The sequence below is a fragment of the Salvia miltiorrhiza genome, chromosome 5 (genome assembly GCF_028751815.1).
Source record: "Salvia miltiorrhiza cultivar Shanhuang (shh) chromosome 5, IMPLAD_Smil_shh, whole genome shotgun sequence".
Taxonomy (NCBI): Eukaryota; Viridiplantae; Streptophyta; class Magnoliopsida; order Lamiales; family Lamiaceae; genus Salvia; species Salvia miltiorrhiza.
This window is the reverse complement of record NC_080391.1, coordinates 5,692,529-5,764,617: the sequence shown is the minus strand read 5'-3', so window position 1 is coordinate 5,764,617 and position 72,089 is coordinate 5,692,529. Positions and strand designations below refer to the sequence as shown.

The 72,089-nt window shown below is 34.8% G+C and overlaps 5 protein-coding genes across 5 annotated transcripts in view; 4 read left to right on the top strand and 1 right to left on the bottom strand.

Annotated features, from left to right (window-relative positions):
• The window catches only part of LOC130985461 (receptor-like protein kinase HSL1), a 3,581-nt gene extending 391 nt beyond the window's left edge, over positions 1 to 3,190 (top strand). The window contains exons 1-2 of the mRNA XM_057908446.1: positions 1 to 2,361; positions 2,571 to 3,190. The exon at positions 1 to 2,361 is cut by the window's left edge and continues 391 nt beyond it. Of these exons, the coding sequence (XP_057764429.1) occupies positions 1 to 2,361; positions 2,571 to 2,953 (2,744 nt within the window). The 3' untranslated portion in view covers positions 2,954 to 3,190. The remainder of the gene's footprint in view (positions 2,362 to 2,570) is intronic.
• Positions 3,191 to 12,296: 9,106 nt separating this feature from the next.
• On the top strand, positions 12,297 to 13,676 carry LOC130985460 (serine/threonine-protein kinase-like protein ACR4). The gene is made up of 2 exons (XM_057908445.1): positions 12,297 to 12,895; positions 12,981 to 13,676. Exons 1-2 carry the CDS (start codon positions 12,508 to 12,510, stop codon positions 13,589 to 13,591), a joined length of 999 nt encoding a protein of 332 aa, XP_057764428.1. The 5' UTR covers positions 12,297 to 12,507; the 3' UTR covers positions 13,592 to 13,676.
• An 11,736-nt stretch (positions 13,677 to 25,412) lies between these two features.
• Positions 25,413 to 27,620, top strand: LOC130985458 (NAC domain-containing protein 73-like). The gene is made up of 4 exons (XM_057908444.1): positions 25,413 to 25,607; positions 25,683 to 25,871; positions 25,959 to 26,148; positions 26,700 to 27,620. The coding sequence occupies exons 2-4, from the start codon at positions 25,740 to 25,742 to the stop codon at positions 27,227 to 27,229; spliced, it is 852 nt and encodes a 283-aa protein (XP_057764427.1). The 5' UTR covers positions 25,413 to 25,607; positions 25,683 to 25,739; the 3' UTR covers positions 27,230 to 27,620.
• A 547-nt stretch (positions 27,621 to 28,167) lies between these two features.
• On the bottom strand, positions 28,168 to 36,327 carry LOC130985457 (uncharacterized). The gene is made up of 14 exons (XM_057908443.1): positions 35,938 to 36,327; positions 34,688 to 34,849; positions 33,885 to 33,950; positions 33,571 to 33,714; positions 33,317 to 33,430; positions 33,058 to 33,159; positions 32,759 to 32,944; positions 32,282 to 32,371; positions 32,075 to 32,209; positions 31,748 to 31,870; positions 31,047 to 31,132; positions 30,351 to 30,963; positions 30,124 to 30,201; positions 28,168 to 29,594 (listed from the first exon to the last, which is right to left on the bottom strand). The coding sequence occupies exons 1-14, from the start codon at positions 36,190 to 36,192 to the stop codon at positions 28,548 to 28,550; spliced, it is 3,201 nt and encodes a 1,066-aa protein (XP_057764426.1). The 5' UTR covers positions 36,193 to 36,327; the 3' UTR covers positions 28,168 to 28,547.
• A 13,767-nt stretch (positions 36,328 to 50,094) lies between these two features.
• Positions 50,095 to 51,026, top strand: LOC130985456 (homeobox-leucine zipper protein ATHB-52). The gene has a single exon (XM_057908442.1). The coding sequence runs from the start codon at positions 50,375 to 50,377 to the stop codon at positions 50,840 to 50,842; it is 468 nt and encodes a 155-aa protein (XP_057764425.1). The 5' UTR covers positions 50,095 to 50,374; the 3' UTR covers positions 50,843 to 51,026.
• The last annotated feature ends 21,063 nt before the right edge of the window (positions 51,027 to 72,089 follow it).

The window sequence follows — 72,089 nt, the reverse complement described above, 5'->3', positions numbered from 1 at the left end:
CCGGCCCCTTCCCTTCCATTCTCTGCCGCCTCAGAAACTTGATTTCCATCTCATTCTACGATAACTTCATCAACTCCACTCTACGCGATAACGACGTCGCTTTGTGCCAGTCGTTGGAGCACCTTGACTTGGCGCAGAACTACCTCACCGGCGAGCTCCCGCGCACGTTAGCTGACCTCCCGAGCTTGAAGTATCTCGATTTGACCGGAAATAACTTTTCCGGTTTGATCCCGGACAGTTTCGGAACGTTCCAGAAGCTCGAGGTGCTCGCATTGGTGGAAAATCTGCTCGATGGTATAATACCCGCATTTCTCGGAAACGTCTCGACTCTGAAGCAGTTGAATCTGTCGTACAACCCGTTTTCTCCGGGTCGGGTCCCGCCGGAGCTCGGCAACCTCACCAATCTCGAGGTGCTGTGGCTGACTGAGACGAATTTGATCGGTGAGATACCCGAGTCACTGGGTCGACTCGGCAGGCTAACCGATTTGGACCTGGCTTACAACTCGTTGAGCGGTGCGATCCCGTCTTCGCTCACTGAGTTGACCAGCATGGTTCAGCTAGAGCTGTATAACAACTCATTGACGGGCGAGCTGCCCAGCTCTGGTTGGTCGAACATGACGTCGCTGAGGCGTGTTGACGCGTCCATGAATGAGTTGAGCGGCCCGATTCCTGCCGAGCTGTGCGAGTTGCCGCTCGAGTCGCTCAATCTGTACGAGAATAACCTGCGAGGTGAAGTGCCGGGCGGCATTGCTGATTCGCCGAATTTGTATGAACTGAGGCTATTCCAGAATCACTTATCTGGAAGATTGCCGCCGAATCTCGGTAAAAGATCGCCGTTAAAGTGGATCGATGTTTCAACCAATAAGTTTTCGGGCCCATTGCCGGAAAATTTGTGTCTCAACGGGGCTCTCGAGGAGCTGTTATTAATTGAGAACTCAATTTCCGGCGAAATACCGGCGAGCCTCGGGGAATGTCGTAGCTTGTTGCGCTTGAGATTAGGGCACAACAGCTTTTCAGGCGAGGTGCCGGAGCGCTTGTGGGGGCTTCCACACGTTTCACTACTCGAGCTGGCCGGAAACTCGTTTTCCGGCGGTATTGCAAAGACCATCGCCGGCGCTTCCAACTTATCTCAGCTGATTTTGTCAGGGAACTACTTTTCCGGTAGTTTGCCCGTTGAGATCGGGTTTTTGGATGGTTTGCTGGAAATTTCGATCAACGACAATAAGCTATCGGGGTCTTTGCCGAGTAGTGTAGTGAATCTTGGGCAATTAGTGAAGCTTGATCTTCATAACAATGGGTTATCTGGTCAAATCCCAATTGAGATTCATTCTCTGAAGAGGCTAAATGAGCTCAATTTGGCAAATAATGGATTTTCAGGGAATATTCCGGATGAAATTGGGGAGTTAGCTGTTCTTAATTATCTCGATTTATCTGGAAATCAGTTATCTGGCAAAATCCCTGTTGGATTGCAGAACCTGAAGCTTAATCGGCTCGATTTGTCTAATAATCGCCTCTCTGGTGATATTCCGGCCATGTATGCCAAGGAAATGTATAAAGATAGCTTCTTGGGAAATCCAGGATTATGTGGAGACATTGATGGTCTGTGCGAGGGAAAAGGTGGAATCCAGGATATGAGGTATATGTGGTTGTTGAGATCGATCTTCATAGTTGCTGGATTGGTGCTGATTGTTGGTGTGGTGTGGTTCTACTTCAAGTATAGAAACTTCAATAAGGTGAAGAGGTCCATGGATAGATCAAAATGGACATTGATGTCGTTTCACAAGCTGGGATTCAGCGAGAATGAGATATTGGATGCTCTGGATGAGGACAATGTGATTGGAAGCGGCGCGTCTGGCAAGGTATACAAGGTGGTGTTGAGCACTGGCGAGGCAGTTGCCGTGAAGAAGCTCTGGGGGCGTCCCAAGTCAGCAGAGGATAGTGTTGATTTGGAGAAGGGCAACGGTGGTTTTGAGGCCGAGGTGGAGACGTTGGGGAAGATTAGGCACAAGAATATCGTCAAGTTATGGTGTTGTTGCAGCACGAGGGATTGCAAGCTTTTGGTTTACGAGTACATGCCTAATGGCAGCCTCGGTGATCTCCTTCACAGCACCAAAGGCGGTTTGTTGGATTGGCCGATTAGGTTTAAGATCGCCTTGGATGCCGCTGACGGCCTCTCCTACTTGCACCATGATTGCGCTCCTGCCATCGTTCACAGAGACATCAAGTCCAATAATATATTGCTGGATTCCGAGTTTGGAGCTCGCGTTGCGGATTTTGGTGTGGCCAAGATGGTTGATTGCAATGCCAAGGGGACTCATTCTATGTCCGTCATTGCAGGCTCTTGTGGCTACATTGCTCCAGGTTACCTTCTTCATCAATTTTGCCTATTACCTAAATTATAACTACTGTTTCATGAGATATGATATACTAATGTGTTGTTTGGATGTCCATAATGGTGATCATATGTCAATGCTGCAATGAATTTGTGTGTTGTGTTTGCAATTGGAGCGCTATGGCATATGTGAATTTTGAAGTGTAACTAACAAATGTATGTCCTGTTGGCATTTCAGAATACGGTTACACGCTTCGTGTGAACGAGAAGAGCGACACATACAGCTTCGGGGTGGTGATTCTGGAGCTGGTGACGGGGAAGCATCCGGTGGATCCGGAGTTTGGCGAGAAGGACTTGGTGAAATGGGTGTGCACGACGGTGGATCAGAAGGGCGTGGAGCACGTGATCGACCCGAGGCTCGATTCCTGCTTCAAGGATGAGATATGCAGAGTCCTCAACATAGGGCTTCTCTGCACCTCGCCGCTCCCCATCAACCGCCCCTCCATGAGACGCGTCGTCAAAATGCTGCAAGCCATCGCCAACGGAACCCACCACAAGAAAGATGGCAAGCTGACGCCTTATTATTATCAAGACGCCTCCGACCAACACAGCGTCGCTTGAGTCCCAATATTTTTTTTTTACCGCAGCTCAGCCTCGGTGAAAAAACAAAGTTGAGGTGAATACATATTAGGTGAGGGGGAGTTGCGAAATGTAAATGAATGAGGTTTTGTTACCCTGTTTGGAGATATTCTGCATTTATACCTTGTCTTATGTATGTACCTAATATCTCTTGCATCAAATTGGGGAAACTGGTTATATATTTGATTTAGTCGTTGGAATGGTAAATTTTTTCCTCAAGTGGTAATGCACTAAAAAAGCGAAAAAACTCCTCTTGCAAAATAGGGCCACTGACTGCTTCGGATTTCTGGTCAGTTGAATTCCCCAATTGCACATTGAAGCCGTTGCTCTTATTCCCACCTTCTCAAATATCTTTATGTAAAAGTGTTCCTTCACGTGAGTATTAATTATTAATCTATGCAGCCACATAGGAAATTAAATGTTTAGGAAGTAGATAAGGTTCTATATCATTTTAGTCGATTTGTTCCGTGAGTTATTTAATTATACTAGTAAGGGGGTCTATTTAAACATAATTTAAAGAGTTTTGTAAAATGAAACCTTACCATGAAAAATAAATACATTAACTAAAATAAAGTATTACTCCCTTCGTCCCATTATTTTTGCGCACGAAAATTAAGAAGTGTGTAAAAAGTAGATAAAATAGGTTGATAAAAATTATTTAAATACTTATTAAGTACTCTCTCCGTTCGCCAAGATTATGGCAATTTGCTTGGGCACGAAATTTAATAAAATTTGAGTATATAAAAAGAATATATTGTGAAAAAGGAAATAAGATACGATTGACAATTTTATTATTGTTATTGTAATTCAGAGAGGCCTATTATGGCCCCTTTGGCGGTTTGGCCCCATTGTTGCTCCCCCCTGTATATATGTATTGTATTTCAGGGGAAACATTTTTATTTGTCTGTTAAAAAAAAGAGTAGCGTTTCTTCTTTATCTTATAACTTTTCATAAAATTCAAGTCTGAAAATAAGCTTTACAATGTGTGTGTATATATATATATATATATATTAAAGTCTAATTCCACTACATATTTGTTCGAACTCGTCGTCTAAATGATCTAATTTAAAGTCTGTAATATATACTAGTATTTGCGATGCACATAATGTACGTGTCTCGATATTACCTATTTGTAAAATAAATTCATTATTAATCTATTATGTTCGTGTATAATATAATTATTTATAAATTATAAACAATTCAATAAATAAAAATACTAACAAACATTTAATTATATCATAGACTTTAATGACTCTTTTATACATGAATAATATGTACATTAACATTATTGTTACTCCTCTTTACATGTACTAAATACAACCAGGTGTGTTTGCTTTTTATCCATATCTAAATGAAGGAATAATATAATGAGGTATAAATTTATCATTAAATGGGATCACATTTTTTTATATTTGCTTGTTTGGTTTGAATGATAATATATTTATACACTCCTCGTAAAGTGATATGAAACTATATCACTCTTTTAGTTATAATCCATTTCTCAAGGAAAGATGTGCTGCTCAATATTTATACCATTTGTTTGGATTTTTTATTACGTCAAAATAAACACACCCTTATAGTTATATATGTGGATCCTAAATATATATATATATATATATATATATATATATATATATATATATATATATAGGGAAGGGATCAATAAAGAATGCTAAATGTAGAAGGAAACAACGAAGGCTGAATATCTCAATACATTTATTGAATAAATCACGCAAGCGCATGAACGAAAAATGTACGTGTTTATTCAGTAAAATAACTATTCATGCGGTCGCGTGATTTATTCGGTAAATTTATTGACTTATTCAGAACGAAATATAGTTACTTCTTCATAGATCCCAACCCTATATAGATATATATATATATATATATATATATATATATATATATATATATATATATAATATGTATATATTTTATAAAATAATTGCATATATAGGGCATTTTTTTTCTCTGTATAATCAAATTGCAGTTTCATAGACAGACAATGGTACATTAAGAAATTACATTACACACACATACACAATAGAACTTAGAATCTAAAAAATATTTGTTCATCTTTACTTGACATATAATTATTAATATACTCCCTCCGTCCCAATCCTATAATTTTGGGCAATTTGAAATGAAATTGAGGGAGTATTAATTATTAATGCATTATTAATAGTAAGAATATTATTCTAAAATAATCAATTAAAATTTTATTGGACAATAGTAATAAAAAATTAATTCGACAATTATCAGTGTCTGTCAGAAGGAAAATGACATTGTTGTAAATTTTGTATTTAATTTATATATTTTAATTGATTGATGCTAGTATCTTTTGTCATCGCATATGGCGCCCATTTGAAATGATTAATATATAAGGTTCATTCTTGCCAGTATTACTAATAGGTCGGGGGTTCGAGTCACCTAAGAACTAGAACGTGAGTATACTTTTCCCTTTCTTTGATTGTAACAAATTTAAAAAAAAAAAAAAGCATTGCCAATTATTATTATCTCAAACTCATAGTATGTTAAACAAGTCTCTCTATATGCTAAACAATGTCTGTTTTTTTTTTTTCTTTCATAAATGGGATCAATAACAGTTCCTCATTTTTTCATGTGATTATGACTCAATCCCCGATTTAATAATTAATGAGGAAACATCTAATTATTTGAGTTGCATTTTATTGTCAAAATCAACTCAAGTTCAATTTTTTTTACTTTCCACCTATTTATTTGGAATTCTTTAATTAGGCCTATTTATTTCGAATTCGTTAGACAATAATTCAAAATTTAGACTCGCCATCCATCCATCTAGCAACTCAACTATCTAATGCTTGGTAAACTGAAGCATATAAAAAACATAGCAGATAGTTGTGAAATGGAGAGATAAGGTGGTTCTTGGAGTGGATGGGGAACTAACTACTAACATCTTACATGACTTTGCCCGATAAAAAAAAAAAAAGAGTTGTGAAAAATTTGAAATAATATCGCTGTCCAAACGGTGGGAAAGGGACGCTGTGTGTTTGTGTGTGACCATTTATTTAATACACGCATTTAATATTATGGGTGCCTATATTTCTGGATTTTCTAAATTCTGTCAGATCTGTAGAAGCCTCAACTTCACGTAATTCAGCCAGGTGGTGACGTCGCTTATACAAATTCTCATTAATGCCCAAGAATGCATTTTACTCCAAAATTCATCACACTTCATACATTTAGGTGCCCATTTACTCGCATTTTTTAATTTTTCCCTCTACAAATGTACGCAGCCTTTAATTTCAAATTCATTTCTCCAACCGCACCAAAAATTACCAGGATATCCGCAATTTAAGAGGACTGAAACATTGGTATCGTTAATTATTATAGTTTGAGGAAATTTTATATTTTGTAAATTATTCATATCATTTTGAATTTTTTTTCCATTCCCCACATATATAGCTCTAGAGCTTTTACATCATAAAGCGCAGCTTAGTAAGAGAGCAAATTCCATTAGTGCTTAAGAAAGCAATTAACTGTTTGAATTGCCTAAACTAAGAAACTATATATTTAATTTGTTTAAGGATTTAATGCACCACAATACAAAATTGATCTATAACTCAAGTCGATGTAACAAACATAATAGTTAAATGGCTAAACGAACTTTTCTCAATAATATCAAATGCTATTGCTGGAAATAGATTAGTCCGATTCCGATGGTTAATGAATCTCTTACTGTCATTTGGTTTTTATTTTCCTCTATATTTAAATAGATCTAGATCCTTTTCATTTGTCATCACTTCGATATTAACAGTTAATACAATAATTTTATTAAATTATTGTTGAAAGCGATTTGGGTCGGATGTTGTTGGTTGTTATGGCAAAGACGGAATGGTAAAAGGTTCGAGAACAAGGACTGGGAGCCTAAGAACCTGGTGCTGGAGCTTAAAGCTAGATTGTGGAGCTGGAATAGATGCTTTGGTATTTTAAAAAATGAGATGAAGTTCTCCTCTTGGAGTTCTAATGATTTGATCTCCCGAATCTTGTAAGCTTGGTACCGCTGGTACCTCTTTTGAATAAAAAGCTTTTCTTACCAAAAAAAAAAAATACAATAATTTTATATTGTTATTTACACACACACGCACGCACACATAGTACGTATCAGAGCTTTCTGTCTATCTTTTAAGTTTTAATACACATCTGAGTTGAATCTTGAATGGGCATGTAATCCACAGTAGGCACTTTCTGATACTATTTGTTACTAGAAAATGAGCTTTGCAAAATGATAATGGGCTTCTTGTTAACCCAAAGAGTGTCCAATAACCAGAAATACTTTGAAGCCCAAATAGTATATAATATAGAAGCCCAAGATCCTACTTTTATATGCTGTTGGCCTTATTAGAAATTGGACCCTTCGTAAAATTCATATATGCAATCAAAATTCTCGAACAGTGTTTGCGAGAATCTATACTAATATAAAAATTATGTTGGGTACAAAATATAAATGGCTTATTATATAATTTTATTTTAAAGGTAATTTTGTAAATAAGAAATTATCTATTTGAGATATATATGTAGCTATTTGATAAGGCTTATAAATAAATATCTATATTCAATAAAATATATTTTAAAGAATATATTAATTTATATAGTATTTTTTTTAAAAAAATATGCACGAATATCTAAATTATTAGATTTACATAAAAATTCTATCCGATTTCATTTCTCATCGCTACATTAAAAATATATTTGTGGTTTCACTTCACTTTTCTACTAAAATAAGAAGAATTATATCCCAAAAATACCGTAACAATATATTAATTCATTAAATATACATTAAAAATCTATATGATTTTATATTCCATCGTTAAATTAATTAAAAAACCATTTTTTATTTTATATTAATCATAAAAGGAATAATTTTTATTTTTTATATTATATTGTAAAATTTATTAAATTATTAAACTTGAACAATTTATTAATGTAAAACTTATGAATTGTGTGCAATGTACGCACTCTCTGCTAATTTAGTAAAAAAGGAAGAAAAATATTTTTATCATTTGTTCAAATAAAAAAATCATGTTGGATCGTCTTACATGTCAAAATTTCTAAGGTCATATTCATACCCCTATGACTATGAGTCTATGATATATTTGAGATTTCGTTAGTGATTATATTCAAATATGAATATTGTCTTATAAAATCTTGACTCGTAAAATGCTCTTACATAAGATCTTTGCTTAACTTTAATATCTCTTACAAGTTCGTATGAGAGTAATACAACTAGTAATATCTTAATTTGAGCAAGATCTATATTGTTTAAGAATTGTATATTCGTTTTAATATATCATTACTTTAACGAAATTGATATTTTATCTCAAAGATATGTATTTTAAGAAAAAATAATGATAATAAACCTACCGCCCGTAAATCGTAGACTTTAGTTCACGAAACAGTCTTTAATACTTTTATTTTTTTCGAGTATAAAAATGATTTATGCTAATCGAGGGTAGACTCTTTTGATATAGAAATAAAAATTTGCGATTCTTGTGGGGTGTGATGTGCAAATTTTCCTTTTTTGCACCGTCACAACAAAATTACGCATCACCGCTAACAAGCTTTTTCAATGTACAATAAGACGTAACAAGCCCCCCTCATAAAGCATTAATTACATAATAAAATTATTTAATACTATCTCCGTCTCCCCAAAAATTTACTAAGACACAAAGCACGATTTTTAAGACAAAATTGTAGTATAGTGTTGATGAGGACTGAAATATGCACCAGCGCTGTGCTAAACATAAACGGGAATATTTCTAGTTATGATTATTATTATTATTATTGTTATTGTGGTTATTTCTGATATTTGATACAGGATTGCCCTGACTCTCGGCTTGGCTCAGCTCGGCTCCGCTTTCCAGCTCTGATGGCTCAATTTCAAGATGTAGATTAGAATAATGGGGCTTGGGCTTAATTCATTGGGCTAATGGGCTTTAGGGGTCTAATGGGCCCAAAGGCCTTAAGGGGGTGTTTGATAAATTATGTAGGTTAAGGAGTGATAATTATTAACTAGGAGGCCCATGGTAGGAAATGAAACCCATGTAATTTAACCTAGTGTTTGATAAATCAAGGTTAAAATTTAGATAGCATGAATTAATTGTTTGATAATTTAAATTAAAATATAGATTAAATAGTGAAATTACTATTTTAACCTTATACTATTAAATTAATTAAAAATTTTAAATTAAAAAATAGAAGTTAAATTTTCGTAGAACCAAATTTGTGCTACAACCTCTCCCTCTCCCATCATCTTCAATCCCACCCACCCCACCCCATCACCGCCTCTCTCCCTGCCGCCACCTCCATCCCAACCCCCCCGCCCCCCATCACTGCCTCTCTCCCTCCCTCCAGGTCCTGCCGCCACCTCCAACAAGAATCGGCGCAGCGCATCCCTCTCTCCAGCGCCGAGTCGCCCACCGCCAAGAAGATTCATACCGCCGCCTCCCCCTCCCCTGCAAAACCCCAAAAAAAGAAACAACTCATCTCCTCCCACTTCAGCCCCTCCCTCCCTCCAGCGCCGCCAATAAGAATCGGCGCATAGCCGCCTCCCTCTTTCCAGCGCCGACTCGCCCACCGCTACGAAGATTCACCCCACCGCCGCCTCCCCCTCCCTCCAGCGCCGCCCCACCGCCAATAAGAATCGGCGCATCGCCGCCTTACTCCCTCCAGCGCCAGCCCGTCCCACCGCCAAGAAGATTCAGCCCACCGCTGCATCCCTCCCTCCCCCTGCAAAACCCCTCAAAAAAAAACTACTGATCGCCGGTGAACGTTGGTGAGGAACAGCGATGTCGGCGAGGGCAAAGTGGTGTTGGTGGTGATGGGAATTGGGGGCAATTGTGTGAACGAAAAATTAAACAATAATTACTGTAGCATCGAGCTACTGTAACCGGGGGAGGGCTCCGGTTCTATTTGCGCTGTGTAACAGTGTTTAAGGCCGGGCCAAGCCTTAATTTTAGGGCCTTCACTTTTGACAAATTAAAATACCAAACCGAGAGTTAAGACAAGTTAAATACACAATATGCCCTTAACTCAAAAGTCAAACATGCCCTAAGTTTATATTCAAGCTTATAAATAGGGTCTTGATGCATAGATTAAAGGGAGATAGTTATTTTTTCCTAGCCTACAACTTGTAAACTGTAAAATACTCTCTCAATTATAGTGGAAAACCCCCAAAACCCCCGTGGACGTAGGTCTTCTCGACCGAACCACGTAAATCCGGTGTCGTTTACTGCTTTTATTTACCGTATTATTTCTCAAATCATCAAGTGTAATAGAAATAGTGAAAATGTATTATAATTACTGCTGAGAGTGGTGAAAAAGTGAAAAACAAGAGTAAATGAAGAATTAATTATGATGTGGTAGTGTTCAAAAATAGAAAAAGAAAAAAAATTTGAGGACAAATAAAAAAAGAAAAGTTATAAAGTTATTTGTGGGACGAAGTAAGTATTAATTTTTTATGATTTGTAGGGTTAGAATTTAGAAATATTCATCTATTTAAGAACTAATATATATATATATATATATATATATATATATATATATATATATATATATATATATATATATATATAGGGGGCCGCTCCAATGAGACCCTCTAATTTTAGTGAGATCTAGGGCATGATCTGGTGCGTTTATTTCATCAATCCTATGGCTGATATTGTATCTGGAGGGTGATTTTTTTTCGCAGGGTTCGAATCTTGGAGGGAGCAGAATATTTTAAATTTTGTTATTCATCAGTATATACTGCATTGTTCATCAGTATATACGGCTCTGTTCATCAGTATATATTTCTTATTCATTACGAATTTTTTAAATTTTATTTTTCATCAGTATATACATCTTGTTCATTAGATATACGTTTTGTTCATTAGTATTATATGTCTTATTCATTGTACTCATGTTACACGAAAAATAGGGGGTCTCACTAGAGCGCGCCCCTATATATATATATATATATATATATATATATATATATATATATATAATGTTACAATATTATTTATATTATAAATATAATTGAAATTTTAGATTTTAAAATTATCAATCCGATCCAATCAGAAAAATCTGAACCAAATTTGAAATTTCGATTTGGTTCAGATCGGATATTCGGATTTCAGGTATTTTGCTCATCCCTAAAAAGGATTCTTTGACGAAGAAGCTCGAGTGACACAAAGTGAACCTCATAATCCTCGACAAAGAGGGTTGAGCAATGAATTTGGACACATAGAATTTTAGACAGTCATTTCAGCATAAAATAACTAAGCAAAATTAGAAAAAAAAATTAATAATTAATTAATTTTAATACAAATTTCAAAATTGGTGTGCATAATATTTTTTTAAAAAAATTCATTCGATAATTTATATACAACTGTTTGAGCTCGAGAATGTTTGAGGTCAATATTTTGTCTTGGGAAGTACATCGCAACTATACAACTGTTATAGCTCGAAAATGATTCTTAATTTCGAGTTTAATTAGTTAGGTGGAAGTAGATGTACCGAAATTGTTTGAGCTAATTGCGTCATTTTACTAAATACTTTAACATTACATACACACTTAACCATTTTTTTCTTTTTCCTTTTTATTTTATTTTAAAATAATGGGTCTGTTGATTATTGTACCCTTTTGATCCTTGATTTGTAACTTTGTGAAGAAACAAAAGTCCATGAAAATATAATACTATAGGAATAGTTGAGAGATAATATTTAGTTAGAAAATTATCTACAGACAAGTCCGAATGCAATAATGTATTCAGTATCTTCTCATCATTGATTTGATGCCCCATCTAACAAATTCAATCACAAACGCTGCTACAATTAATCTACTTCCTTTTTAGAGTTCATTATTGCAATGAGATTTTCTTTATGAAATTAATGTACTCATACTTCACATCAATATATTGTATAGATTTACTTTGTCATTTGAAAAAGTAAGGCATCCTCACTAGTAATTTATTTTCTTGAGTTTGAGGCATCCTCAATAATTAAACCCGCCAAATTCTACTTGTGCATTAATTCATACGAGAAGTAATTTTAAGACAATTTAGACAAAATGGTGGCAATATTTATTAAATGACTCAAATTTTTGCGTTCCATCTTACATTAAGTACATAATAATTAGATAATTAATATTGTACAATTAGCACCTACTCATGATATAATTACCATCGGTCATTACTTGCTTGTAGTATGAATCTTGACTAATTAGCTAGGGACAAGGCAATATTATTTTACTCTTTTTTCTTGAAATGGAAATAAGAAGCAACCAAAGTTGAATGGCTGAAAACAACCTAACATATAACCACACTATATATGAGCAAGATTTCTACCTTCCCTTACCAATCCAACCTTCTTTTTCAAACAACATTTTCCAATATTAACTTAGATTCCAACCCCATTAATACCAAACCAAAACCAATTAAACTCTTCACCTCACTTCCCTTCCCCTGTCACCAAAATTTAATTAATTTATTTTTTTCTAAATAAAAACCGGAGGGATGAGTTATGTAGAACTGAGGTTGATCTACAGTCTCCTTCTGGGCATTCTGGCAACCAGCATCACGATCTTCGCGGCGGTGCTTTTCTTCCTATGCAGAAAGAAGGCGATCGAGGAAGAAGACAGCGAATCAACCCCGATCGCCAAACCCTGCGCGCCGTCGTATCCTCTGATGGAGATCGACGCCGCCACCGACGGGTTCAACCACCGCAGGATAGTGGGGAAGGGGCGGATCGGCACCGTATACGCGGCGGTGACGCCCAAGGGGGAGCTGGTGGCGGTGAAGAGAATCCACCCCCGCCTCGTGCTCAACAATGCGGGCTTCGGGTTTTCCTCCATTCTCAAATGGCTCTCCTTGGCCGATCATCCCCACGTGGTGCCCATCACAGGTACGCCAATCAATCATCGCCTTATCCCGATTTCGTTCATTTAACTAAATTATTAAAAAGTATAACAAAGACAAATGTTGGGTAGGGTTCTCGGAGGCCCCGGGGGAGAGGATTATAGTGATGGAATTCGGCGGGATGCTGAGCCTCGACTTCTACCTGCACCAGAACCCCGACGGCGCGGCGCTGCTGGACTGGCGGCGGCGCCTGAGGATCGCGGCGGGGGCGGCGAGGGGGCTGGAGTACCTGCACGAGGAGGTGGCGCCGCCGATCATCCACGGCTGCGTGAAGCCGTCCAACATACTGGTGGACGTGAAGCTGTGCGCGAGGTTGTGCGACTACGGGCTGCATTTTCTGGCGCCGCGCGAGCGGCAGGGGTTGGCGGGGTACGTGGACGACGAGTATTGGAAGGAGAAGAAGGGGGCTTCGAAGGAATGCGACGTCTTCGGATTCGGCGTCGTTTTGCTGGAGCTGCTGAGCGGGCGGAGGAGTGATGAGGTGGTTGAGTGGGGTTTGCCGTTGATCAGAGGAATGAGGTTGAATGAGTTGTTGGATCCGAGGCTGCCCATTCCGACCGATGTGGGCCCGCTTCTTCGCTTCTCCAAGGTTGCGTTGGCCTGCGTCGCCAACTGCCGGAGAAATCGCCCCTCGATGACGCAGGTCGCCGCCATTTTAAACAGTATAGAGATGGCTCTCTGATTTCATTTGTTACATTAATTGTTACTACCAAGGTGTGTATAGAATTGTTGTTTATTAATTTATTTGATTTCACTTGAGATTGTAACTTCTTTGTTTCAATTAGGTTGAATATGGTAAGAATTTTAAACGGAAATTAATGAATTAACATGATTTTTGGGAGGGTTGTTACGTATCTTGAGTTTAAATTATAATGATATGGGAATTAGTGTGGATTTTGCAAAGACAAGTTTAGAAATCATTCTAGTTATGATATTTTGCATACTTGTTTATTACTAATAAACAAAAAGGTCAACATTCTATTCTATAATGGAATTCAATATTTTAATATTATGCTCTATCTTTTATTTTTAAATGTACCAGTATTCATCGAAATAAGTGTCATATTATACCTTGCTATTCCTTTCACATGTTTCTCAAAACATATGATTTTGTAGAGTTATTTTATCATATCCGAAAATTAACCTTTTATTTTCATAAATTTTTAATTTTTGATGCCAATCTAAATCTTAACTAATCTTCCACGAAAAATTGGCTAGGTCTATACTGCAAATTAAGAGTATTAAGTTCGACCTTTATTGTTAAAGTTTCAATATTTAATTAGATCCAAATTGCAAATAACTCATGAATTTACTTAGTTAAACATTGAAAAAAAATCACTTTTTTTTCCGGCTGCGCAATCTGATTTTATTTTATACATTTTTATTTTATCACATTATCCAGATTATTCCATGTTGTTATTGCTAACTCGGCTCAGGAAAATATTCCATCATTTGTATTAAAAAGATTAATAAGAAATAAGTGAAATAAAATACTATACTACTCCTATTTAACACGAAAATAGAAGGGTATTCATATTATTAAGGATGAAATGGTGAGAAAATTGGGCGGTGGTCTGTCTAATTCTAAACCAATAGGGGCGGCGATTCTAATTAATTGTGATTTAATTACGTGCTGTGTTAGGCCTTTGGGGGGCCCTTTGGGCCTTCCTAATTTCATCAATTTGCGATTTAGGCCCCGTCATTACTTAATCATTGCTTCTTCTTTTCTTTTTTTTTTTTTATTTAAAAAGAAAATTATTATCCAAAGAAAAAAACCACTCAAGTTCGTCTTACTTCATCATTACTTAATCATTGCTTCCAACACATATAATATAATAATTCCTTTCTTCTCATCTTAAAGAAAATAAAAATAAAATTAATCTTTTATTTTTATGATACTACTAATCTGTTTTTTCAACCTAATTTATTATGTTATAATCTAAATGTCTACTCGGCTACTCCCCAAATAATGATATATGTCCATTTTATTTAGTTGTCTTGTGCTTATATATATTTACTCTCTTCGTTCACGAAAAAACTTTTTAAAAGGAAATGATATGAGTTTTAAGAAAAATATTATTGATTGTATTGAAAGTAGGGCTGTAAATGAACAGAGCTTCTCGCGAGCTATTCGAGATTCGGCTCGAAAAAAGCTCGTTCGGAGCTCGATTCGATAATAAACGAGCCCAGCTCGAGCCTGATTTCGAGCTCGAAATTTTTATCGAGCCGAGCTCGAGCCTGACAATGCTCGGCTCGTTGAGCTCGCGAACATGTTCGAATTCGATTGTTCGCGAACATGTTCGCTAGCCTGTTCACGAACCTTCAGTCGAGCCTTCAATCGATCGAGTTAGTACACGAGCCTTAAACGAGTCGAACTCGAACTCGAACTCGAATAAAATATTAATTAAGAAGATTTTCTTAAATTTATAACAAATTCGAGCTTGAACATCATATATACGAACATCTAACGAGTCGAGCTCGAGCTCGAGCTCAAGCTCGAATTCGACATTATCGAGCATTACCCGAGCCGAACTCGAACCGAGCTCGAGCTTAGTATGTGGGTGACGAGCCGAGCTCGATCATCAAGATAAAAGCTCAAATCGAGCTCGAGCCGAGCTCGAACACCCGAATATTTAAACGAGCCGAGCTCGAGCCTGCTTGTATTCGGCTCGGCTCGGCTCGTTTACAGCCCTAATTGAAAGTAGAGAAAAGGTTGTTGGATGTATTGAGAATAGTGAAAAAATATTTTAATTAATATTGAGAGTGATGAAAATGTGAAAAGTAGGTGGTGGAGTATAGTTCAAAAATAGGTAGGAAATTCTTTTGTGGACGTCCCAAAAAGGAAAAATAAGAAGTATTTTGCAATATAAAATCTCTATGTCTCATTAAACATGATTTATTACTCCCTCCGTCCCACGAAGCATGACACAGTTTCCTTTTTGGTCTGTCCCACGAAACATGACACGTTTCTAAAAATGGCAAAAAAATTATCCTTTATTCACATTTTCACTTTTTCATCTACCACACTTAACACACAAAATACCAATTTCTTAATTCTCGTGCCGAAAAGAAGTGTGTCATGCTTCATGGGACGAAGGGAGTACTTTTCAGCATAGTTATTAAAAGGATACCGCTTATTTTATTTTAATGTGAAAGGATATCATATGTACAAAATCTCTTGTTTCCCGGACACTTTTGGTTTGTAGTCCTAAGAGTTATTCTTTATCCGCATTATTCTTTCTTTTATTTTATTCTTTTGTTTTCGGGAAGGTAATAATTCCCAAAACAAAACAAAATATTCCGCGGATTTAACTTAATAAATTACCATAAATGAACAACCTACTGACTTTCTAAAGTGACAAATTGCACTATGTTGAGACATTCCAAGGAGTACTAAATAAGATATAAATAATTAATTTCATTTTCCAACGTAGAACCTCAATTTAGTTAGCAAGTGTTTGATTTGGACAATAAGATATACTAATTACAGAACCGATCACCTACCCACCGTGGGCAAGCATAACGTGTCCACCATTGATGTGGCAATTTTAATTAGGAAAGATAACTAATAAATCTTACTCTAATTAAAATTATCTTACTATAATTACAATTGCCACATCATGGTGGGCACGTTATGCATGCCCACGGTGGGTAGGTGATCGGTTCTGATACTCATTAATAAAACTAGTGTATTACCCGTCGAAATTCGACGGGTACATATTTTTTGTAATTTATATATTTTATGTTATTCTTATGATAATTATATAAAATAATTTTTTATGTAAATTATTTATATAATTAATTAAATTAAATTAAATTAGTAATACATTTTAAATTATATTAATCTCAACAACTTTTAGCAATTAAATTATTAATTTTGTTGAGATCATAAAAATACCCATTAGTTTTCATATGAAATTTTATAAAACGTTAACGCATAAGAAAAAAAAAAAGAGTAGAAATACATATAAATTTGACATAGGTATGATGGCGAATTGATTTGTTGCATTTGTTGTTACAAGATTTATTAATTTTGTTCAATTTTTTTTAATTTTGCCTTTTGACCATAATTTTATATGGAGTTTGAAAAATCATAATTGAATTGTGAGTATCATATAATTCCGAACTTCTAAAAGCATAACTAATTATGAAAATAATCTCGCCTGATATTTAAAAGACCATAATTGATTTATCGAACATCGTATCATTTGGAGTTTTAAGACCAACCAAGTTGTGGGCATCATCTTGTCGCAAACTTGACAGATCATCTCTAACTTCTGAGCATTATCTTGTCTGAAACTTGAAAGAGAATCATCTCGTCTAAAACTTGAAAGAGCATCATCTCGTCCGGAGTTTTGAGCATCATCTCATCTAGAGTTTGAGAGAGCATCATCAAATATGAAATTATATTCAACCATGACTCCAATTGTCAACTATCTAACAAACATAACTCTAACAATTTAGATATTTTATTTATATATGTAATTTTATTAGTTCAAACTCTAGAGAGAAAGGAAAGAGAAGAGATCTTAAAGCAGTAAAAGAGAGAGCGTGTGCTTTATTTCATCATCGTAGGTATTTATAGGCATTACAGTCGGGGTAAAGTAGTAAATTCATTTGGTCATCTATTCCGCATGCTCGCCATTAAACTAATTAAGGCTATTATTAGATTATAACTTGTCAGGTCGTTGTCCCCTAATTACAGAGCTGGATTTTGTCCTCATCATCCCGCTCTGTCTAGTAGCTCTGGATTTCCTTCATTGGGGCAGACTTTTACTCTTTGGCTCCGCTCTGCTAAATAGCTCCGCCTTCTGGCGAATTGTCTCTGACGTGTGGCTCCGCGCTCTGGCTCCAATAGCTTAGCTCTGACTCTGGATCTGGCGATTTGGCTCTGGCTCTTACTCTAACGACTTAGCTCTGACTTTGGATCTGGCGACTTGGCTCTGGCTCTGACTTTAATGACTTAGCTCTGGCATCTCTGCTCTGGCAGCTCTGCTCTGGCAACTTGGCTCTGGCCCTCTGGAAGCTCTGCTCTGGTTAGCTCTGGCTCTGGCAGCTTTGCTCTGGAAGCTCTGCTCTGGCAGCTCTGCTCTGGAAGCTTTGCTCTAGCATCTCTGCTCTGGTTAGCTCTGGCTCTGGCATCTCTGCTCTGGCTAGATCTGGCTCTGGCATCTCTGCTCTGGAAGCTCAACTCAGCGGTGACTCGGCAGCGGATGAACCGCAAGCTCAACGGCGACTATTTTACCGGAGTTTAGAAGAAGGAACGGCAACGGGTTATAGGAAAAAGAAATCTTAGGGCTCTTGTATTAATTGCTTCGAATGGAGAATTCTCATGGGTTTAAGAAGTGGAATCAGAATTGAACTAATTAAGGAATGGAAGAGGGAGTTAGAGATGAGGCGGAGCAACGCCGCCCTTAGGACGGCGGCGACGCCTGAATTTAGAGGGAGAGAGAGGCGGGCAGTTTAAGGGGAGAATTAGGGCTCAATTTGAGTGTGCAATCGACTTTAGAGAGAGAAAATGATTGAGAGAAGAGAGAGACAATGAAGGGGGAGACGACGCCGACCTGATTCAGGGACGGCGACGATGGGGTGAGGAAAATGGAGGCGTGACGTGAGGAAGAGAGAGACCTGACTTTTGTTTTAAAAGTGAGAATGAGAATATATAAATTGGATTCTCAAATGCCACGTTGCAGATTGAGATTGAAAAGAAAGAATTTGATGCCTGCCACGTAGGCTAAGGCCTAATCGTATTATAGAATAGATATTATTATTATTATTATTATTATTATTATTATTATTATTATTATTATTATTATTATTATTATTATTGTTGTTGTTGTTGTTGTTGTTGTTGTTGTTGTTGTTGTTGTAGTAATGGACGAACAGAAGCAAATAAAGTTTGCAGAAATGAAAAATATATTTTTCTTCCCTATATAAATAAAATGTATGGATTTATTTTATAAAAAATAAAAATAAAATTTTAATTATTTTGATAGACATATAATAAGATTTTGTTTTAAAGTAATCAGTTTATAGAATTTGTGCCTTATTATGCAAACATGTAAATCAATGACCGGACCCGTTTATAATTTACATATACGTGCATGTCTCAATTCAAACTTAATTCAAAATTAATTTTATTGAAAATTAAGAATATAAATATTATATATATATATATATATATATACAATATAATATATTGCAACATATACATATAATATGTACGCTATTGAGAAATATAAAATTAATATTTTTTATCGTATATAGATTATAATTAAAATAAAATTCAATTAAAATTTATCGTATATATATTATAATTTTTTTCTTATCAGACATGTAAATCTAATTTTTATCTTAGAAAAAATAAATAATAAAATTTATTAATTCAGATTATATGTAATGTTAATATTATATATATATATATATATATATATATATATTATTAATTATATTTATTATGATTAATGAATCTTTATATAGAATGTAATAGTTAATTAATTAATAAATGATGAAGATTATATATGGTAAATTTTGAAATGGTGAGATGTTAGATATGCCACATAGGTTAAGGCTTAATCCTATTATATAATAGATAATTCAATCTAATCACATGTTTGATTAGTATGATTTCGTGATGAATAATTCGACCCACATTCTAATAATGTAATTAACTAATTATTTATCACTTCAAAAATTAAATTGATTAATTATCATCCAAAATTAAATTAATTATTTAATCATCTTTCAATTCTATTAGTCTTATTTATTTTATTCATCAAACCGGACGCTTCATTGGTGTCTATGTTGGATAAAATGAACATTGTTAAAAGTTTCCCTTTACTTCATCGTGTTTATTTGTTCGACTTTAACCTCTTGCACTTTAATTTTTTTTTGCCACTTCTACTTTTATTTTATTAGCTTATAAGTTTTGACTTTTAAGTGAAATGGGTCGTGTTTATTTGTTCGACTTTAACCTCTTGCACTTTAATTTTTTTTTTGCCACTTCTACTTTTATTTTATTAGCTTATAAGTTTTGACTTTTAAGTGAAATGGGTACTTCATTCACAATTATCTCTCTCTCTCTCTCTCTCTCTCTCTCTCTCTCTCTCTCTCTCTCTCTCTCTCTCTCTCTCTCTCTCTCTCTCTCATTACTTCTCATTACTTGATTGGGATTACAAAAAAAATATTCTCTCTTTTTCATGTGTATTTGAATAGATGAGTATAATATTCTATTTTACATAAATATTTTCTCTTTTTAGGTACATACCATCAAGTTGATTTCATAAATAATTGGGCTTGACAACCGGCCCGAATTCAATCCTTTGAACATTAGGCCTAAGTAATGTTCTATTGAGGCGATAAGGGTTTTATAAAATAAAAGTCGGTGGCCGGTGACTATAAGAAGCCCAATTAAAGTAAATAATTGGGTTTTTTTTGCTCAAAGCGAAAATAAAAGATCGACATTTTTTGTTTAGTTGCGCCTGTATTTATTTATTATTGATTGTCAATGTTTGCTCGTGCAAAATAGGGTATGCATGTTAGACTAATTATTTAAACAATGTTCATTAATTATTATTGTAAATCAACTATAAAAAATTTATTTTACAATGAACTACACGATCTACTTAATAGAATTCCTCTTATTAAGTAAATCCGATAAGATTAGAATTCTCTTCTAATCCTATCATATTATGCTTGCAACAAGTAGGGATGGCAATGGGCCGGATTTGGACCGGATCCTGCTTGATCCAGATCCAGATCCATGTTTTTTTACTTAGATCCAGATCCGGTCCCGATCCATTGGATCCAAAAAAATGAGATCCAGACCCAGATCCATGAGATCCACTGGATCTCGGGTCCAGACCCGGATCCACCTCTCTCTAAGCTCAATCACAATTCACAAACTGCAGAACTTTTGAGTTTATACAAACTAATTCGAATTTCACAAGAAATTTGCACTGCACCTCTCTTTCCAATCAAGTCAAACCTCTATCAGTTCCATCCAAAGTTTGATACCGGAGGTGGACGGAGGTGTGGTGTGCGCTGCTCTGCTCAAGGACGGAGACTTCAGGTGCGCTCTGCGCTGCTGCTCACGCTGCTTTGCTCTGCAGCAGACCGGAGGTGGGGAAGGCCGGAGGGGCTGATACCGGAGGTGGACGGAGGTGCGGCGTGCGCTGCTCTGCTCAAGAACGGAGATTTCAAGTGCGCTGCTCTGCTGCTGCTCACGCTGCACCGCTCTGCAGCAGACCGGAGGTGGGGAAGGCCAGAGTGGCTGATACCGGAGGGGCTGATACCGGATCTGGATGGCAGCCGGTCGGAAGTTGGGTGGGCGGCGCAGGTGGAGGATAGGCGAGCGACGCAGGTGGGATGGAAGAAGTAGGGTTTTCAAATCTCAAATGGAATTTTAAATTGTATTGTAGAAGTTTATGTTTTAGGGTTGGATAAAAATAAAATAATAAAAATATTATATATTTAATATTACCGGGTCCAGATTCGGATCTGGACCGAATCTGGGTTTTATATCTTCTACTCCAGATCCGGATCCGGTTTTTTTTAGAGTGATCCAGATCCGGTCCAAATCCGACGGGTTCAAATTTTGCAAGGTCCAGATCCGGAAAAAAGGGTCTAAATCCGCGGATCTGGACCGGGTCTCGGATCCATTGCCATCTCTAGCAACAAGCTAGACTTTACTGAAGCTAATATCGATATCATGAACACACAAATCCTATCAATTAGTCATAGACTCACAAGTCTCTCACTCAAGGTAAACTACACTAGATGTTCATTCGTATGTTGGAACAATAGAACGTAATAGTCCTTCTTTACTAGTATTTTCTCTTCTCTAAACGGGTACCAAATACAGTAATTGTCCTCGCTATTTATAAATGTTTAGTATGCTTGGAGACCAAAGGATAAAGCTAGGCTGCAGAACATGCTTGTGAAGCATGGTTGAATAGATGAATTTAGTTGGATATATACTTGGAGCCAAATAATACTTGGTTAGCAAGTCCTAACCATTTTTATAAAATCCAAGCTTTGACTTAATCTTTGTTGAATATTCCTTTCTTCCTTAAAGGTATAATCTGCACGATTCGTATTCAATCATTCTTAAGTTGAAGAGTCGGTATTACAGGAGTTCGAATATTTTTACTCATGACAGTGTGTAAGAGGAATAATGCACTCCTAATTTTATTATGTCCTTTGTTTGTTTGAAAAATTAAAATACCCAATATTAATAAGGTACTACATCTACATGTCATTAAAAATACCAAAATTGACTCTATTATAACCCTAATGTCACTATCCCTCTTACACACTGTCATGAGTAATTTGTTAGGAATAATAAAAAATTAACCAGTATAGTGAATCCTCAAAATTATTATTCCCACCTATCAAGTAGTGTAACCAATTTTACTGAGTGCAATTTGAAAAGATAATTCGATTGGTAATCGATAACTCGACTGTCGAATTTGAATTCGAATTATTCATTACCGATCTAATTACCCTCAAACGTTTCGAATTTTTAGTAATTATGAAGCATGCTATATCCAATGAGGCACTCTTTCGTGCAATCGGTTGCACCGTGCAACTGGTTTCTTAATGACACTACTTCAACATACAAATGACACTCAAGTGTCATTTGTATGTTGAAGTGTCATTCGGAAATATTCAAGTGTCATTTCCCGAGTAAAGTCGTATCATTCTGATAACCAGTTGCACATGAGTATTTGTGATATCGAATAGCTTTTGAAGGATTATTTATTAAAAAAAAGAAAAAAATGAGTACTTTAATGTCTTGCCATTTTTTCTTAGTTAGGGAATGTGAGGATTAGGTATTGTACCATTAAATTACAAGTCATTGTTAAATAACTAAATTTGGTTCTTAAAGGTATTACAACTTTTTGATGAATAATTGGATTTTTTTTATTAATTGAGAAAACTATGCGATAGTGATATTACAACTTTTTGATTGAAAGTAGGATATATTTATAGGAGAAATTTGATTAAAAAAAGTGTTGTTCAACGACTTCTTTTGAAAAAATAAAATAAAATTCAATGACTTAATTTCAGAATTAATTAATTTTGATTTTTTTACTTTTAAATAATGCGTGCAAATGCAATGCATGCACCTCCTATATATAAATCACAACGAGTTGGGCTCATTCATATCGAGCCAAGAAGCTCGACAGCGGAGCAAGCTCGAGCCCACCCAACTACCCTCGTTGCGGATGCTCTTAAAGAACTTTGGTCATATACAGGAGATGATGGTTTTGATATAGCAATAATGCTACTTAGTTAAAATATCTTCGGATAAAAAATGATTAAATACTTCAAAAAATTAATTTATTTAAAAAATTTGATTAAAAAAAAAGAAGAACTTAGTTAATCTTATTAAATATGTTTATTTCCCCCCCCCCCCCCCCCCGATATATGTTGAATTGAAATTATAATGGTTTCAAGATAACTGAAATGGAGGGCTGGGCTATGGTTTTCAAGATTTCCAAACAACCATAAAGTCATAAAGTGTGTTTCACTTTTTTTTATAATTGTCTAATTATTTTTATATAGTTTATCATCATACTATATATCTTCTTTTACATTTTCTTCATATCTAAAAAAATTGTCCATTATATAAACCATGTTATACGGGGTCGCAAATATTTGATCATCAATAAGTTTTTTCGACATATTTATAAATATATCTAATTGAATGTATAAATGAGGCACGTTATATATTTTCTTTTCTTAAAACGGTAGCAATAGATAAATTCCCTCATATGTAATTCTGCAAATCACATATAGATAGATTAATTTTCTATGTGAAAGGTTGCCGAAACTTTATCATAAAATTAACCTATAAAATAGTGTAAATCCTGAAACCGATTCCTTTACAAAAATCAAGGGTGGCGTCAACGAGAAACGAAAAGTCCTATCAAATTCAAACATTGAAACCAGATTGTAAGTAAACACGAGTTCAATTCCAAAATGGGGATGATCTGAGCCTCATCTCATCTGTTCAAACACTCTTCCATACGTTAAAGAAAACCCTAACTCCGAAGCTTCTTCGTTAAGCTTTACGTTGCGTAGCTTATTTGGGAAGCTTTGATGCATAGATGAAATAGACAGCCATATAATAGCCACACAAGAAAAACAATTGTCGGCTACTATTTTTTATATGCGGTGGAAATGATTAATTAATTCTCTCTTTTTCTTTATTTCCTACAACCGCCATTATTTTGCCCTAATTAATCAGTCAAACCCTTTTGAATAGTTTTTATATTACCTTTCAACATTTTGGTCCAGTTTGACTTTTTTCCCTTATGATCGATCTTCTTTTTTTTTTATATGGTAAATTTAAAGTTGAATTCTATGTGTTCACATATTCGTAATTTCTTCTTAAGTAGAATCTAGAATGAAGCAACAATAGTTAATTAATTAGTGGCCATTAGCTCATGTGGATCACCTTTTAACTGCCAAGAATCTCACAGCAATTGAACCAACAAGTAACCAAACATGTTTTCTTACCACCTTTTTTACTATAAAAAGATTAAAACAAAAACCTACACTTCCAAAATTAAAACTTGAGCAGCTTTTAGGTTCACGTAATCGATTTATATTACTCAGACACACTAATTTGAATGGTAGTATTTACGCTATCAAATCATAAAATTAGGGGTGGGTCGGTAAACGTACCGAAATTATTTCGTATTTTCGGTATACTACGATCTAATGGGATTACCACTATATCGAAATTACATGTATATATATAATACATAATTATCGATATATATACATTGATATTGAGATATTTAAAAATCGATACAGTAACTGTGTCAAAATCTTCCAATAGTTATCATACCGTGCCAAAATTATGGTATACTGAAAATTTCAATATTTTTTCGGTACGATAAATGCGGTATATCGAAAATACCCCACCACCTAATCACAATTAATTATATATACCCTACATTAATTGATTGTGTGTGTGAAATGAACCGAATTAACAAGATGAGCTTAATTGCCTGCAGGAAGGAGAAGTCTACGCCAAGAAAAAAAAAATTAAGAAAAAGAAAGAAAGAAAGAAAAGGGTTGGTAAATTCAATAGAGGTTTGGTGTAATGTGAGTTTGTTACTTTGATATTAGTTGGTATGTATGTATACCAAAATTTGTATAGATTGTGAGCTAGAAACTTTAGGGACACTCCAGTTTGACACTTAGACTTAAGAGGGTGAAACGTCTCTGCAGAATCAGCTGTTGCCCCATATCCACTCTACCCTTTCCTTCATCTTTTCCTAATTAATATTCATCTCTTAATTAATTTAGTCATAAAAAGTGATTATTAGTAATTTTTATTATTAGCTGCGAGTACAAACAAATTTATCTCTTAATCATCACCGTGTAATATATGGTAATTAGATGAAGGGAACCTAGGACTGGATTTGACTTGTTCTGGTACATCTGAGTAATACAGAAACAAAACCAAACTTGACGTCCAAGCAACCTTCATTTAATCCTTTATTTTAATACACAACAATATTCATTCTCTTCTTTATTCTCTCTCAAGAATATAAGCCACACAATTCTCTCTCTCTCTCTCTCTCTCTAACAAGAGCAGAAAGAAAGGTGAAAAGGTGGAGAATTGAGTTGCCTCTCCACACATCAAAGAACAAGAAGCAGCAAAGCAAAGATTTGGTTAGGTGAGTTAAAAAAAGAGAAAATCGCGGTTACCTTTTTTACTTTGAATTAGTAGTATTGAAGTAATTGTTGATCAGATTGAAGAAGAAACCCCAATTTGTGATGGGAATAAGAGCAGGTAGCACAAGAAGAAAATGACATGGTCCAATAATAACAATGATGCCCTCCAAATTAAACAAAATTATACTGTTTCCAAACCTGATCAACTTAGGACCATCATCTGCCCTTCATGCGGCCATACTGTAAAACTTCAAGATCAATATCAGGTGCGTACGTCTTCTTCACTCTAATCAATCACTTTTATTAATTCATTTAATTTTGTAAAAAATGATTTTTTTTTAAAATCATATCAGAGCGGAGTTCAAGATTTGCCTGGGCTACCTGCTGGGGTGAAGTTCGATCCGTCGGATCAAGAAATACTTCAACACTTGGAAGCCAAAGTGTATTCAGATGCAAAGAAGCTGCATCCTTTGATTGATGAATTCATCCCCACTATCGACGGTGAAAATGGAATTTGCTATACTCATCCCCAGAAATTACCTGGTAAGATCATAATTGCTAATTATAACTAATTTTTTCAGCTCTCTCTCTCTCTCTCTCTTTTGTCCGAATTAATTCCAAGAGTTTATTTGTATTTCGTTGATGAGGTTTTTTAACCTAGTGTATGGCGAATTATGACTATTTGCTCATCATCAGTCTATATATGTGAAATAAAGTATGTTTTTTAATTAGGTCTCGCTACAAATAATTGAGATGTTTTTTAATTAGGTCTCGCTACAAATAATCGAGTCTCATCGTGACGATACGTATTTCCAAGTTTTCTTTTTCTTTTTTTGTTTTTTGAGAAGGTTCTTTCTTGCCAAGCTAATATAGTAGCAAAACGATCATCGGTGTTTTAATGCAATATCTCATTAAATATAATGGATGTCATGAATATAGGACTTCATAAATTCACAAAAAAATATTAAAATTAATGGAGTGAAATACGAAATAAGAAAGGCATATATAAAAATTTGTGCATCCTTATTATTATTATTACTATTATCCTTTTTTGAGTTGGAATCAGAATTCTTAGTTTTGATGGTAATCGATAGGAGTAAGCAAAGAAGGACAGGTGCGGCACTTCTTCCACAGGCCGTCCAAGGCATACACAACGGGGACACGAAAGCGACGTAAGGTGCACACCGACGACGACGACGGCGGCAGCGGCAGCGGCGGCGAGACCAGGTGGCACAAGACCGGCAAAACCAGAGCCGTGTCAGGCGACGTGAGGGGCTACAAAAAGATCCTGGTGCTCTACACAAACTTCGGGCGGCAGCGGAAACCGGAGAAGACAAACTGGGTGATGCACCAATACCATCTCGGCCACAACCAAGACGAAAAAGACGGTGAATTGGTGCTCTCCAAAGTCTTCTACCAAACGCAGCCTAGGCAATGCGCTACCAAACCCACAAACGCTGATCAAAGCTCCTTCATGTCCAAGAACCAGAGTTTCGTCGTCGATTACTATAATCCTTACAGCAACGCAGACGCCCCACCTCACCTCATTCCCAATTTGCTTCTTCATGGTGACGGATCTTCGTCCTTCCTTCATGTGCCTTCCGCTGCAACTAAACCCAAATGAGGCAACCAATAGCGTTTTCAGGAATCTCTTGGCTTCAGATTTTACCAAGGAAAGTAAGAGCACCATGATTAATTTAGAGGTTATTATCGCTTGCATGTTAATATTAATCACCATTAATTAGATGGATATATATATATATACACACACGTTATGGTGTCACTGTTTTAGGATTAATATATACTGTGTTTTTGGTTCACATGTACGTGTTTTATTCGAGTCTGATGCATGTAGGTAGAGTATGATTTAAACATCAAGCTAGTATAGGAATACATACATATATATATATGAGACACTGAGAGAGAGAGAGAGAAAGAGAGAGAGAGAGAGAGAATCTGCTTGTAAGCCTGTATTTGATAATTTAAATAATTTTATGGAGATCTAAATTTCATAATTTTTTTGTATTTGTTTTTTTCTTTAAGCTATGGAAGTCTCGTAAAAAGCCCACTAGACTTAAAATATCGGTTTCCCTTCTCACTTACAAAGATCAACACGTGTATGGTGGCTCAGTAACTTCTAGATTTAAATATAACGCTCCAACTTCTTAAATCGAAAATAGATTGATTGGGTTTTAAAGATTATTGAAATTAATAACACAAAATCTCCTGGACATCTGGGTGTAAGGGTCGTAATCGGTTCAAATCCTGACTTAACTGGACTATCCTACTCAAATGTCAAGTGTTATTGTCATTTGTAAAATAAAATAGTATTAGTGTCATGTCATTTCAAGAAAAAATCTGTGATGATAGTTCAACTGGATCAGAATCTGTATCGGGTACAATCCAAATGTACGATACATCCAAGTGTACAGGAGACCACGTCAATTAATAAAACCGGAATAGAAGAAAATTTGTTGTAGACAACGAATTTGAAGCTATTGATTGGGGCTGCTGGCAATCGACATTCAAGACCGATTTGATTAAAAAAATAAACAAGCATAAGACCATAAAAATTATATTGGCATAGCAAGCCATAAATATGACAATGTGAAATCTGTTGCCGCAAATCCTCGGAACCACAAACTACAAAGACTTGGCATTACAAATACTTGTTGAGCAACCTCAAATTCTACAGCACACCTCGCTGTCCCACAACAACAGCAAAACAAGCCTAGGAACAGCAACAGCAATGTTTTAAAAAGGAAAACATTTTACCCTAAATAATGGTTGCAGGATGAACATCACTCCACACTTTAACAACTAACAAAGTCATCATATCCAGATAAATACCTCTGCACTGAAACTAATAGCAACATACCGGCATTTGAATGTTCTAGAAACTTCACCAATGTACATAAAGAGATACTTTTCACCAACTTTAACTAGGATTTGTTGAGAACACATCTCTCATACAAAGCTAAAATGTCCTTTTTGTTGGGATTTCTAAGTTGCAAAAGCTCTGCACCAAAATTGTGACTCGTAAGCTCATGCCTCAATCTCTGCACCGTGAACTTAGTGTAGTCCTCCTGGTTTGTTTGTTGGCTATTGCTTGGCTCATCACCCCTAAACACAGAACCACCATCTTCTGGACTCCCAAACTTCATAGGGCTAGTAGTGCTCTTGGACCTTTTGTTTCCTCTGGTAACTTTCTCATTTGTGCCCATATCCTGTACCGAGTCAGCACCCATTTCATAATCATCTGTTCTACCCCGTTTAGCATGGGAAGCAGTTCTTAGCTTGCCATCCAATGTCGATTTTTCACCAAACCTAAGAGCAGTCAATTCCTGAGAAACTTCATCAAGCTTTCCCTGAGTAGCTTGTAGCTGGACAGAGAGGGCATCAGCCCTGTTATTTGCCTCTGTATGAGCAGCACGTTCACTCGCCAATAGACTCTCAAGTACCTGAACAGTGGTCTTCCTCTGGCTGGTATTTGTTTGTAACAGTGAATCAATTTCTTTTTCCTTTTCTCTAATTCTGTCCTCCAACATCTCTACCTTAAACAAGGCATCCCTTTCAGCTGCTCTGTACCTCTCGACTTCATTAACCAAGTCAGTCCTTTGCCTCTCCAAAGTCTCAGCATGCCTTTCAGCCCTCTCAATCTGTGCCAATCTTTCCATTGCTACACGCTGGAAATCATTTTTATCCTTCTGGGCAGAAGCTGCTTCGGCTCTGGCTTCATCAGCCAAATCCATTGTCCTTTTAGCTTCCTTTTCAGCTGCTTTACACCTTTCCTGAATTTCCTCAAATCTGTCAAACTGAGCTCGATACTTCTGCTCCAGATGTATTTTTTCCTGTTCCAGACTCCTGGCTTTGCTTTGTGCTGAAAGAGCAGTCGCATTAGCTCTTTCTACCTTCTCACCTAGCTCCCTGATTTCAAGCTTTAATCTTGATGTCTCCAGATCATAGTTCTTAACCTTAGATTCAGCAGCCTGTAGCCAGCAAAATCAGACAAACAAGTTACAAAGGCACTAATTTACATAAAGTTTCCTTACCATAACAGATATGGATTCTGGTAGATATCAGAATGACAGGTCCAGATTGAAGCACTAAAATATAAAAGGAGGTCCAGAGATACAAAGTAACAGATAAACAACCCGAATGAATCTGTCAGGAACAAAGTCCAGCTCAGTAAAATACAGCATGTAAACAACAAGATCCCTATCCCAAAAGCAAGGAAAAGAAAGAGCAGTTTTTATAAAGATATTGTAAGCCTCTTTTCAGAAATAACAGACAGAAGTTGAAAAGGTGGTGGTTTCCCAGGGCATAAAAATCACATTTGGCAGCCACTTTCAGGACTATCAACTAAAGCAGTCAAGTAATAAAAATATTAACTAAATTGAGTGCCACAGAAGTCGTAAAAGGTGGAACATGGAGGCTAATTAAACAATATTGAGTAGGAATTATACACAATGCGGTAGTATATAATTAATCAAATGATACTCTTGTCCAAACCTTTACCTTCAACTCCAAACTCAAAGTTGTTAAACGCTGCTCAGTTTCCTCAATCCTTGAGGTCTTCTCCTTCATTTCTTCCTCCTGTTAATATTATTACACATGAAACAGTTTCACATAATTGGTCCCAGCATAATGAGATACAAACCAAATGTATAATCGCCTCAATAAAAATTAACTATACATATGTATCAGAAGATAGAGATGAAGACAGAGCAGAGAGGAATTTTCACCTTCTCTGCCAGTGCACTAGAGAATTCTTCTCTTAGAGCAGCTTCTCTTGATTGTGTTTGATAATTTGTGCGCTCTTGGATAGCAGCAGCTTTCTCTAGAGCATTTTTGGTTTCTCTGACAGCAATATCATATTTACGCTTCCACTCCTCTGCCTCTTCATGAGCAGATTGAGCTTTCTCCTGAGCTGCTCCCAATCTTGCTTCAGCAGCAGAACTTTTGGATCTGAGCATCGCAACTTCAGCACCAAACTGATCTTCTTCAGCTTTCTGCTTTGATAAAACCAACTCATATTTCCTTTTCCAATCTGTACATTCCTGTCTTGCTGTATCAAGTGTTTTTGATAAGTTAGAGGACTTTTCTTCCAAGGAACTATATTTTTTTTGCAAATTGTTTATACGACTCATGTAGTCATCCGTGAGTTTTTCCTTGTCTTTGATAGCATCTTGATAGCGGTTCAGGTATTCAGATTTATACTTCTCACTTGCTTCAAGTTGTTTGTTAAGCAATTCTATCTTGTCTTCAATTGAACGGCATTTCAGAGCAAGAGAACTCTTTTCTGCTCCAAACTGGTCAATTTGCTTCTTGATGAAGTCCAGAAGAGGACCCTCCAAGCTGGATAAATCAAATAATATTAGATAAAACTTCAGAACCAACCACCATACATAATAAAGAGTAAAAACACAAGATAGACAAACCTTTGTCGAAGAAAAATAACTACTTTCCGCCACTTCTCCGGTCCATGACAAGAGGCTTCATACTTGCTCAAGAGCCCATCAAGAACCTGCCAGAACAGGAGTATTTAGGCCTTGTATAACTGCTTCAATTGAGAATTTGGTTTTACAGTTGGTCTCCACATGAAGTAAAGTTGCACAAAAAGAAGAAAGTGAAGTTACAATGAGAATTTCTACACAGGAGGTACAAATAAATGAAATTTTGGTTGCATGCCTGAATAATATCATATCGAAAAATTGTGTATATCTGTGAAGTTAGCCGGCACGTGTAATCTAAACAACACATGTTAATTAAATAATGTGATGGGGCCAGCGAATAGATAGTGCAAATATAGTGTGTTTGTTTCACATTGTAGTAGTTTGAACTAAGCAGTGGGAATAGCTATTGACAAGAGAGGAATTAGAGTTACACAGAGTAGGAAACAGAAATTATAGGTATCAGATGATACTTTCTAGTCGAAAAATGCAATGATAAAAGGGATATTGCCGATGGGAATGAGTGATACAAACACAATTTGCATTTCTTAATAACATAAAGGAAGAAAATGATTTTGAAATGAGATCATACAAGATCTTATTTTGCAATAAGAGCTTCAATCTAAAATATAAGCACTAAACTAGACCAAGACGGACAAAGAAAACATCTATCAACAATGAAAACTTGCCTTTAAAACTGTGTCTATTTTTGCATTAGGAGCATGACAAGCTGTTCTCAACTCCCTTTCCATATTTTCTATGGTACGTGAACAATGCAGATAAGCATCCCGGAAAGCATCTTTTTTTATATCCTGCAATCAACATGTAATCTTAATCAATAATAGGACCAATTACACCCGAAATGGCATCCATTAATTAGAAAAATAATCAACATCCAAATATCTTAATCTATCCATAAATTCCAACAATTTAATTCTAAGATAAATGTAACAGATTATGAATCCTAAAGATGTATTGAAGATCTTTTCTATTAAGCTAGGAACATCATCGTGTACCTCAAATGCCTTCTTCAAGAAAGTCTGAAGACGCTTTTCATATTTTTGCCTGACTTGACCAGCACCTACAGCATTATCATTGAACGAGGCCATTGACCTCTGAACTGCATCTTCATGTGCCTCTCTTAGGGCAGCCTACACAGATCCCAATGTTTAGCAAATATGTAAAAGAGATACACAACACCGACAAGAAAAACCAATACTTACTTCCTCAGGAGGCTTGGAACGGTCAAAAGCAGACATATACATTTCAGTACTCAGTTCATATGCTCTCTGGCATTCTGCTTCCTCAACACTCTGAAAAAAGAATACAAATATAATTAATGAAAATAAATCCTAATTTGATGGTAGAAGGCTCCATCTAATTAGGTGAAACAAGAGGTGGAACCACCATAAAGCAACTACTCATGTCATGGTGTTAATCCCATGGAAACTACTTAATGAACATAATTAGTGGAAGTACTTCAGTATCATCCGAGTTTTAAAATCATATGAGAAAGTCATAATAGTCTTGTCAACCAAATTTCTGGATTCTCTCCATACTCAGATTACAGAATTTGGGTAACTATATCTTCATAGTTCATATTATATAAATTTACAAGCAGAAATTGTATTGTGTAGAATAAAAGACTGAGAGGCATTTCAGCGCAACCAACTTGCGCACAGATAAAAAAGAATGCTAACCTGCCATGAAGATGTTATTGTAGGCACCGCACCATTATTGAGAGCATCAAGGAATGACTGAGTAATACGAGCAAAAATAGGCCCTGTCATCACAGTTGAGCCCATTTGCTTGGGTCTTGTCCTCTCAAAAACAAATCTTGTAAAAGAATCTAAACCGGATCTAAATTCTGGCCTTAATTTCTCCAGCTGCAAGATATGGAAAAATAAGCATAAGAAAAGGAGGAAGAACAAAGAAGGGTGATGAGATAGCCACACAATAAATAAACAAAAATGAGAATTTGTCTCAAACAACCACTTACAGGAATCTGATCAAGTCGTTGAAGCTCATTCTCATTGTTTAAAGGTCGTACAAGAGTGTAGCATTCTCTGTCTGGAAAAAGAGCTCGGATGGACTCTCGAATCTAGTCAAGTATTTCAACCAACAAACAGCTCAGTGAGAGAGGGAGTCAAATAAAGTTGTTGAAACAATTACATGAATATGATTTTCCAGCTTAAAAATACATATTACAATATCCAATAATGCATTGGCATAGGTCCATGATTGAAAAAGAATATAACCTCATTTTTTGCCGATACATCTCTTCCATCTCCCTGAACCGGCCTCAAAGCAAGTTCTAAGTAGTCACGTGGCGTAATTTTCCGATTGTCCTCCACTAAGTCTAGATAGAAGTCCTACACATACGCATTTTGAAACAGTTATATGTTCTGCAAAGAAGAGAAGCAACAAAACATTTTGGCATTTCTGATTCCTACAAAGAAGTAAAACATAGCCAATAGTTGAAAACATAGCATGTTTATATTCGATTACTTACCCTCAACAGCCAAACAAAGATTGGAGAGAATTGCCCAAGCTCTGAAGCTGTACTCCTACCTCCAGATGCCCTAACGCGAATATGTTTAGTCATCTCGGTCACAAGAGAGAGGCGATCAAGTGCAGCCTCATCAATACCACCCATCTAAGTCAAAGAATCACAATATCATTATGCTTGTTTTCTTGGCATCAAATGTCATTTTCATTGCATTGAAATATCAAAATTGGGACAAAAAAGAGGATCGATAAGAGAAAACAAATATCGATGTTATCTACTGCTAAACATTGAGAGAATGCTTTTAACAATTTTATTACCTGGTTATATATGAACATGCTTGATAAGAGCACAGCCAATGAAAATATTTGTGTACTGTATGTTCCCTGTCAAAAAGGAAATTTCAAAGGAAAGTTCAGAGGGAGGAGATGAGAATACAATATGGGAAGGATTATGCACAAAAAACTATGCACATCGCCAAGAAATGGTTATACATGATGTGGGATCAGTAAATGTGGGAAATACATTCATTGTAAGTATGCATGATGAAATACATGTTTAGAAACAAGGTTTTGAAAGGCGTTTCTAAGCCTCGAGACCTTTACCAATGGCCCTGCGAGGAGTAAGCCCGACACGTAAATCATAAAAAACACATGAACATCATAGCAGTTATAATAAAACACATAAAATGATAAAAACATAGCAAATGTAACAAACACATATAGCCATAATCAAACAAGATTGGAATGCTAGAATTAAAGTCTAACAATCAAATAGCCATAATCAAATGTCCAAGAAGTCCAAATCAGAACTTTTTCACTATGTTAATTTCCTAACTAGGGCCGTGTATTAAAAAACCGACTTTAAATAAATAAAAAAATAAATCCCATTAGTTTTTTAGCATCAAAAGCTCAAAAAACAGAAGAAAACCTTTTAAAACCATGATTAGAAAACAGAAGAAAACCTTTTAAAACTATGATTAGAACACATGATACAACAAACATTCATGAGATCGTGAGTTATAAATATACATCCAAAAGCAAGAAAGGAAGACTACCTAATCATGAAAATAACAATTGGGTGGTTGTCAGATTGACTAGAAATAAAAGAAACAAAACCTGACCGTTTGGTCATAAGCATCAATTCCTTCTGAGTCCAACAGTAAAAGGTTGTACTCTGTTCCATCTAGGGCAGTTCTCCGTATGGGGGTACTCCACAGCCAAAGTCCTTTTGTACAAGGACGATGTGTAGATGCCACTTGAAATCCACTGCTCCTCCCAAGAAGCTGCCAAAAAAAACAAACTCAGAAGCTACTCAAATAGTATGTATGCTTAAAGTAGTTATTTTCCCACGAATAGCTTTCTTTTTACACAAATGAAACACCCTGGAAAAAAAAAAAAAACTTTTAGTCACTTAATTTTTTAACTCGGTTTTTTAAAGACAGAAGAACCACATCAGTTCACCAAAAATGCGACCTTCTTCACTCAGCTCAGCAAGAACAGAGGTAACACAAAACAATCAAGGAACAAAACCAAGGCACCATTACCACATAAGAAAATATTTTAAATCCAGGAAAAATGCTCAAAACTAACCTAAAGGGAAAAAGGTCTTTGTTAGCTTCTTCTATTTTTCGATCAAGATATACTTAAGACCAAACATTCAACAATGAAAGATGCAAGCTATGATGTTGCATTGAACAGCTAGAGAATAGTGCAATTGCTATCATTTTTCTATCCAACGCCTAATTTTCAGTTAATGCTGATGATGCAAAAATTACTTTGGAAGACAACAATAAGTTACCAGTTCTACACTTCTACTACCATTCGACAATGTAGTAAGAGAGACAACCCGTCATTTGCTTATCCATTTCAACAAGCCTAATATTCCACTAATGGAAAAGGATGCTAAACGAATTGTTCGGTGAGATTTCTTCTACAGCGTCAGTAGATACCAAAAATACTCTGCATAGATAGAAGTATCACGATTGTTCGGTGTTGAGAATTCCTTTTGGAAGCTGAGTTTTGTTGATCTTTTCCGACTCCATACAACAACAACAACCCCCGAGAAGGAGAAAACTAAGAGGTGAAAGAACAGCCCCTTTTGCTGATTATCATATGTTAAACAGCGCCTAACTAGTAATAAAACCTACTAATCGTCAAGCAATAATCCCAAAACCCTAATTTCAATCAAAAAGCCTAATACAGCCAAAAACCCTGGTGCGCGAGAAAGATCCAATTAAGCAGAAAGCTACGAAGTAAATTACAAAACTATTCTCACTAAACCAGTCTTCCATTACTACGGAAACCCTACGCAACAAGTCAGGGTAAAAGAAGATAGCCCGAAAGTTATACAAACCCTGCCCACCAATTGTACCTGATTTAATATAAAGCTTTTGCCTTGACGCGAGCGGCCACAGACGGAAACCACCCCAAGGGGCTGCTTCACCAACTGCAGCAGCGCCACCGCCTCTGGATCCATGTGAAACCTACCCTTCTCGTCGGTGTACACAAGGCGGATTGGCCTCGCCGGGCCGGCAGACATATTGGGCGAAGCGGCGGGAAGTGGAGTCGGCGGAGACGCCGCGTGCGGAGATTCTCCGGCCGAGCCTCGGCCGAATAATCGCATCATATTATCGAATTTTTCCTTTGAATTTGTAGATTGTGAGGCGAAATGTGGGAAAGCGCTTCGACTCACTTTTTATAAATGGAAGAGAGGGAAACTAAAGAGAAGAAAGAAAAAAGACCTTGCCAACTGATATTGAAAGGGTTGCGGAAGGTTGAAATTACTACCGCCTCCTTGACTTAATTTCTATTTTGGTTATCCCACTTCAAATAATTTAATTTAAATTTAAAAATAAAATTAAATATTTAATATTTATTTTTTAAATTATCTCACCACCACTTTACACCTTTATCATATACTCCCTCCATCCCGCTTCAAATATCTCATTCTTTTAACATGGAGATTAAGAAATGTGTATAAAATAAATAAAATGAGTTAGTGAAAATTATTTAAATATTGAGTATAAAGAGAGAGTGTATTGTTAAAAAAGGAAATGAAACATTTGAAGTGGGACAATCCAAAATAAAAAATGGAACATTTAAAGTGGGACAGAGGGAGTATTTTTTAATCTCTATGTTCAATTTTTTTGGATCGTTTAAAGCGGAACCAAAGAAGGGTAAGCTCGAGAAATGTTGAGGGAAAGGGTATTTTGGGGAACTTATCTCAGGGCGACTGACAGCTTGGTTTGGAAGGAATGCAATCTTTTGGCCAACTGTTCGATATCGAACTTTCTGTTTTAGCTTTTCCTTTTTTTTCTTGGCGAAACTATCTTTAGTTTTAAATACAAGTATACAACAATAAAAATTTCTCTGTTTCACAAAAAAAAAAAAAAAAAAAAAAAAAAAAACTCGATGTTGAGCATAAGAGTGTATATATAGAGAAAAAATGTTGTACTAATAATCTTTATGTGTACACACGCAGCAAAAGAGGGGAAGGGCTAAACCCCTAGCAATTTTTTTTTAGTTTTTGACAACGTCAAATTAGTTGAGATTTTCGAAAATTATCTTCATCTCTTAAATGCGGTCACTGAAAATCGAATTATCAAAAGTTTGAGCCTCAATTGAGGATGGGGAAGACTGAAACTGTAGAAAGAGATGAAGAAAAAAAAGAAACAAGCAAAGAATGAATATATTTTTCTGCATAAAATATTTATGCATTTTTATCCATAATACTGGAGCTTTTAATAATTACTTTTCTCCGCATCCACCCCTGCATGAAAGCATTAATAAGGTAATTGACTCAAATCTCGTTAAAATATATAAATAAAAAAAATCAATAAGAAAAAATACCTTATAGCGAAATATAATATATATATATATATATATAATATAGGGGGCCTCTCCAATGAGATCCCCTAATTTTATTGAGATCTAGGGCACGATCTGGTGCGTTTATTTTATCAATTCTATGGCTGATATTGTATGTGGAGGGTGATTTTTTTTCGCAGGGTTCGAATCCTAGAGGGAGCAGTATATTTTAAATTTTGTCATTCATCAGTATATATTGCATTGTTCATCAGTATATACGGCCCTGTTCATCAGTACATATGTCTTATTCATTACGAATTTTTTAAATTTTATTTTTCATCAGTATATACATCTTGTTCATTAGATATACGTTTTGTTCATTAGTATTATATGTCTTATTCATTGTACTCATGTTACACGAAAAATAAGATATATATATATATACTTGATCTAAGTGACAATATAAATTAATCCGGGCTACATGTGTTTTGTGTCTCCAATTCTACTGTGTTGGCTCTCATAGTTGATTTTGATGTTAGGTATGATAAAATTGATTATTTGTTTGAAATGAAAAATTGATTATTTTGTTGTTAGATCTGATATTTGTTGTCTTCTTCACATATGATACTTACTCCTTTTAATTTTAAGATTCATTTTATATGTGTTTCTCAATTTTGGCGACGTTAATATTTGAGAAAAATCATATATATATATATATATATATATATATATATATATATATATATAGGGTTAGGTTTTATTGAGAAGCTCAAATGTGTTGAGAAGTTGAGAAGCAATCCAATAGATGAACATGTAAATTAGTTTTTATGAACGCGGGTTTGATTTGGGATTCGATCCTTGGCGGTGGCGTATTTTTTAACAAATTAAATAGATTCGTATGTTCGTCAGTTATATTTGGTATGTTCAAAGAATTTATTGATCTGGGGTCTAATTGCCATGTTCATCTATTAGATTGCTTCTCAACTTCTCAACACATTTGAGCTTCTCAACTGAACCACTCCCTATATATATATATATATATATATATATAGGCAAAGGTTCAATTGAGAATGGTATATGTTGTTAGAATTGAGAATAAATCTTGTTCGTTAAATATACTTAATCCCACGGTCAAGATTTGGCTGATTCATATGCGTTCATATTAGAGTTAGGGTCATGATAGTAATTTAAGTTTTAAGTAGATCCGTTATTTCCTTTTCATATTACTAATCAAATCTAGATATATTTGGAAGATTTGATTTAATGTTAATCTTTAATACATTTCAATTTTTAGATTAACAAAGTAATAAACGTTACTTATATTATTTTATTTTTTGCTTCGCAACACTAGACTCATAACATCAAGCCACAACGTTAAATAATTTTTCTAAAATCTTGGACTGAACATAATGCACAATTTTGGTTGAACATATCTAACAATTTGTTGAACATAATGCACAATTTTGGTTGAACATATCTAACAATTTGTTGAACATAATGCACAATTTGTTACATGTATAGTTTTATATTTTGGCTGAACATAATACACAATATGTTGAATTTATGTAATATACTGTTAAATTACAATAAATAGCATGTTATTGTTTTATTTCAATTGTACATAGTTGCTTTAATTCATGGTTCCATTTGTCATTACAACAACGTTCAATATTTTTATACAATGTGGTTTAATGTTTTTGAGTAGTTCTTTTGTTCGACAATTGTTTCACTTTTACATTGGATCACATCCTTTTTTTTGCGAAGACAAAGTACTTTCGTTAAAAATTAAAACAAGTTCATTAAAGATAGCGTAAAGTTCAAAATAAATTTAACTCAATGTCTAATTTTAGTCTATGAAAACATTACGTCTAATTATATACGACATATAATATTAACTTTACGTTTCTTCTTCTCCTCAACTGAATTATTCACAAAATTATATAATGAACGTGTATCACAAAGTAACGAACAACACTGTTGTTTGTTATATTTTTTAATGAAGGTTGATTTTTGTAATTATATTTTTCATATATTGCAATGAATTATTCAAATTACTTGATGAACTTATATAGACATCTCATGATGAATTTCGAATTTCTTTTTGGGATAATGTCTAACCAACCTTATATTTTTTGCATATTGCAATGAATTCTTCAAATTACTTGATGAACTTATGCCAATTTCTCAAACTACCGATCTTTGTGTGTCAATTTCAGTAACACATAGTTAAACTACCGATCTTTATGCGTCTAGTATCATTTAGTTCGTTCAATCTGTGTGCAAGGATGCAGCATCAAGTTGTTTATAAATGAAAAATAAAAACCATTTTTTCAGTCTATAGATGGGGTGTCGATGTAATTTGTTATGAAGCCACTCTCTTGAACAAGTAAAATACTAGGATTTGTCCGAACAAACCCATTGCTAATACGCAATAAATCACAGAAAACAAATGTTAGAAAGATACCGCGAAAAAACCCAACAAATACGTATAAACGAAATGAAATCAATAACCCCGAACGAAATCTACACATAATCCCAAATGAAATCTACAAAAAATAATGAAATATAATAGCTCGACAAGAATTCTCAAACTAGTTCGGAGGATGACAAAAGTTAACACCTACAATTCTTGATTTCATCTTCCCTGAGATAGTATAACATGAATTAAGCTAAATAAATAATCATGCTCGAAGTAACAATAATCATGTTCAGATGTGATTTTTAACAAATTAACAAGATTTCTTGATGCAAATTGAATTACCAAACATACGTTCAGAGTTTAAAAAAACACCGCTTTCTGCTGAACACATCTGGAAAAAACAAAAACACATAATCTTTAGGATTCAATTCAATATACCCACAAAACTCATCCCAAACATGAAATCATCATAATAAACATAAAAAATATGTTCGTCGAACAAAATTAGTGCAAATTACCAATATATTTCACCGGAATAATAAACACCTTCATAACACCGAACTCTGCCCTTTTCCAAATGAATGTGTTCGGCGGAGAAGAAGGTTCTAAACAATAAATCCATAATAACACACCATGCTAATCAATTGGTATCTCAGTTTTGTATGGAAAGTGAGGAATTTGTGCGATTTTCCTATCCTTCATAATTCGGCAGAAAAGATTTGGTCGAGATTACCCTCGACGAACGAAATGATCAATTTCTAGTAGCTAATATTGTTTATTAATTTGCTTCAAAGTTTTAATCTGGACCGTTAGATATAAGGCAATCAAAGGATACGATTCTTTCTTAATTCTAACACTAAGGGGTTTTCTCAATTGATACTAACCCTATATATATATATATATATATATATATTTGAAATGGAAGATATTCTCATATATTAAGAGTAATCTTCAGAATAATTAATTTGTGGACAAAAATTTAAGGGTAAATAGGGCTTTAAATTGTGGACGGATGTAGTACTTTTTATGGTGATATTATAACATTCAGTACTTTACATTGACAACATTTAAGTTTACTTTTTGAAGAGAATATCAACATATCCAACAATCTAATCTATTATCTATTAATATATGAAAATACAGTTTTTAACTAATAGTTTTTACCGCCATTTTTTGACAGTTTCTTTCACAATTTTTATTCCCAAATTTCGAGGGATTTAAATAAACGTGCGTCAACTGCTATTAAATTTCTCTTGCGACAGATTTTTATATCAACATAAACAAGCTTTATGAAAGGAGAAACAACAACGATTTGAAACATAGAGGCAATTTCTGAAAACATAGAGAAACAATGCAAAGATTTCAGCTGGCCGATTTCGAAATAACACCATAAAACAGCAACAACATCAACAATTTTTAGAGCTTCCTTCTAATGGAGATACAACAGCAAGACAGAAAAGAGAACAAGAAGCAGAAGAGAAGAAGAAAAAGAAGAAGATCGGAGAAACAAGCAGCGCTGAATAAACAAAAGAGAACAAGAAGAAGGCAAGCGGCGCTGAGAGTCAGAGATGATAAAAAATTAGGGATGTTTTTATATTATTATTGCACTTATTAATTTTTTTTTTTTTTTTGATAAGGTATTGCACTTATTAATTTGAAACATGAAATGGAGTAATTAGATAATTCTATTAGCCCTTAATTTTGCTCCTGTTTTTATGGCATCTTATTTAAAATATATATGCAAATATACTATTTTATCATGTACTCCTAAATTAAATTTCTCACTCACTCTTTGCCTAAAATTTTGGACAAACACAATTCCCCATAAATTTGAAGAAGAAAATAGAAAAAACTCTGAATATAAAAAACACACATAGATCTCCATAAATTCGATGAACAAAATATTACATTCATATTTTTTATAACTACGTATTTATATAAAATAGATGAGGGACGTCGTTTCACTGGTTGAAAATAAAATATTACTACCATTAATGGAATTTTTTTACTTTTTTTACATAATGTTGTAAAATAATATTAAATTAAATGAATAATAATTTTCTCATAGTGATCAAGTGAGTTTTTGATAAATAAATAACTAACTAACTATATATACTTTCGCTCAAAAAAAAACTAACTATATATACTAACATTTGCATCCCGTACAATGTACAGAAAACGTTTTTATATTTTTATATTAATATAAAATTGATACCAACTCAATTATCATATGTATAAATATAATAAAAATAAATAAATTAACTGAATATATTTAAGCTAAATATTGAAAAAATAAAAAAATTCACAACATTAAAATATGAAAAGGCAATAATAATAATAATAATAATAATAATAATAATAATACTAATAATAATAATAATAATAATAATAATAATAGATTTATTCAAAAAAAGATGAAAAAGGAGAGAGAATTTTTAAAACATTTAATCTTTAAATAAATAGTACTATAACCTTTACATTTAAATTTAAACATGTATGTAAAATATATCAAATTAAATCTCTTATCGTGATCTTTAATTTGATATGCATATAAATATTTTTATAATTAATCGAATTTTTTAATTTTAAAAAGAAATAAATAATAAAATAAAAAGATAAAGGATAAAGGAAAAGGAAAGAAAGATAGTTTATAAATAAACTATTTTACAGGAGACATATTTAAAATGACGTTTGATTTCAATATTCGCCGTGCATCGCACGGGCAGACATACTAGTTAATAAGAAAGTATGGAACAATAAACATACTATCATTGTCAGGACTCAGGAGATTGCCGAACATGATGAAATTTTCCTCAACATGATGACATTTTCCTCAACAAAATAAGGATTGAATGATAAAATCTGGACAAATTCAATTTGTTGAACTTGTTTGGTCCTACCATCATTATCCCTTTTATTTAAATAAATGAGAAACGTCAGGAAATTGTTTAATAGCAGTAAAAGAAAATCAAGAAAGGCAACATTTTGGAATTGGATTTGAGACTATCCCAACTAAATAAGACCATCATACGAATGCCTTCAGTTGAGCTATCAAAGAGAGGGGTCTGGTGGGCTTTTTCTAATCAATTGGGCCTGTTTTGTAGCCCAAAATTGGGTATGACGGTTTGCCCTGTTTAAACAAGCTAATGCTAATATAAGAAGGGTACGCCTCTTTTTACCCTTCCTAGTCCCTTTTTAAAACTAATAATAATAAGGGCGTGTTTGGTTTTGGATAAAGGATTAGTCAGTATAGTTAGTAAACTAGATTATTAGCGTGGATAAATATGTGTTACTAATATTGATTGGTTGTTTGCTATTATGGTTAATTAATCATGATTTTCGTTTGGTATCCATATTTTTAGGTTAAATAAGCTTAAAAATGGACACAATTGTAAGGCCGTATTAATTATCCTGCGTAATTCGAGGGGGGATGCGGTATTAATTATTCTGCGTAATCCGGATTTTTAGCTCAGGGCTTTCACATATCGCAGGGCCTTCCGCATAAGTGTTATAGAATACCAAACTCTTTACTACTCTGTATTAACTTAACTAATATACTATTTTATCCCTAATCTTGAATTAAAAATTTCTGATAAATCCTCATAAGTCATAACTCATAGCCACTGTATTTTAAAAATATGAACTCTAAATATGGAAGAAGAAAAAAGTCAATAAATAACATAGAACAAATATCAACTCTATAATTTGGAAGAATAAAAACGTCAAACTCATAACCACCATATTATCAACAATATGAAATCTAAAATCTGGAAGAATAAAAACGTCAATCTCATAGCCACCATATTATCAACAATATGAAATCTAAAATCTGGACTGAGAAAAAACATAAAATTCATTGGACTTCGTTCCTATAGCCTCAATATATTCTTCCTCTTTACAATATAAAAATTTTCTGAAAAATGAAACAAAGTAAAAAAGAAAATAAAAAATCATGTAAACAAACACCCAAGCAAGAGAGAGAGAGAGAGACTATACTTTGCTCAGTGCATATAACACAACCTCAAAGGCTGTCATCTTTTGATTCTATTTCCTTGTAATTCCATTCTTCCATGATATATTCTTAAATAAGTATGTACTCACACAATTTACCAATGTCAAAAACAGCAGCACCTGTTAGTACACAAAGTACGTACAAATAAGTTAAAATGATTCAAAGTTAGCCAATTCTCCTTCAATACATACAAAATGGTTGACAATAAAAAAAGTAAGAAAATGCCGCGAACTTTCAGCCATTGATGGGATGAGAAAATGAACTTCTGCAAATGAAAATTGTTAATTCACCATTATAATTGTTCGTTGTGAAACCACTCAATATCAATATAATTTCAAGGGGTTTTTTCTACTTCTTAGGATTTTTAATTTTGTGAGGGAGAATAAGAATTGAGGCTATAGAAACAGAGAGTTTTTCGATTATTTTTTCTTCTTTCTACAATTTAGGGCTCATATATTTGGGAACACGGTGGCTATAGCGTTTAAGGATTTATTAAGAATGTAATTTAGATGCTAGGAATAAAATGGTATATTTATTATTATTTTATTATAATAATATTTAAAAAGAGGCTGTAGAGAATAAAAATGAGGCTATGAATAGAATTACCCATATAAGAAATGGACAGGGCCGATTTTTCAGATGGGCGTTTTACCTTTACTTGATAGGGACGATAATTGAATTTCTTTTGCAAATTATAAATCAAATAAAATTTGTCTGTTTTTATTTGGAGTAGATAATTAGCTTGGTTATAACACATAATATGGTTAGGTTCTATTGAAAATTTATTTTTTTGTAAGAATTGAGAATGATGAACAAGATTAATAAATTCTACGAATAGATCAATATAATTGATTAACAAACATATCTATTTAATATGTTGAAAATTTTGTCACCTTCATGATTCGAACCCCAGACCAAAATACTTGTTCATAAAAATTATTGATTTGTTTATCAAAACGAGATAACTTGTTCGCCACTATTCAAACGAATTCTCAATTCTCACACTACTTATGGATTCTCAATTGATCATATCTCTCTCTCTCTCTCTCTCTCTCTCTCTATATATATATATATATATATACACATACACACGCTTGAAGTACGCAACAAACGAAGACCGGTCGACCTTCTTTATTTTCTTTCATCTTTTAAGTGGTTCTTGAACATTCATTGTTACCCTAATTCTCATGTATTGCCCCCATACCGATGAGGAATTAGAGTGCTCGTTCTCTAGAAATTTACCAATAAAATTTCTAATAAGGTAACCAATATTCTTCGAAATGTACCTTGTCGGCGGTTCGTGGACGTGAACCCAAAAAGCCAATGAGTCTAAAAGGACCAGAAGTGGAAAATCGCTCGGACCTAGTTTATGGAGCAGCAAATTAACTGACAAAAACTCCAGGGGCTTTCCTACAAAAATGCGCCGGAGATCAATAGCATGAAAGACTGAAAAATGTACCTTCCTTAGCCGATGTCTTTCACAAACAAACCTTTTCCCAGCTTCCAAATTGAAGTCATATGACTCATCGTCAGATTGAAGTTTATCGATTGGTCTGTTAAGAATTGACCGACCAAACACAACTCAACCAACATTGTTGTGTCAACATTGATCCCTTCATCTAGAACTAGGGATGGCAACGGGTCGGATCTGGACCGGGTCTGGCCAATACCAGATCCAGATCCGTTTTCATATACTAGATCCAGATCCAGATCCGTGGATCTGAAAATTTTGGATCCAGATCCAGATCCGTTAGATCCGCGGGTCCACGGGTCCAGATCCATGGATCTACTATTTTTAAATTAAATTAAAAAATTTTCACAAAATCAACAACACCAAATTTTCATCATGAAAAATATAACACAAAATACTTTTATCTAATTACTTTTAGTTTTTATTCTTTTGAATATAATTTATTTATTATTTTTAATTTAGTTAATATTATTAGTAAACTAAATATAAAATATAAAATATATATATAAAATAAAATGGATCCACGGGTCGGATCTGGGCCGGATCCGGATCTAAAATTTCAAGATCCAGATCCAGATCCGTTTTAAAAACTGAGATCCAGATCCATATCCAAATCCGTCGGGTCCAAAAAATTGAGATCCAGATCCGTAAAAACGGATCTGGATCCACGGATCTGGACCGGGTCCAAGATCCACTGCCATCCCTATCTAGAACAAGTTCCTCGTCTTCCTCATTTCATAGAGTTAAGTTATCAATCGAGTGGTTGTCCTATTTTTCTTCATTTTTTTTTCTTTCACAAATGACACGCTTGTCCTATTTTCGTTTAATTTTATTTTAGATTAAAAAAATATGAAATGCGTTTATTGAAAAAACATTTAAAGTCCTTTTATGCATGTCTTAAGTTTTATTAAATTAAATGTTTTATTTATATATTTTTCTAAAGACATCTAGTGTCAAAACTTTTCTTCACCTTTTTTCCCCTTTCTCTTTTTTATTTGTGATATTTTAATTTATTATATTATGCATTCCTATTTATTTTATGTATAAAATTTATTTATATAACATAATAATCCCACTATCTTTGTTTAGAAAGAAAATATTATTAAAACACACTCACACATTAACGCTCTAGATGACTCGAGTATCTGACCTATTGGTTGAAGGGGAAAGGTCTTACCAACATGTTGCGCTTCTGATAATAATACTACTATTAAAACACGTCAGGCTATATATTGTAATTTATTTTAAGTAGAAAATTCTAAAATGGACACATTACAAAAGAATGACTATAGACGCACTTTAAATAATAATAGTGTGTTGATATTTTGTTTAATTGATTATAATTTATTTAAATTAAATAATACTAATAAATTATCAATTAAAACCTAGCAAAAAAAACTATGAGGCGTTATCTAATCAAAATGCAGAAGATTATTGATTAATTACATGTAGGTAACTCTTATAAGTATGTTCAAGGTTAATGGATTGAAAGTCAAATAAAAAAAATTATTCAAAGTTTTAATAATTCATAATTCAAACCAATATTCTAAAAGGCGCAACTGGCTAATTGCAAAACATATTACAAATTTACACATATTTTGCAATTTGAATTTCACTTTATAACTGTTTCAAAAAATAAATCTTTCTAATATCTTCAATCGAAGCTTCCCCAATTTTTTCGACTACCCAAAAAAAAATCTGAACAACACTACTAACTAAAATTCGGTATATATATATTTTATATTATATTGTGAGATTAAAAGAAGAGTAAAAAATTACAATATTAAAAAAATTAATTTTATTATTATTTAATTAGATTAATAACTGTAGGATATTTCATATATATTTTTCCAGGTACCACGATGGTCATCGTGCATCGCACAACTGGTATACTAGTAATCTATATATAAAAGAGACTTTTTTTTTTTTTTACTTCCAAAATTTATCTCTCCTCTTAATATTTTCCTCCAAAAATTATCTATCTTTTTTTTCTATTTTAATTCTTTACAAAAAAATCGTTAACTTCGATTTATGAAAAAAAATATTCAATACGAATGACGTCATTTTATTTCAGTTCATGCTGGCAACGAGATGTCATGTCATATTTTCGGCTACCTGAAATTTAATTCAAAGCCCCAATTACAAAAATTGAAATATGTATTTATTTACAATGATTTAAAAATGATGTTGAAATTGAAAAATGGGCAAAGTTCATGCCTTATTTTGCAATTTACCCTAAAAATTAGTTATATATCTTAAAATTAGAATTTAAAATATATATAGATTTATTTAAGTACGTGTACGAATTATTTATTTATTTATATAGATATATTTGTTGTTATATTTTTCTTGATTTTTAATTAGTTTTGGTTTATTTACATAAGAGCTTTTTATAATAATAATAATACAATTCGAATAGCCCAAAATGCTGGATTCATAGTAGGAAAATGCATTGATCATAGCAACGAATTGTTTAAAATAAATAAATACAAAATAAAAGAAGAAGTAAGTGGAGGAGACTAGATTAATAGGTCAGAACCAACACTCCGGTAATTAAAGAACATATTAGAGGCTGAGGCGAGTAAAAGCAGCCCTTGCAGCCGCCCCAGTCGACACCCTATAATCTCAACTCGATCCTTAGGTTTCAACTTTGAGACTGCAAATCTATCCTAAACACAACATTAAAATTCTTTCTTTCAAAATATATCTATAACGAAAAGTCAATTCTAATGTAATATTGTATTCCTCTACAAAAATTAACTTGAGGCCATGGATTTTAATAAGCACAATTTATATTCGTGTGAATGTCACCATTTACATACTCTTTTTATATATATAAAGATTAATAATATTAAATAAAGAAGTTTTAAAGACCGCAACACAGGGGACTCGAACCCCCAAGACCTTTGGTCTTGAGCATTAACTCCTTACCGTTTGGTCAATACACGCACACACCATTCACATACTCTTAACTTTTAATAAAATGTTTAATATGTCATTTTCTATTAAAATATGTGAGTGATTCACACCGTATGAAATTTTACAAGGAAGATTTTATCTTTAACAAATAGTTATGAGATATAAATTGGAGAAATGGACCCATCAAATTAAGTGACAAAAAGACACATTAAAATTGACGTGTTAAGTTAAAGTAGTTTTTTAAAAAAGAAAGACTGGAATTTTTATGAATGCACAAAAATAATAAAATTAAAATTTTCGCTAATAAAGAGAATATATATCATAGCTGCTTCTTGGGCATCTCTGATTGGTTTTTCTTTTCGTGGGATAGCGGGAGGCATTTGAGTGTGGTAATTTGGGGGTGATGGTTAGTGCAAAGCTCTCCGATTACTTTCACCTTTAAATGTCACGGGATTGCTAGTATTATCTGGGTGATGGCTAGTTCGAAGCTCAGTTATATTAATAATTCTTCCGCTTGGCCTCTTCTGTATTTTCCTTTTTCTATAGACGAGTACTCTTTTTTCTTTTTAGATTTTCTTTAAAAGGATTTTAATGAGGCTCGACCTTTAATCTAGTCCCGTACTTTCAAGAGTTCTTTTTAGGCTTTTCTTTTTTCGATTTAAGCGCAATTTAATATCTAACTCGTCCCTACTTACAAAAGTTTGAGTGCAAAAAATATAAAGATAATATTTTTTTAAAGAAAAAGCGCATAACACATGATAAACCATGGTTATGCAATAAATGAATCATGGGAAGAAGCTGAGCAACTAGAATCCACTTGCAACTAACCGTGGTTAACTTATGACTTGGCTAATTGTGCTTAGGGGCTGAATTTGTGTGATCTTACGACTAGGTTCATGCACCAATCAGGTGGAATCCAAAGATTCAACAGTAACATTTATGCATCAAATGTCATGTTTCATGATTTGCCAATTATGCCCCACTATTTTCTGATATTGACATTCAACTCTCTCTCTCTGTGAAATTTAATATTCAAAGATATCTAGTATAGTGTAGTCGTTTTAACTCGGTAAAAGTGTACTTAAGGTCGTGCTTAATTCAATTAGTGGATCAAAATTCTAAAGCCTAAGTTTGAGCTTTAAGAAAAATTGCGAGTAACAAATGATTTAGTCGTATGGTAATTTATTGTCGGCGCAATTGACCAGTTGACATTTCTATAGTTCATTAATTCCATTTAAAATCTTTTAATTATGTACGACAAATTGAAGGATGAAGTGGCAGAATTTATGGTGTTTTATAGGTCTAGACTGTCTAGTACATTTGAACTTATCCTCGATCAGTTTTTTCTTCATAGTTTACATATATTTGGTTAATTAGAGCTACTATATATATAACTAAAAAAGGAAAGCTAAATAAATTTGTACCGAAGAATTAATGTATATGCAAATTAGCCTGAAATATTTAAGTAGAAATCCGAGGTCATCCTCGTTTTTTTTTTTAAGGAAAAATCCAAGGTCATCCTTAAATTGCATATACTTGAATGTTTAATTATTAAAATAGAATAATATTCATTTGCGCATCTTAATCAATCCTAACACCTTCTCAAAAAAAAAATCAATCCTAACACCTTCTTTCAAATAATAATAATAATAATAATATCATCTTCTGTTAATACACTTATTTACAAGATATTAACTATCTCTAAATTGCAGATTTCCACGAAAAATTATACTCTCTCAGCCATCGGTACTACTTATAGTACAATGTACTTAAATGTATTTCAAATTCAACAACAAAATCAATGTTGATGAACGAATAGGACAAAAAAATCAAAATACATGGTACTCTAATATTTTTGTAGAATAATATAACATGAAATATTAACTACCCGAACCCAACTATAATTTATTAGAAAAAGACATGCACATATTTGCAAACCGAAAAACTCAACACATACTATAGCTATGGTTCCATATATGCATTATAGGTTTTTATTACTACTAAATTTCCAAGTGAAAACTGTCATGAGTTGTGACGACACCGTTGGTGTACGATAATGACGCAACACCAGAAACTTTTGCCTCACAACTCACAGCTCTCTGTTTGTTTGAATTATAAATAAATATTCCCATCCATTCATAATTTCATATTTCCAAAAGTAGGCAACACACATACCGCAAATGGATGATCAATTCCCATATCCCACAATCCGAAAGCAGCAGCAAATCAAGCACAAGAAACGGCTGAGCGAGGAACAAGTGCGCCTATTGGAGTCCAATTTCAACTTCAACAACAAGCTGGACCCCGAGCACAAGTCGCGCCTCGCCCTTGAGCTCGGTGTCCCGCCCAGGCAAGTCGCCATATGGTACCAAAACAAGCGCGCGCGCAACAGAATCCAAGGCCTGGAGGTGGACCACAAGGCCCTGCAGCTGCAGCTCGACACCGTGCTGGCTGACAACTCCAGGCTCAAGGAGGAGGTCCAGAGGCTCAGGCTCGAGTTGACCAGGGCCTCTTTCGCCTCCCCCAGCTCTGGAGACGAGGCTTCCAACCTCGTCTCCAGGGACAATCTCGAGAGGGATTTGTACGCGTCTTTAGTTGGGGCCGGAGGCCCCTTCGGGGCGCCCGATGGATACGATTTCTTTGGATAGTTCGTCTAATTAAATCCTTGGTAAAACTCTTGCATGTCTAATTTGTGTTTTATTAGGAGTTACAATTAAGGGAGTTTTTTTTTTATGACTGGATCAATGTATATATGTCATATATGTTGTCTTAGCACAGTATTTTTGCAGCGGAAATCAGTCAATAACAATTTTTAGGAAAATACTTAGACAAGTTGGTTGTGCGGTTATGAGCCTCTTTACTCAATATATCTAACTTATGTATTATACATCTGTGTTCCAATTCTATGGTCGTATATCTCACTCAACATTACCTTGAATTTGATGATACCATATCATCAAATACGGCCCGGTTCATTGCCTATAAGTTCCATTAGCTTATAAGATATGAAAATATTTGGATATTAATTAGTTGAGATAGTTTATTAGTCAGAGCGTGAGAAAAAAAATTCAATCACGTACAGAGAGAAAATCGAAAAGAGATGAAAGGATATATGTTGGAAAATCGAAAACTATTGTATATATGCATGGTTATTTTTGTAAAAATGATTGTTATTTATAAGATTATGATAAAATAAGTTGAGGTTGGAAATTATTTTTAGAGTAGCTTAAATTTTAATGGAGCTTATTTTTATAGTTTATAAGATATTTAAGAGCTTATTTTGCCAAATACTTTCAAGAACTTAAAATAATTTATAATTTGTTTAGGAGCTTAACTACAAATACAACCAAACACCTCATTTTCCATCATCGATGTACAATACCTGATAACAAAGCTCGTGTTTAATTATGATTAGTAATCTATGAGATTCTGAGGTTTTGAAATCAACTAATTTATGGTATAATTTATGCAAGGTGAAAAACAATATTACGGCCCAACTTTGGAATTAATTACTGAAATGATTATGAGATTTCATTTCACATCCAAACCTTTTGTGATACTATACCTAAAATAACCTCTCTTCCCCCCCAATTTGATATATAATAGCATAAAAATCAGACTCTCCAATTCTATGCGACCGACTGAATGTAAGTGGTTTTCTTATAAACTTCTATCGAAAGTCCATGTATAGCATCTTGACATATATATGAAGTATATATACTGTATTTATTTCTTTTCATATACAAAAACTCATTTTAGAAGTAATTAAGTACTATACTATTTTTAATTGAAACAACTACTCCTTCCGTCCACAAAGAATGTGTGGTGGAGTGGAGGCGGTGAGTATAGTTTTAGAATTGTTTTTTATTGGGTTCTTGAATGTGATACATGAAAGATTAATCTCAGTACTCATATCATGCTTATCATAATTGAGCACGATCCTAACCATTAAATCCTGTATTATATGGCGGTAATCCAACGGTGAAGTTGGAGATATAGTAAATGAGAATTTTTAATCGGAAACTAGGTCAAAAAATAAAGAACTACTACATACAAAATGCACCTATTTGACGTAGGAAAGTAATTAACATCCTTATTTTCAAACAAAGATCAAATTCAGGCGATGGAGGAAGAAGATACATATGTTTCTTTTTTCTTCGTCTATCCCTAGTTACATCAATTGTAATAAACTCGTACAATGATAAATTTTAAAAAGAAAAAAGAAAAAAAAATCACATCACCAACACCCAAAACTAAAAATGGTATTTACAAGAAATTATAAAACGAACTTCCTCAAAAGATCATCGTGATTTACGCAAGTACTATGAAGTATTTAAGAAGTGGTTCAAACAACATGCATGCTTAAATTGAACTTCCTCATGATTGTGCTATCCATTCGCAAACTAATTTTAAGTAAAGAAGTTGATGGTGACAATGTTAGTGAGTGGGAGTCAGTTTTTCCCAATTGTTCGTGAGAAGGATATAGTAATCAAATATTACTCATCGCTCCGTCTCATTGATAATAACTCATTTTATCTAGGCACAAAAATTAAGAGGACGTGTTTAGAATATAAAGTAAATTATGAGAACCACTTATGATCAGGAAGAGATGTAAAGTAATTTTATGTTATCCCTATAATCACTACAAAAAAAGTTTTTATTAATGACATGAGCCTTGGTAGCTAATATTTTCGTATCATAAAAATTTGTGGCGTTTGAAAGTGTAACTATTAGTGATTAGCCACATCATTAAATATCACTAATTTTTATGACACACGTAATAGCTACCAAAGCTCATATTATTAGTGGATTTTTTTTTTTTTTTTGTAGTGATCCTTCAATTTAAAAATAATATCCACATCTAAATAACCCTAAACAAATAAAGGATAATGTAGTTATTGATAGAAAGGTACAGCCGCATCATGATTGGACGGAAGAAAAAGAAAATCTAGAAAAGAATTGAATGTTTACAAAGTTAAGAAATGGGCCAAATTTTAGCAAATGATGTAGTGAGCAGCCGGGTGTTTGGGCTGCTTAATACTTCAAACTTAAATAATAATGAGGCCTTTTCAAAACACAATAATAGGGCCGTTCCAACGTTTTTAACTGTTCTACTTTGATGGGCCCAGTGTCCATATATACATCCTTATTTTGCATTTTATTTTTTATTTTTGTTGTCCTTATTCAATCAACTTTCAATATTCTTTTGGGTAAATTGCATGAAAATACCCGACCTTATACCAAAATCTGATTCTTTACCAAATTTTTAATTGCAGCAAAAAATATAACGACCTTGCAATCGGTTGCAATATCGGTCCAGAGACATTTCCCCCCCAAATCGATGCTGGTGGATCTTCGAAAAGCTGAGATGGCTAATCGGGCCGGCTAATGAAACGGTGTCGTTTCCATTTGCATAAAACAACGATGTTTTAGTAAGAAATAAATCGATTGCAATACATATAAGGATTAGGGATTCGATCGAGCTTATCTCGCCATCTCTTCTTCTCATCGTTCTCTCCCTCTCCTTGGATAGAATTCTTCCAGAAATTCATATCCAATTTATAGAAACGACATCGTTTTGGTCCCAATCGAAAACGACGTCGTTTAGTCATTGCACACACACTAGCCGATGAATACAATAATTGTTCCCACATCGTATAAAGCCTGCACGTAAGCAGTAAACCCTAATTGAATTTAGTCGGAAAATGTCTCCGGATCGACATTGCAACCGATTGCAAGGTCGTTATATTTTTTGCTACAGTTAAAATATTTGTCAAAAAACCAGATTTTGGTACAAGGTCGGATATTTTTATGCAATTTACCCTATTCTTTTCCACAACTGACTTGTTTTGTTTGGCACTTGACAGTTTGACAGTATAAAATAAAACTTGATATGTTTGATTATAATATTTTTTATTATACTATAAAAGATTAATATTATATTTGTTTAAATGTATTAAACTTGTTGTGACATATGGTATAATTATGGTAGTATAGTTTAATAATAAGTGAATATATGATATAAGATTACTTTCTGTTACATACTCCTTAAGTGAATACAATATATTAAATCTTGCTGTATCATGATCATTTTTTTTTTTTGATAAGAAAAACTTTCATTCAAAAAGGTACCAGGGGTTAGGGCTGTCTAAATGGTTATCGGGTTTTGGGTATCCAATTAACCGAACCGAAATTCCCGGGTTTGGGTATCCAATAACCGAAAATTTCGGGTAATGGATCGGTTTCGGTTATTGTTTTTTTGGAAATTTCGGTTATCGGTTAACCCGAAAAACCGATCGGGTAAACCGAATAACCGAAAATTATTTTATTAATTATTTAATATATATATTATCAATATATCATATATAATATATTATATATTTGTAAATTAATATATAAATATATTTGTAAATTATATTTGTAAATTTACATATATATTATATATTTGTAAATTTACATATATATTATATATTTGTAAATTTACATATATATTATATATTTACAAATATATTATATATTTACAAATATATTATAAATTTGTAAATTTATAATATATATTGGTAAATTTACAAATATATTATATATATAATATATATTATATATTTACAAATATATTATATTTGTAAATTTACAAATAATTTACATATATATTATAATATATTTACAAATATATTATATATTTGTAAATATATATTATATATTTGTAAATTTACATATATATTATATATTTGTAAATTATTTAATATATATATATATAAGGGCTAATTGCCTGTAAATTCCTAACGTTTCCACGGAATTGGTTTTTGCACCTTTTTTTATTTTTCTTCTTTTAAATACCTAACCTTTCCTTTTTGTCTGGTTTTTGTCCGATGACCGGTTTTTTTTCACGCCGGCGCCGGAATTGATTATGTGGCAGCCGGAAATTGACACCTAGGCTAATTATTGACATGTGGAAAAAAAACAATAAAAAAAAACAAAAAAAAACACACACATCATCATCTTCCCCAATCTCCCCCACCCCCAAACCCTAATCTCCCTTCCCCCTCCCACCGCCGCCACCCTCAGCCGTCGGCGACGGCGCCCGCCGCCCCCCTCCCCTTCCCCCACCCACTCGCCGTCCCCCTCCCCCTCCCCTTCCCCACCTCGGCGCACCTCGCTGCCTCCCTCCCCTTCCCCACCTCGGCGCCCATCCTCCTCCCCACCTCGACAGCGCGGCGGACGAGCTCCAGGGCTCGGCGGCGACGTCAGCCAAAATACAATCTCAAATTTCTTTTCAGACATCCCCAAGAATCAACTACACACCAAGAACACACGCAGAAGTCGTCGAACACACGGCGGCGGCGACGATTTAACAGAAGGGCTTTTCAGCCACGGCCGCCGCCTCGCCATCCCTTCTCTCCTCGCCTCTGCTCTCTCTCATCTCCCAACGCACACACACAGACGGCCGCCTCTGATGCCCCTCGTCCCTCGCCCTCAAACTTCATCGTCGTTTGATTTTCGGAGGAGAGGTGGCGGTGCCGGCGTCTGGTGGCGTGTGGTGGCGGCAGCGGGTGGGGGGGAGAGGGGAGGAAGGGGGAAGAAGATGGTTTCCACGGATTGTTTTTGTTTTTTTTATTCCACATGTCAATAATTAGCCTAGGTGTCAATTTCCGGCTGCCACAGTGTTAATTCCGGCTGCCACATAATCAATTCCGGCGCCGGCGTGAAAAAAAACCGGTCATCGGACAAAAACCAGACAAAAAAGGAAAGGTTAGGTATTTAAAAGAAGAAAAATAAAAAAAGGTGCAAAAACCAATTCCGTGGAAACGTTAGGAATTTACAGGCAATTAGCCCTATATATAATATATTTGTAAATATATATTATATATTTGTAATTTCTTTTAGAGTAGATAGAGCAAAAATTATTTGAATTTTATTTTTTAAATGGGTATTTCGGATACCCAAATAACCCAATTGGTTAACCGAAGCGGGTATTGGGTAACCGAACTTCTAAAACGGTTCGGGAACGGTTATTGAAATTTGGCAATTTCGGGTTCGGGTAACCGAAAATTCGGGTACGGGTAACCGAACCCGAACCGATCGACAGCCCTACCAGGGGTACCAATCTTACAAAATCGGAGAGATTAAATCATTGAATCTCCATGAGAAGAACTCCATCTCATTGTTCAAAATGTCAAAACATCTATTCCAGCTCCAAAGTCTAGCTAAAGTTCCAGCACAAGTTTCTTAGTCTCTCAATCTCATTGTATCATGATCATTGATTGAAGCAAACAAAATATTAGTCTATTATAAATACCTATAATTTATTGGCATAATTTATTGGCATAACAAATAAGCCTGAGATATATAAGATTTTTTTTAAAGCAAAGATATAAAAGATTAATAATATATCATTTAAATTGTAGGATGTTGCGAAACGCATAAGAAGTTAATAACATACGAGTTTTGAGATGTTTTCCACCAAAACAGTCTATTGTATATTTCAAATCTATGACTTCATTTTGAACTTTTCATTTACTAGATTTTTTTTTTTTTTTTTTTTTTTGAGGGGAAACAAGTGCCTTTCATTAAACCACCAAAGAAGAGTTTACAGATAAAGGCCACTCATTCGAAGAAATAAAACCAGAACGAGAAACGAAAGCATAGTTAGCTAAACTATCAGCAACACAATTATCCTCCCTCGGGCACCAGCTAAACTCCACCTGGTTCAAAGAATCCACAATGCTGTAAATCTCCTTAAGGATATCTCCTAAGAGGGAGAGATCATCTTCATGATTATGTAGTCTCCAAAAGAGTCGCTGGCAGTCCGTCTCCACAATCACATCCGTGAAACCTTTTTCAACACTGAAACGAAGGCCTTCAAGAATAGCGTGAGCCTCCCCTTCCTCAACCGTGAAGACTCATTTAAGGAAGCCCAACCTATAACCAACCTGATTGTTCTCCATGTCGCACAGAGCAATTCCCAGACCAGCCCCAGCCCCACTTCCTACCGCCGCGTCACAATTAATCTTCACCTGTGCCGCTCTAGAGCAGTCCACTCTGGTTGGTTTTGAGCTCACCATACTTGAGCTAAGGGGATTAGACAACATGGCTCTTTCAGCTATCACCAAACAATCAGAGTGAGATAAGGTTTTGTTTTGGAATACAAGAAGATTACGAGCATACCAACAAGCCCATAAAACAGAGGCAAAAAGACTATGAACCTCCTTTTCCGGAACCTCTCTGATTTTGCCAATCCACTCAACCAGACTCCACGGAGCTCTCGGATTTGTTGGCTGTAGTCGAACAGGTGAGGACTCCCAAAGGAACGTCGCCCAGGGACAGTCCCTGAGAGCATGCTTGATAGTTTCCGTGGGCTTGTCGCATCTACGACAACAAGGATCCATCATGATAGAACGGGAGATAAGAGCTTTGGCAGTTGGGAGACAACCACTCAAACATTTCCACAGAAAAAGCTTCACCTTAGGAATGACCGCCAAACCCCACACCCAATTCCATAAGAAAGATTTATCCGAAGAAGATGAAGGTTCCTCTCGGTTCTTAAGTGTACAGGCGAGAAGGTATCCCGATTTCACCGAATATGAATTACCTTTACCGTGAGGCCACAAAGGTCTATCTGGGGAACCGAGATTAACCCCGAGATTTTCAGTGATCTTCTACAGCTCGTCCCTGGGCAAGATTGTTTCCACCTTTTGCATATCCCATGTTGGAGTATTATCTAACAGGAGCTCGTTGATCTTCATGTCACCCCAAGGGTCCTGCACTCTTGCAGCTTTAAAGTTTCATTTGCCATCTGGTAGCCAAGCATCTTTGCCAATACGAATCCTTTTCCCGTCTCCCACCCTCCATGCAATTCCCTTGACCAGTAGATCCCTCCCGACTAATAAGCTTCTCCAAACGAAAGATGGATTATGGGCTTGATTAGCCGTTAAGATGTCCGACCTGGGAAAATATCGAGCCTTAAGAGACCTGGCAAGGAGAGTTGAATCATTTTGAAGAATCCTCCACGATTGCTTAGCTAGCATAGCTTGATTGAATAGGCTTAAGTCACGAAAACCTAAGCCTCCTTCACTTTTAGGTACATAAAGTTTACGCCAGCTTTTCCAGTGAATCCTCATCTCGTCATTTTTCTGCCCCCAGAAGAAACTAGCAGCGATACTATTCAACCTTTGACAGATCTGGTCAGGAATGCTGAAACAGCTCATTAAATAAGTCGGTATGGATTGGAGGACGGATTTAATGAGAATCAACTTTCCTGCTCCTGATAAGTATCGTCTTTTCCAGTCCTTAGCTTTTTTCCTGATTCGATCCACTAACAGTTGGAAAATCTCAATTTTTGACCGTCCCACCGAGCTAGGTATGCCGAGATATTTTCCTTGTTGTACCTCTCGCCTCACGCCTATCTGAACAGCCAACTCTTGTTTCACAGATTTCGGAACCCCTCCACTGAAAGATATGGCCGATTTGTCGAGATTAACGTTTTGCCCTGATGCCTCCTCGTACCGGTTCAGAATGGTTCGAACAGTCTCAATTTCTTTCCCACACGCTCTGCCGAAGATGATGCAATCGTCCGCAAATAAGAGATGGCTGATCTGTGGAGCCGTTCTACACAAACGCGCTCCATGAAGCAGATGAGTAGTTTCAGCTTTGCGCAACAGTCCTGAGAGCGCTTCTACACAGAAAAGAAATAAAAAGGGCGAAAGTGGATCTCCTTGCCGTAGGCCTCGGCTTGGCTGAAAGGAATCACCCGGAAAGCCATTCACAAGTACACGAAAAGAGACAGTAGATACACATCTCATCAGTAAGTCAACCAGAGAAGAATGGAAACCAAGCCGTCTCATCATAGCATCAAGAAAACTCCACTCAACACGGTCATAAGCCTTTGCCATATCTAGTTTGAAAGCAAAACAACCTTTTGACTTAGCTTTATTAAGTTTCATCATATGGAAGATCTCAAAAGCAAGAAGGGCGTTATCAGTAATTTGCCGACCCGGAACGAAAGCAGACTGACTCTCATGAATGATATCGGGCAGACACACCTTAAGCCTATTAGTAATAACTTTGGAAACAAGTTTATAAATGACATTACATAGACTTATGGGGCGAAAATCTGTAGGGAGAGTACACTTTTTCTTTTTAGGAATGAGGCAAATAAAAGTGGAGTTTAAGGGACCAGGATCAGCCGCATTGTTAAGAATTTTAAGCACCATGGGAATAACATCATACTTAGCACTAGACCAACAGGAGGAGTAAAAGATAGTAAGCATACCATCCGGCCCCGGGGCTTTGAGAGGGGGCATCTGTTTCAAAGCTCGTACAATCTCATCAGCCGTGTACGGTTTGGTGAGGGCATTATTCATATCATCTGACACAATGGGCTCGATGGAGTGGAGGACCTCTTCGGGATTCTGATAAGGGCCAGCCGAGAAGAGTTCCTGGAAATGAGTTCTAAAAATAATATGCATCTCCTCATGTTCTCGGGTAGTCGAGCCATCCCCTCTCTGAATCTCACGTATATGATTACGTTTTTTCCTGCCTTCTGCAACTCGATGAAAAAACCCTGTGTTTCTATCCCCTTCAGCCAGCCAGTCCGCTCTGGATCTTTGTTTCCACATAATCTCTTCCTTTGAAAGCAGGTCATCCAGTTCAGCTTCCACCAATCTCTGCTTATCTTTTGTATAAGGATCGTTAGAAGGTTTTTGGAGATCCCCTAACTCTTCTTTGAGTTCTCTGCACCTCTTTCTGATGTGTCCAAATTCCATCTTTTCCCATTGCTTGAGCTCAACCCCCATATCCTCAATTTTTTGCTTGAAATCAGTAGCCGACTCCAAAAGGCCCCCTTGCTGCCATAAGTTATTACAAAAAGGCTTGCATCGCTCATCCTTGAGCCACATTGCTTCGAAGCGGAATGGCTTGGGACGAGGTCGAACATCCTCTTCATCACGATCAAGAGATAAAAGGACCGGACAATGGTCGCTTGATTTTCTGGTAAGATGCGTGACAACATAGCCCGGAAAGCACTCAATCCATGCTTCATTGCCGAAGAAACGGTCCAGCCTTTCAGTAATATGGTCTTCTCCTCTCTGATTATTAGACCAGGTGAAAGGATCGCCCGAAAATCCCAAATCCTGAAAGCCACAACTGTCAACCACATCCCTGAAAGCACAGAGTCTCGAGTCAGCTTTCAAGTTGCCTCCTTTCTTCTCAAAATGGTATAAAGTCTCGTTAAAGTCCCCCCCACACAGCCACTTATTCCCTACTTCCAATCTAATCTTGCGCAATAAGTCCCAAGTATGATGGTGATCCTCTGTTCTGCTATGTTTTATTTTAAAGTTCTTCAAAAGTCAAGTTGCTCCATTTACAATCCGAAGACAATTATAGAGATGACCTTATGTGTGCTAGAGTGGGTGTCTTTCTTGATGTAAGGCCACTACTTGAGAAGATAAAGTTGCTACTCACAACCCTAAAGGAATATTAATCAATATTGAAATTAGAATTTAATAATATTTGATTCACGTGTTCTCTTTTTTATCTCGTTTTACGTTATTTGTTGATATGTGGTTGATTAAGATCTTGATTAATATATTGATTATTTGTTTAACTCCTTCCATCTATCAATCTATCAAGCGGTGAACATATGTAAATTTAATGGATCCAACAAAACAAAAAATTTATGCCGTAAATTGTTGTATGTGGGAGTATTTTGAGATTATTTCATGGTGAGATGAATTAAAATTCAGATTTAAACTCATATTTAAAGATCGTTTTTTTTTTTTTTTTTTTTTTTTTTTTTTTTTTTTATCTATGAATATATAATTTAAAAATTCGTGTGCAATGAACTCTAATCACATAGTATTTGTGATAGCAAATCTATATATAAATATTAATTAAAATATACTACTAATTTATAATAATAATATTTTATCACCAATTTCTTTTCTCATCTTCCACCATTTTTATTCAGCGCCAAAAACCCTAATTTAAATTAGCATTTTTCTTGTAGTGTTTGTCCTATAAGTACAATAAGGTTAAAATATTTGAAATACTTTCGTTAATTTAAAATAAATTATACTCCCTTCATCCCGTAAAAATAGTCATAATTTTTTTTGATTGTCTACAAAAAATAGTCCTAATCTTTTTATGGACACTACGTCACAATAGATTACCCTCCATATATCAACTTATTTACCTATTCTACCACATGGTGGAACCATCTCTCTACTCACAATATAATTAATTAATATTATTAACATTACAATATAATTATATTTAATTATTTTTATTAAAATTCGTGCCACTTCTTTCTAAGATTATTTTTACATGGAGGGAGAATATTTTTACAAAAATGGATACTTAAACTAAAAAAAGTTTAATTTTCATTATTTGCCATATTTACTCTCTTACTCAATGTGATGTAGCGGACTCATTCAATTCACAACGCTTTGATTTGAAGAAAAATCTTAAGTATAGTATGGAAATGAATACAAATATACCACGAAATTTCAAATTCAAGTGACGTATTGAAAATAAGAAGTGACGATAGAGAGAGATTAAAATAAGATGATTACGTTTGAAATTACGCAATAGTCCCATTAAAGAATCAACAATAGGTTTCGTAAGCACACCTTGAATGGTCATCATTATCAACCACTTCCATGTATTTACAGTTTCTAGTTGACCTCACTACACCACCGTTTCGAAAGCTCCCTCTAGCTCCATCCATAATCTATAATACTCCTATATTTAAAAAAAATCAATTAAAAATTAATTTAAAAACTAAATGACTATTTTGTAATTATAATAAAATTAAAAATTTAATTATTTGTAAATTATATTTCTTTTCTTTTTATTTTATTTTTATTTGTCTTCTTATTTTTATATTTTATTTCTTTCTAAAATAATGAAATTCGACTAATTATAATATATTTAATTAATATGCATATCAAATTAGAGATCACGATAAGAGTTTTAATTTGATACTATATTTTATGTAAGTATTTGATTTAAAAAATAAAATCTATATTTATTTAAAGATTAAATTTTTAAGACATTCTCTCTCATCTCTCTTCTTTTTTTGAATAAATCTATTTTTCAATTATTTTCGATTTTTTTCTATTTTTTTTAAATTTTTTTAAACTTATATCTCTTTTACCTTTTATAATACTTGACACAAATTTCGACACATTTCCAAATAAGGTATACTTTATCACTTTTATTATCTTCTCTCTCTCCTACTTTATCACTTTTATATTTTATTACCTACACACTTAAAACATTAATCTACAACTCTTTAATTCTCGTGCCGAAACCAAACGTGTCAAGATTCGTGGGACGGAGAGAGTAGATGTTATGATGTTCAGAAAAAAATTGTAAAAAAAAGGAGAGTAAAATTTAGTGCCAAAAATTGTTATTAAAACTTCAATTTCAAATAATATAGATTTTAAGAAATCTGAATTAAGTAGCACATTTGATTATTTTTTTTTGTCGTGGGTTGGTTATTTGTTTGATTTCTTGATTTTTTTTTTTTTTTTGTAAATCTTTACGGTGTGCGCCACATGTATATGTATGTCAATTAACGTTTTATGTATTTAAATGCATAACTATTTTACTTTTAAATATTTAACAACATTTATTAAACCATTGAAAGTTGTATTTTCACTCCTTCTTCGCCTTAAATTTAAGTCTAATCAATCTCTCGAACAAATTAAGAATGCCACAAATGAGATCATTAGATCCAAAAGAAGATAATAATTCTATTATTAATTTAATACTTTTTGCCCTTATTTTGAAAAGGCAATTCCGATTTCCGCCATCTAGAGTTCGTGGACCGGCCAATTAAAGTCAACTTGGGATGTTGGGCTTAGTGGATAATAAAATAAAATAAAATGTAATACTATTAATTGTATGCAACGCGTTATTTTGATTGTTGGGCATTACTCCTCTTCCCTCACAAAAAAAAGGAAGAGAGAGAATTTGTAATAACAATTCCCCCACTAGATTGGTCAACTGAGTTGATTGAGGTCGCAATAACGATACTTGGAATTATTGCTAAAAACAAACAAATGTATGAGTCGCATAACACATTTTAATTACGTAATTGATGATTTGGGCTTACTCATCAATACATATTGGTCTTATCATCATTACTCGGTCACATCATTATGCATTACACGTACTCCTCAAAACTTGAACATTCATATTACACACTATTTTAGTATTGAAAATGAAATTAGTACTATTAAATATTGACATTTTAATTTTATCACTTCATTTTTTGCGCCAGAATTTATGTAATTTTCATCACGAGGTAATAATATCTAGGGATAGACTCATGAATTATATCTTGAAGATCTAACTAAACCTAATATAAAAAATAAAATCATAGTTTAATAATGACTTTTATAATGTTAATTGTGTTAACTCAATTACATTTTAGTATTTGAAAATTAATTGATAATTCAATCACTGATGAGGAGTAAATCACAGGTCAGTGTCAAGACCCGTGCCGATCGACCTTCTAAATTCTAAGATCACAATTTCTACTTATGGATGATTTATAAATGTGTTTTTATTATTATTATTATTATTATTATTATTATTATTATTATTATTATTATTATTATTATTATTATTATTATTACTCCATGACATATTAACATGGTTGAAGATCAAGACTTTGTGCTGAAATATCGAAATTTTACCTAAGAAGTAAAACATCGTGAATCAAGGGTAAAGAATGAATGAATCAAAGGTAGTATTACCAAGCCTGAGATGTCACGACTAATCGTTTCATTTCATAACAAACGAGTGGAATAGAATTGACAGTTCCGAGAAGAATAAAGGCAAATTTAATAATTGGTTATATTAGATAATTTCAGTTAGATATCTCATGATTACATCTGATTCACGTTATGTACATGAATTAACATAAATGACTCTTCTACTCTCAGAGTACGTTTACTTTGATGGAAAAAGGTGGAATACATATTTTTTTTTCTCTTTTTCCATTATTTGCACACGTTCTTTTTGTTGAAAAATATTCTTTGGACAGGAGGGAAAATTTTCTCAGGCAGCTCTTTTTTCCACCTTTAACCCATCATATTTCTCATTCTCTCTCTTCATTTTCTCTCTCTCCCCACTTTCTATCTCTATCTTTTCTTTATCTTCATAATATTTTTCACTAAAAACATGAGATAAAAAGAGTGGGGACCATTAAAATGTAATACTATTATTTTCGATGAAAATTTTATAATAAAAAAATCCTTATAAGGTACTCCCCCGTCCCACTCTAATAGGTTCACTTTTTTTGGACACGAAGATTAAGAAAATTTATTTTTTAGTAGGAAAGTGGTAATAAAGTGGTGTGATTCACACCAATTAATTAAGTACAATTTTTTTATTCAAAAAGAAAAATGAACCTATTGAAGTGGACATTCCAAAAAGATAAATGAGCTTATTGGAGTGGGACGTAGGGAGTAGTATTATAAATAGACTGTTCTTATATATGTATTATCAGGACTACGTTAATCAATTTACGAAACTAAGACTTTAGTTATTACTCTGTGGAGCAATTCAAGTGTTCATCAAATCCATCCTTCTTCTTTATTGCCTCCCGTACCAGGTCACAAATTTTCGTTGATTTATGTGTTTAAACAAAATGTATAATTTATGGATTCACCAAATTACTTACCTTCGAGGATTCACTTTTACTAATCAAGTGTAACCTATATAAAAAAAAATCTTTAATTCTAATTTTACATATCGGATTTAAAACTAATCATGTACAGTATATCGAATTACATTAGAAACCATCTTCAAGGCTCGACTGTAATCATAAAAAAAATTATCCTAAATTTGTGTTTCATATAACATAAAAATAACATCGTTTTCTTCCTCTAATTAAAATCATATTCTATGCACCCTACTGCTCGCAACATAACATGAAAAATGAAAAGAATAATGCTATTTTTATCTAATAAAAATACAACATTTTAATGATCAGTTGAAATGTCATATAATAAAATTTTGACGTCTACATAGAATCGATTGTTATTGAAATTTTAATTCAAGTCAAATTTTAAGATATTAAAAATTTGTGTATTAATTAAAAACTAAATTTTAATATATTTCATATTTTTACGTGTAATGGACCCTTCTTTTCTACAAATAATACTACTCCATATACTCCCTCCGTCCCGCCGAGCTTGAGGTGTTTCTTTTGGACATGAGAATTAAGAAGTTGTAGATTAATGTTTTAAGTGTGTAGTATAAAAATGATAAAGTAGGAGAGAGAATGTAATAAAGTGATAAAGTAGGAGACATAATGTAATAATTAAGGGGTGCAATTAGTTTTGTAAATTAGTGCTTTAAATAGCCTAATTTTTGCCAAAAAAGGAGATGACTTAAGCTCGACGAGACAGCCCAAAAAGGAATACGACTCAAGCTCGGTGGGACGGAGGGAGTATTATGTTGAAGTGTGGAGGGCCTAGTGCCCTGTTTGGCACACTTTATGTGCGTCTGATAATATCACAACATGTGTGATCTATATTATGATAATAAGATATAAAATGAGTAAATGACACCTAGAAAACGTAAAATTGTCTCGATTAAGCGATAATAATCGACATGAAGTGGCGTAAACGAGTTAGATAACAATTATAATTAAAAATTATTTCAAATCATCTGGATGCTGGAAAGAAGAGTACCGCTAGTTGATAAGCAAATAATTGAATAATTTAAATAATATTTTTAAAAAGCAATTTATTAAACACGTGCATACATGCGTCTTTAATCATTATTAAGAAAGAGAGAGACCTGTGAAAATATGCTAAAAAGTGTCGCGGTCCATGTTCATTGGCGAATGCTTTTATTGCTTACGAGGCCTAATTAAGTGATAAAGTTGAGACATTCAAAAATTTTACTTTAATTTTGAATTCAAATTTCGCTTGCGCACAAGTAGTTTTTTCACTTTCGTGTGAGTAGTGATCCCGCCTGCGTGCGGATAGTTTTCTCACCTTTGTGTGATGTAGAGGTCCCGCTTGTAGGCGGGTTGCTTATTTGATTATATAATGTACACCTCTTATAATTCTCAAAGAAAAAAAAGAGATAAATTTTATCCATCTACAAAAAGTTTGACACTACATCATTTTTGGTGTTCATTAAAAATATAGCACTTTACTTTTTAAAACATTGCTCCACATCCTTTTCTCATTTTTTATCTTTATAAATACATCTTATTTACAATCGTTTACCACACAACAAGTAAGTTATTCTAATTGTTGTTTTATTATTTTACGCATGATCGATACAATTGTAAATCTAGATTTTATCTTCGATTATATTTATGCTGTGTATTATTAGATGATGCCAAAGATTTCTAACAATGGTATCAGATCGAGGCTAGGGTTCGATTTATAATTGCTTTTATACGCTAATTAATTATGGATGAATTAAAATTAAAATTTGGAATGAAAATTGAATTGGGATTAATGGTCTTAGGCATGTCAAAATTGACAAATAGAAGTAAGGTTTGTGAAGACGTCATTTAATTGATCAATCAATAAAATTTTAATGTAAAAATCATACGAGGAAATAATAATTAAGGTGAAATCAGGAGATGTGTTCCTGGCCTGACATCACTCACGAAGAATTGCTGAAGACAAAGAAATCATCGTCATGCTTGTGAGTTGTGAATTAACATTTGTGATTGGATTGGTTTAAATTACTAAATTATAAATAACGGAAACTTGTTTTGCTTTTCTTCATACTTTGTTTATTTTTTCTGATCGAAAACTTTTACTTGAATCGCATGTTATTTTACTTGTTATTGAATAAATTAAACTAAAATCATAATTATGGGCATAAATTTGGATTCTATTTATAATTTATTTTTTTTGAGAATGGATTTTATTTATAATTACTTCAAAAGAAAACCTATAATAGTTCGATGCGATGCTGTTGTAAATGGACCACTTGGTTAGGGACAAACGATATGTGCAGATTTGACAATTAACTAAAAACACAGGAGTGGGGCCAACTTTGTTTTCTGGGAAGGACAACAGATTTTTAGAATTTTACCTCTTTTGTAATTCGGGCATCACTAATTCGACCATAATTCAATAGTGGTTCAGTTAAATTGTTGGATTTTGAGAAGAAAAGAAAAGAAAAAGAAGTCGCTGAATTTTTGCCATGCCATTACCAATTTATCATAACACTAAATGATTACTCAAAATTAAAAAACATGATTAGACATTATTTATTGGGTCAAAATTTAAAATACCCACCTTCATAACTTATCTATCAAAAATACCCACTTTCACAAAACACATATCAACAATACCCAACTCATTATTAATTCCAAGACTACCCCTCAACCAATCCTCAACCAATCCTCAACAAATCCATCATTAAACCATTTCATGTTCAAATTATCAAAATTCTATTAAGACATAATCAGGCCCAACATGCTTCCGTACAACTTCGAAATAATTCAAATCATAAATCAACAGTATACCTTTTGTCGATGGGTCACCTTCCGGAGCTTTAATCGCGTTTTACGGACTTCTTGCCTCCTCGGCCTTCGTCCAACCACACACTCGCAAGTGATGGTTGCAACCTTCTCCCTTCACTGTGTTCCGGCTTTCGCCGAATGGTCACCTTCAGGAATCAGTTTCCCTCCTTCACTGTGTATCGACTCCAAATATTTTTGTTGAAAAATAAAAAGAAAATATTTTTACTAAACCGGAATAGTTGGACAAAAACTAGCGTTTATAGAGGAATTATATAATAATTAATTTTATTTCATAAAAACTCCCCAAAGGAGGAGACTAACTTGTTTTAGCTACTCATCGTAGCTAATCCTTGTGTACATAAAAATAAAAAGAAACTAAAACTTAAAACAAAAACTTTGAAAACAAAATTAAAAATTACAAAGATAAATTCTAGAGAGAGGAAGTGGTGTGTGAAAATGTTGTGTGATTTTCGGATGGATCTTCTTCTCTCCAGCCCTTCTTCTTTTATAGAGGTTTGATACCCTCTATTATTGCTTGGTGGTTGGCCTCGGATGCTATCTTCGTGGCTAGCTTGCTTGAAATTGACAGCCACCTTCTTTTGTTGGCCATTATTGCCGACACTTGTTGGTGTTGTCACCTGTGCTGGGCCCTTGCTTTATCGCTTTGTGATAATGCTGGTAGGGGCCGGCTGCTTTCCTTCCACTCACATTTGTCTTGGAGCGCTGAGTGGTCCTCCTGTCATTCCACCCACTTTTGTCGTTTCTTTTGTGGGTGCGATCCTTGCTGTGAATCACATGATTCACTCTGCTCTGTCGGCCACCTTACTTTTTTGGTGCCCGAGGGGTCCTCTCCTTTGGTGTCTGATGCTTGTCGTGTTCATCAGACCGGAACCTCCTTTTGTCTGGTTTCGGGAAGAAACCTTTGCCGAATTCTGGTTCCTTCTGCAACGAACAAAGGTCGCAGATTTTCTCGATCCATTGGCCTGAATGAGCCATGTTACAGAATTTGCGACGAGTTTCTTTGCTCCCCGCAATTTTGTTGTCCCATATTGTTTGCCTCTTTTTCTCGAAGGATTTTTCGGCAAACTCGGTTGTTGTTCCTGTCATTGTGTTTACCAGGAACGTTCCCAGATCTGAACTCTGAAAGAATTTAAACCTGGACTTCATTTTGTCCATCTCTGTGAGACAGACCCAAAGACCCCATGCTCGTCTCGTGGAGATTTGATCCTCCGTAAATGTTGAGGCGATTGGGACTTGAAAATCAGGAACTTTGATCCGGTTCAAGGCTCCTGTATCTGGTCTCCGAAGCTTGATGAAATGAAAAGCTTCATAGACTCCTTTTCCGACGGGTTCTGGTGCCGCACTAAAGAAGTATAGCTCCAGAACATCTCCCCGTTTAAGGGACTCGTTGTTCTCCCAGGCTTCAAACACTGTTTTCTGGATCCATTTTGGTAGACCCTTGATTTCGTTGAAGGCTGGAGCAGTGGTATAAACTGAGGCCAAAGCCCCAAACTCATACCATTCCTTGATGTGATTTGGATTGGCTCCCGGAGTTGTCCAAATTCTAGGGTATCTTCCTGCAACATCAACCCGGCAATTTCCCGGATTAATGCCCTTTCTCGTGATGAGTTTCTCCCATCTGTCTTGATAAATCTGCCAAGAAGGAGAAATATCAACAAAATTAGTATCAATCTTAAGTTGGCCAGTCATCGGCCTAAGATTGATCTCTCCCTCTTTTTCCCCAGAGGTGGAGGGTTGACATGTTGATTCAGGGTGTGACCCCTTAACAACATCTTTTCCTCGAGCGTCCGGCTGTGAAGCCATTCTCTCAGGACTTGTGCTAGGGGTACTTGAATCCCCTGCTACAGGTAATCCGCCCTGTACGGAAAGCATTGCTTTAGCCCGATTTTCACGGACAGCGCGCAAGAGCGGCTTGTTGGTTGCTTCCTGAAGATTGAACATCTTCATGAAACAGACATCGATTTGGCTAGATACTTTGGCTTCGTCAGCCGCTTGTATCTTTCCTGCTTGTTTGGTATGCAGCACACACTTGTGCCACTCTTGTTGTAGCAGCTCTAAACTTTCAAAGAGCTGCCCCTGTATTGCCTCGATGGCCTCCACTTCAGGGAGCTCCATCCCTTGTAAGGAAATCTGCAAGAATATTCTGATCAGATTTCAAAACGACAATATCATAATCATAATATTGGCATTCTGCTTGCCATCTAATTAATCTAGCCTTTTCAGGTTTAGATTCAATCTTTTTAGTTAAGAAAGCTTTAACGTTAGTGTTATCAACTTTCAAAACAATTTTTTTAGCAAGTAAGAATAGCGGCCATTTTTTGAACGCCTTCCTGACTGCAAAAAACTCTTTCTCGTTTATGTGCCATCGCACGGCTTCGTCGTTGGAGAAAAGACCGCTACAGTATCTGCAAGGTTCTTCTCCAAAAGGGGTGATCTTTGTAAGCACGGCTGCCCACCAATGATCACTTGCGTCGGTGTAGAGGACCAAGTCATCCTCATCTTGTGGTATTGAAAGTTTCGGGAGATTTTTACAAATCTCTTTCAACCTTTTTATACCCTCCCGATGTTCCTCCTTCCATATGAATGGAACATCTTTCTTCAGTAGTGGACTGAAGACCTTTCTGTGCTCCGCAAGGTTTTTGATGAACATCCCTGCGAAATTGACAACTCCCAGAAAGCTTTGGAGCTGTTTTTTCTCCTTGAGATCCTCCGGAAATCCCTGGACTTTTTCCACAATATGGTCTTGTAGGATTATCCCAGATTCATCGATCTCGATCCCCAGAAACTCCATCTTCTGGGTGGCTATGACTGCCTTCTTTTCTGACAGCACTAGTCCTTCTTGTTGACAAACATCCGCAAAAATCTCCAGATGCCTGACATGTTCATGAATGTTTTTTGATGCAATAAGGATGTCATCAATATAAACAAACATAAACGAAGAATAATCTTTAAAGAGATTATCCATCTTCCTTTGGAATATCTGAGGCGCATTGGCTAGCCCCATTGGCATGACATTCCAGACATAATGTCCTTGAGGAGTTGAGAAGGCTGTGAACTTCTTACTCCCTTCCTCCATGCGAATCTGGTAGAAGCCTGATTTGCAATCGAACTTTGAGAATACCCTTGCACTCCTGATGCAATTAATAAGGTGTTCTCTGCTTGGGATGAAATATCCATCGAACTCAAGAATGTCATTAATCCCTTTATAATTAATGACCAATCTTGGTTTTCCTCGCTTGATCTCCCCATGATTTCTCACCAGAAATCCCGGACTGCTATAGGGTGATCTTCCTTCTTCGATCAGCTTTAAATCAAGGTGTTCCTTGATTATACTCATCATATCCTGTTGATCTTGAGGGTTCATCAGGATAGGTCTATACCTTACGAACTCATGCTCCTTTCCAGTTTTGACTTTCAAGGTTGCTCTGAGTTGGTTCTTGTCCCACCATGCCAAAGGATTCTCGTGGTAACACTTCTGAATCCTCCTTTTGACATCGGCCATGGACACCTGTTCATCTTCCTTGATATCTTTGTGTGATATCAGGGATACTTTGAGGATTTGAGTTTCTTCCTCAGAGAGATTTGGGAATCCCTCCGTTCTGCATTTGAGCAAAACTTCTCCGAATCTCCTTTGATCCTTCATTTGAGGTCTCCGGAGTCTGCCATCATCACCACGCTTGCTGCGGAATTTGACTGGCATTGAACGATGAAAAGCTCCATTGAGCCTTTGCACAATGATTTTGTGATCACAATTGGTTGTGAACACTAGCCTCCTGGCTTCATTGTCCTGTATGTACCTCTTGAAGCTTTGCAGAAAATTATTTCCAAATAATATATCTGCTCTGGTATCATGGAAATATATCGGTGGAGTCTTGACTTTGTACCAAGGTGTCTGTCCTGCACCGCCGATCAGTATTTCCGTCTGTTTTACTCCCTTTGATAGAAGCAAAATCTTTTTAGAGAAATCCCTTCCTGCAATTCGAGGTAGATCTTCTTCCACTTCTGCTGGAAAGACTCCTCGTTTTACTGTACAGATTCCTGCTCCCGAATCCACATAAGCAGCAAAATATTCTGCTTTGTATTCCTCGTATAACATCCCAACAGAGATGTATATCGAGAATGGACTTGTCATTGGATCATCAATCTTTGGCGTCCGATTGTGATCTCCATTCCACCTGATTTCCATGACCATGGCTTATATTTGTCAAGGAAATCCCGTCCTAAGATCAGGACATCTGCTTCCTGTCCGGCTTGGCCTTCGGTCTGAATTTCAAAGCCACCAATCTCCAGAGTTCCGATGTATCGGTTGTCTCCTGGATTTGCCAAATAATACAACGAGCTACAAGGAAATTTGTTTTCCTTGT

Coding starts and splice junctions, on each gene's coding strand:
- LOC130985458 (XM_057908444.1), top strand. CDS start 25,740: ATGACATGGTCCAATAATAACAATGATGCCCTCCAAATTAAACAAAAT. Junction 25,872..25,958: donor AACTTCAAGATCAATATCAG/GTGCGTACGTCT, acceptor AAATCATATCAG/AGCGGAGTTCAAGATTTGCC. Junction 26,149..26,699: donor TCATCCCCAGAAATTACCTG/GTAAGATCATAA, acceptor GGTAATCGATAG/GAGTAAGCAAAGAAGGACAG.
- LOC130985460 (XM_057908445.1), top strand. CDS start 12,508: ATGAGTTATGTAGAACTGAGGTTGATCTACAGTCTCCTTCTGGGCATT. Junction 12,896..12,980: donor CCACGTGGTGCCCATCACAG/GTACGCCAATCA, acceptor AATGTTGGGTAG/GGTTCTCGGAGGCCCCGGGG.
- LOC130985456 (XM_057908442.1), top strand. CDS start 50,375: ATGGATGATCAATTCCCATATCCCACAATCCGAAAGCAGCAGCAAATC.
- LOC130985457 (XM_057908443.1), bottom strand. CDS start 36,192: ATGATGCGATTATTCGGCCGAGGCTCGGCCGGAGAATCTCCGCACGCG. Junction 32,945..33,057: donor AACGACTTGATCAGATTCCT/GTAAGTGGTTGT, acceptor CATATCTTGCAG/CTGGAGAAATTAAGGCCAGA. Junction 32,372..32,758: donor CAATAACATCTTCATGGCAG/GTTAGCATTCTT, acceptor TTCTTTTTTCAG/AGTGTTGAGGAAGCAGAATG.